General features: G+C 48.6%; 2 protein-coding genes across 5 annotated transcripts in view; one reads left to right on the forward strand and one right to left on the reverse strand.

The window, feature by feature from the left end:
- Positions 1-17,540, forward strand: part of Abcd4 (ATP binding cassette subfamily D member 4) — a 26,095-nt gene extending 8,555 nt beyond the window's left edge. The window contains exons 2-20 of one of the 3 annotated variants that reach the window (XM_076921667.1): positions 1,613-1,827; positions 3,477-3,595; positions 3,718-3,845; positions 4,965-5,104; positions 6,148-6,264; positions 6,609-6,734; positions 7,303-7,353; positions 10,117-10,211; positions 10,481-10,602; positions 10,681-10,772; positions 10,902-10,991; positions 13,491-13,699; positions 13,836-13,927; positions 14,373-14,409; positions 14,731-14,780; positions 15,518-15,570; positions 16,045-16,121; positions 16,642-16,757; positions 16,918-17,540. In XM_076921667.1, the coding sequence (XP_076777782.1) occupies positions 1,613-1,827; positions 3,477-3,595; positions 3,718-3,845; positions 4,965-5,104; positions 6,148-6,264; positions 6,609-6,734; positions 7,303-7,353; positions 10,117-10,211; positions 10,481-10,602; positions 10,681-10,772; positions 10,902-10,991; positions 13,491-13,699; positions 13,836-13,927; positions 14,373-14,409; positions 14,731-14,780; positions 15,518-15,570; positions 16,045-16,121; positions 16,642-16,757; positions 16,918-16,986 (1,998 nt within the window). In that variant the 3' untranslated portion in view covers positions 16,987-17,540. The other 2 variants (XM_076921669.1, XM_076921668.1) reach the window with 2 other exon arrangements.
- Positions 17,541-24,796: 7,256 nt separating this feature from the next.
- Vsx2 (visual system homeobox 2) lies at positions 24,797-49,707 on the reverse strand. 2 transcript variants are annotated; one of them, XM_076921670.1, is made up of 5 exons: positions 48,924-49,707; positions 47,615-47,699; positions 43,196-43,319; positions 27,870-28,050; positions 24,797-27,160 (listed from the first exon to the last, which is right to left on the reverse strand). In XM_076921670.1, exons 1-5 carry the CDS (start codon positions 49,291-49,293, stop codon positions 26,778-26,780), a joined length of 1,143 nt encoding a protein of 380 aa, XP_076777785.1. In that variant the 5' UTR covers positions 49,294-49,707; the 3' UTR covers positions 24,797-26,777. The 2 variants fall into 2 exon arrangements, with proteins under 2 accessions (XP_076777785.1, XP_076777786.1); XM_076921671.1 differs by having other exon boundaries at positions 24,797-27,103; positions 48,924-49,701.
- Between the last annotated feature and the right edge of the window lie 17,836 nt (positions 49,708-67,543).

A 67,543-nucleotide genomic window follows, 5' to 3' on the forward strand; every position in this document is an offset into this window, starting at 1 on the left:
ACAGTTGTTAGTGTTGAAACTGGGGAAGCCTGTTTGCTTTGTTTGTTTGCTTGGTATCTTTGTCACAGACACAGAGCTTTGTAAAGACAACTGAGCTTGCCAATGAGCAAATAAACCTAAAAGCCTCTGAAGACAACTAATAATTGTTACTTTGTTGACTTGTTGAGTGTTTGTTACAGAGTTGACCATAAGGATTCAGGGAGGAAGATACACCTAGATGAAAATGTGAGTCTCTGTGAATATGCTATTATTGTTTCCTTGAATCTCTCTTTGGGCGCTTTAGACAGTTGATAAGCATTTCACCCACTCCTCATTTAGCATTACACATTATACATCAGCCGGCTGCAGTGTAGTGGCACACACCTGGTGTAGTGGCACATACCTTTGATCGCAGTTCTTGGAAGCAGACGCAGGCGGATCTCTGAGTTCCTGGCCAGCCTGGTGTAGAGAGAGTCTCAGGACAACCAGGGGCTACACAGTGGAACACTGTTTCGAGAAAAAACAAAACAAAGCAACAAAACAAAACCAGCGGCAAACTAAAAATCAAGCCAAACCAAACCAGAAACATCATTAGTGTTGAAAACTGCAAATATAAAAGTCACAACCCCCCACCCTTTTGTTGTGAGGCTGTAGTCCTGTAGTCCAGGCTGATCATGAGCTCTGTGCTTTCTATGTATATGAGGCATATCTTGAACACCTGGTCCTCCTGCTTCTACCTCCTCAGTTTCACAATTACAAGGTTAAGCTGCCATGTTAGGCTATAAAACTGATTTATGTGTTTATTTTTGTAGTGCTGGGGACTGAACCCAGGGCCTTACGTAAGTCAGGCAAGCCCCTTTCCATGGAGTCACATCTACCTGACTTAAAAGATCATGCTGGGAAAAGATAGAACGTCCTGGAGAGATGGCTCAGCGGTTACACGCACTGGCTGCTCTTTCAGAAGTCTATGTAACTTGAGTTCCAGGGACTCTGATGCCCTCTTCTGGCCTCTGCAGGCACCAGGCACGCACGTGGTACTGAGACATACATACAGGCAAAACATTCCTATACATAAAATATATTTTAAAGAAAATCTTGTAAATCGTGCTGGGACCAGGGAGCTAGCTCACCCGATGAAGGCTTTTCCCGCCAATCCTGATGACCTGAGTTGGCTCCTCGGGAAACCTCAAGATGGAAGGAGAAAATTGACTCCTCGAAGTTGTCTTCTGACACCTGTGCCCTGGTGTGAACACACACACATAGCACACTAAATAAACATGTACTTTTTAATTAATTAAATTTTAAGGGCTTGAGAGATGGCTCAGTGGTTAAGAGCGCTGACTGCTCTTCCAGAGGTCCTGAGTTCAATTCCCAGCAACCACATGGAGGCTTACAGCCATCCGTAATGGGATCGGATACTCTCTTCTGAAGTGTCTGAAGACAGTTACAGTGTACTCATATACATTAAATAAATAATATGTTTAAAAAAAAATTTTAAAAACAGATCACGCTGTCTTCTCTGGGAGAAAGTTACATTCTAAACTACCAGATACCAAAAGAAACCTCCCAGCCCCACAGGGGACGCTCTAGCCGCCTGGCCAGCTCTATAAACTCTGGTTACTCTCTCTTTCAGGAAAGCCTGCGCTTCCGGGAGCAGCTGCTACGCCGAACAGTCCTCTCTATCCACCGCGTCTCTGTGGTCGCTGGAGTCCCTCCCCTTTCCTCCCAGGGAGGGGCCCCGAGCTCTGCGGACTCTGCCCGGGGAGGACACCGGGCTTGCTCGGTTGCCTTGTCTTTCGCATCCCGAGTCATGGCGGTCCCGGGACCCACGGCCCGAGCTGGTGCCAGGTGAGGACGATCGGGTTGACAGGAACGCCCTGCCTGGGCAGTGGGGAAGGGGCTGCTCCCCTGCGGGTCCTTTCTTGCAACTGTCCTTTAGTTTTGGTTCTTTGGAATCCCGGCTACACAGAATGGGGTTGACGCCGCCTCATTCTAGGTACCCCTAGCCACCCCTCTTTTGGTGTCTTTCTCCTTTAGTTTTCATTCTCAGTTCCAATCCGCTCTTGGCACACCCTCCTCTGCATTAGTTTTTTTCCCAGACCCTCTTAACATAAATTGTCATGTTACCTTAAAATATATGTTGACTTTGAATTCATGAATCATGTGATTTTTAGAAGAGAAAAAAAAAAGTTTTTAAAGTGAACATTGGGTATTTTAGGTCATCCATGTCATATGAGTTTTCACTCCTGAATGTTGCCCAGTGTCACCCTGGATACTTAGACTCTATTTCCCTAGTAATGGATACCTAGATTACTTCCAATATTTAAAGCACCACAAAGTATACTGTAATGAATATTCTGGCAATTGTCTCTTGGTAGATATTGATGGTTTTCTTTAGGTTATCCACCTCAAGATAGGATGCTGAGCTGTACTTAATTCTACAATGTTTTGGAGTGGTTGCAACGAATTTATAGTTCCTAATAGCAATATATAAAGGTTCTGGTGTCCCTTATATCTATCCCCAATATTTGGTATTGTTTAGGTTATTTTTCCTAATATGTATCAATCTGATGTATGTAAGATGGTATTCTATTGTACTAACTTTATTTTTATTTTATTGGTGTGTGTGTGTGTATGCACATGCACGTGTGATGTATGTACCATGACACAGGAATGGAGATCAGGGAACAGATTTTGGAGTTGGTTCTTTCTTTCTACAGTGGGATATGGGGGTGGAATCAGATCTTAGAGACAAACACTTTGACTTTTTACTGGCTGAGACATCTTGTCAACTACACTGTGCTAATTTAGTACACATATTAGGCCCTTGGATTGTCTTTTTCATAGTCTGCCTGTTTATATCCTCTCCCCACTGTCTTATGAAATATCCTGATGTGCTGGGTGGTGTTGGCACACACCTTTAGGTCCAACACGTGGGAGGCAGAGACAATCAGATCTCTGTGAGTCTGAGGCCAGCCTGGTCTACAGAGCAAGTTCCAGGACAGCCACGGCTACGCAGAGAAACTTCGTCTCAAAAGATCAAGAAAGAAATATCCTGGCATGCAGAGATTCCTTGCATGTTCTAGATTGTAACTCCTTATCAATTTCATTCTACAAATACCTTCTCTCGTTTCACCAAAATCGGTGGTACTGTGTTAAAGAAAATATTTTATTCTAAATTAAGCCCACCAGTTTAATTAAGCTGTCCATCATTATTAAGGTAGCTTCACTAATTTTTTTTTTAACATTTGCTTCTGTTAGGTTACTAATATCACTTTTTTTTTCCCCACATCTACCATCTTCAGCATGGTAGACTTCTCAAGTCTCTCTCTCTCTCTCTCTCTCTCTCTCTCTCTCTCTCTCTCTCTCTCTCTCTGTGTGTATGTGTGTGTGTGTGTGTGTGTGCAAGCCTCTGCATAATAATAAGGCTAAGCTTACTACCTCCTGTAAGGCTCAACTTCCCTCTGAGCCCTCTCTCTATGTCCTGACTTCTGCAGGCCCAGATTAGATCTGCAACTTGTCCAGAGGTTCATGAGGATACAGAAGGTTTTCTTTCCTTCTTGGTCATCACAGAATGTCTTAATGTTCATGACCCTCTTGTGTGTAACTCTCCTGGGTGAGTGAATGGGCTTTGGGCGATGGGGAAAAAACCTGGGTTTGGGATTCCTTCCCTTGTCTCCAACAGGAGGAAGTGTTTTCTCTTCCCCTTTGACTTCTGCCTCCTTTCCCTCCCCACAGAGCAACTGGTGATCTACCAAGTTGGCTTGATCCCCAGTCAGTATTATGGGGTCTTGGGAAACAAGGACCTGGATGGATTTAAGGCACTGACGTTCCTGGCTGTGGCACTCATTGTCCTCAACTCCACCGTAAGGACTCCCCTTTCCCCTAGGGTCCCCCTTCTCCAGTCTAGTGCTGTGCCTGGCGGGACTGAGTGTTCAGGAAGCAGGAACCAAGCTCTGGATCTGTTTCTGCCCCTTTCTGGGAATTTAAATAGGCTACAGTTTCCCTGAAGGTCAGAACCAGAGGTGGGGCCTTGATTTTGCTGTTGGCTTTCTTGGGATGAACTTTCTGGTTGAACATTCTGTAGAAATAGCCAAGGTCCCTTCCCCTCCCAGAACTCTCACTTCAGGGGGCGCAGAACACGTTCACACCAGCATCTGCAGCCAGGGAGCTGTTACTTCTCTGGCAGCTGAGACACTGACTCACACCTCCAGCCTTCTGGCCTGCTCCTTCTTCTCCAGTAGCTGCCTTCCACTACTTGAGTTGGCAACAGCCTCCTTGTTTTCCAAGATACATTTATTGGCACCTCTCTTGAGTCCTCCTTAACTTGCTTTGTGTCTCCTCCGTCAAATTCAAGCCTTTCTCAGTGTATACTTGCTCCTGGAGTTGACGGCTGCAGCTGCACGCCTTACGCCTTTGCCACCAGTTGCTCATTGGCCAGATTGTAAATGCTTTATCTCCTCCCCCCCCACCCCCCTCTCTCATGCTTAGCTTGAGGCTCTTCAAAAAATGGCAAGTGATGAGGCAAGGCTCTAGCAAGACCCAACCTGATACCCTCTGTCAGGCTGCACTGACAGTTTCTTGGGGATGCCCTTTCTTGTCCTAATGTGACCACTTGGGTGTGCTTTCCGTCAGTAAAATCCCTTCTAGGCTTGGGGACAGAGGAAGAAATTCATAGATGGAGCAGACCATAGGGTTCTCTGTCTCCAGTGGCTCCTATGCTCCCAGTGTGAGACGTTCATTGCAGGGAAGGACTTGAGTTTGCCTTCCGTAAGCTCTTTGAGATTGTTGAAGGAATAAGCACGTGAGTGAATGGGAAACGGGAAGTCTCGTGATTTGAAGCCTTGAAAGGAAACTGCACCGAAGAGATCACAGTGGATTCTGCCTCGTCGGCAGAAGCTCCTGCCAGCTCTGAGCTTTGAACCCAGACTCGCAGGAAGCCATCTCTTCCTCCTTTCCCTCTCCCCTGCCTCCCCCACGCACAGCTGAAGAGCTTTGACCAGTTCACCTGCAACCTGCTGTATGTGAGCTGGAGGAAGGACCTCACCGAGCACCTGCACCATCTGTACTTCCGCGCCCGCGTGTACTACACCCTCAATGTGCTGCGGGATGACATCGATAATCCGTAGGCATCCCTCTCCGTCCCTGCTGCCTCCTGAGCTCCCCATACAAGTAGCCCAGCCCTGCGCACCCCTGACCACACGCTTCTGCAGGAGGCCAGTGTTGCTGTTCGGAGCTGTGGGGGATGGGAGGGGGGTGTTATCACAGACCATGGGGCTGACTGGGGAGCTAAAAGGAAAGAGCTGGGAGTAGTTCTCTTAGTCCATTTCTTATCTTGAGTTAAAATGAGGCAAATGAACACACATCCTTGCCAGGAAACAAGTTCTGCAGCAAGGAGGTGGGGCAGAAGAAAAAACGAAAATTACTATCGCTGTCTGGGATTCAGATCCCCACGTCTAGCTTGCGCAGTAAGCCCCACACACACCTTCTGTACAATGAAGACCGTAAGAGTTCCCTCAGAGGATGTAGTGAGGATGAAATACTGTTCCCGTCAGGCTGTAGTGCCTGACGGCAGATGCTTCAATGTAAGCTGACATTTGAGAGGTGAGGGATTGCAAGCAGCCTGTCCATTGTCTCTCACTGGAAATAGGACTCAGTGTGGCCCTGGTAGCAAGGCGGGACTAGTGGGATCTCTCCTTCACATTTAGGCCTTCCTATTCATCACAACAAGGCAGCTACTTTGTTGCCTGTCTGGGGGGTAACTTTTCAGCTCAAACGGAGCTTCCCAGTGGAGGTCCTTAGAAGATGGCCTTTTCACTATGACTCGGCCTGGTGAAGCTTTCACCGCCAGACCCTACCCTGAAGAGTCTTGGGCCCATAGGGAGAGGGAAGGATTAAGATTAAGGAGACCACGTCCCTGACCATTCAGAAAGACAGCCCTGCTCTCAGTTTCTCTTTTGGCTCTGTGCAGAGCTGACTCAGGCCCTTGGGTCTTCTGGTGGCTTCTTCCCGGCCCCTAACCCCCACCCCCTTCCCCTGTAGGGTAAATTGAGACTCTGGATTCCTGGTTAGAGCCTAAGGCCTATTTGTCTGCATCCATCTAAGTCAAGGTTAGAAGTGGAAGTTCCCAGCTCACTGGGCTAAGCTCCTCCATGTTGTTGATTGTAGAGACCAGCGAATCAGCCAGGACGTGGAGCGATTCTGCCGGCAGCTCAGCAGCATGACCAGCAAGCTGCTCATTTCCCCCTTCACTCTTGCCTACTACACGTACCAGTGCTTCCAAAGGTGCAGCCTCTCCCTCCAGGGCCTCCACCCCAGCCTGGTGTTTCCCCAGAGTCTCCCACATAGAGGGCAGGGCAGGGTCCAAGGGAGGCTCATCTTTGCCAGCTGCACCCCAGAGAGTCTTCTGGCTCACATGCTCATGACCCTGCCCCCTCTTTGGTCTTGTGATACTTCACTGTCAGGGATCCTGACTTTAGCCAGGTGACAGATGTCACTGTCATTCATCCCGAATTGAAGAATCGAACAGGGGCTACCTGAGGGGTGAGGCAGGACTCAGGGTCCCAAAGCTCTGTATGTGGCACCCCACATCATCTCTCATCTTACCTTTCCCTCTCTCTGCCTTGCAGCACAGGCTGGCTTGGGCCTGTGAGCATCTTTGGATATTTCATCCTGGGTACCATGGTGAACAAAACTTTGATGGGGCCCATCGTGGCGAAACTGGTGCAACAGGAGAAGCTGGAGGGGGATTTTAGGTGTGTTTTCTTGGTTAAGGTTGAGGGACGGGGTAAAAGTCCTAGCTGTGACAGCTGCTAGCTAAGTGGGAAACGGGCATTGTTTGCCTCCTGAGGTTTCTGTTCTCTCATCTCTCAAGTGAATGACATGTTTGTCTATTGAGAGCACTGTGAGAACTAAGGAGATTGTGTTTGTGAAGCGGTAAGAAAAGTGTGGGTTGGCCATCACTGGCATCTTCTGAGAGATGCTTGTGATCTAACCACCCTGTCTGCTGGGCCTGCACCTGCCCTGTGCTTCCTGCCTTGGTTAAGCTAGGCTGGGTGGATGGGGCAGGTCCCCGTAGACAAGAATACACCTGTCCCATCTCAGAAAGCTGAGGTCAGCACAGAGCTGAGATCTGCACTGTTTGTACAGCTTCTGCTGCCCCACCCGGGCCCTGGGGGGGGGTTCTTCCTTGTGACCTTGTGACAGCGGAGGGAAAGGCAGCTACAGTGTTAATGGGGAGCTGGGCTCTGTGTTGTATGGGGTTGGCTTCCTCTGCATCCAGGGTGCCCCATCGTTACCACACATTTCCCTCTGTCTGTTCAGGTTCAAGCATATGCAGATACGAGTGAACGCTGAGCCTGCTGCTTTCTACAGGTGAGTCTAGTAGAGAAAGCTCCCTTTCTCCCCACAGTTAGGGGTAGAAAAGATAAAGCCTACTACCATCTTGGCACTGTAGAGCTTGTCACACTTGGCTGTGACCCTCTCCCCACCCTTCTCCCTGTCTTTAGGTACAGGGACTGCTTCTGAAGCTGGTGGCTTCCTTAGTCTTAGTGGTTAGACATGGGGCCTAAAATGACCAAGGAATAGAATGAGTGAGTAGCTTCATCTTGATCAAGGCATGGCTTTAGTCTCTCTTCCTGTCTGAAATAGCTTCTTTTTGTTTCTGTAGCATGGGAGTGGGGTGGAGGGGTAGGCTTTTCACAGAAGGGTACATCTGCTCCCCACACTGGCTGGAGCCAAGGACCTGGCATCTTGCAGGCAGTGTGACGTCTCTTCTCTCCTGGACCAGGGCAGGTCCTGGTGTGTGTGTTTGGGCTGGAAGCATAGCTGTATTTAAGAAGTTAAATTGTCCCTTGGATTGCCTGTTTATGGGATGATTTTAATAGCCTTAGACCCTTTGCCCTCTGTCAGTCTCAACTGTAGTTAGCAGTCACTTCCTTACTGGAACACCAGGATCACTGCGAGTTTGAGATGAGCAGGTGGACATGGTGTCTCACACCTTTAGTAGGCAGGTAAGGAGACAGAAGCAGGCAGATCTCTGTGAGTTCAAGGCCGGCCTGATCTACATAGTGAGTTCATGCCAGCCAGCCCTAGATTCAGTCCCAGCAGCACAGAAATCGGGTGGTAGCACATACCTCTAGTCCTGCTGTTCAGGGGGTAAGAGCAAGGAGGACCAGGAGTTCAGGGTCATTCTTGGCTGCATGACAAGCTAAGGGCTGGCCTGGTTGCATGATACGTTGTCTTAAAAGAAACAAACAAAAAACAAAACAAAAACCAGAACCTTCTCCCAACACTCTTTTTAAAATTTTTCTTTTTCTTTTTTTTTTTTTTTGAGACAGGGTTTCTCTGTGTAGTCCTGGCTGTCCTGGAACTCACTCTGTAGACCAGGCTGGCCTCAAACTCAGAAATCCGCCTGCCTCTGCCTCCCAAGTGTTGGGATTAAAGAAAATTTTTATTATTCATTTGTATTTACTTTATTCCTGTGTGTGTGTGTGTGTGTATGTGTGTGTGTGTGTGTCTGTCTGTCTGTCTGTCTGTCTCTCTGTGTGTGTGTGACTGTCTGTCTGTCTCTCTCTGTGTGTGTGTGTGTATATGTGTGTGTGTGTATATGTGTGTGTGTGTGTGTGTGTGACTGCTGGTGTCATCAGGGGCTGGAAGAGGGCGGTGGATCCCCTGAAGCTGGAGTTACAGGCAATTGTGAGCTGTCTGAGTGGGTATTGGGATTGGAAGAGCCTCGAGTACTCTTAACCTTGGAGCCAGCCTCTGGCCCCTGGCTCAGAGGTTAAGATGTTTGTTGTTTTTACTTTTTGTTTTGTTTTTTAAATCAAAGCAAAACAACAACAAGCCCAGTGTCTCCCTATGTGTCCCTGGCTGTCCTGGAACTTACTCTGTGAACAGACAGGTTTCAAAATCACAGAGATCTGCTTGCCACTGCTTTCCCAGGTGCTGGAATTAGAGTCATGTACCACTACACTGGGCTAAAGTTTTAAATGTCTACTTATTTTGTGGTTATGAGTGTTTTTGCTTGTACCATGTTAGTACCATGTGAGTGCCTGGTGCCCACTGAGGCCAGAAGATCTCTGGAACGGGAGTTACAAACGGTTGTGAGCTGCCATGTACAGGCTGGGAATTGAACCCAGGTCTTCTATAAGAGCGACACGTGCTGAGCCACTTCTTCAGCACCCTTCAACAGAAGTATTTTAAAATATTATTTATTCATTTTTATTTATATATGAGTACACTGTAGCTGTCTTCAGACACACCAGAAGAGTACATCGGATCCCATTACAGATGGTTGTGAGCCACTGTGTGGTTGCTGGGAATTGAACTCAGGACTTCTGGAAGAGCAGTCAGTGCTTTTTTTTTTTTTTTGGCTTTTCGAGACAGGGTTTCTCTGTGTAGCCCTGGCTGTCCTGGAACTCACTCTGTAGACCAGGCTGGCCTCGAAGTCAGAAATCCTCCTGCCTCTGCCTCTGCCTCCCAAGTGCTGGGATTAAAGGTGTGCACCACCACTGCCCGGTGCAGTCAGTGCTCTTAACTGCTGCTGAACCATCTCTCCAGCCTGGAACTTAAAAAAAAAAAAAAAAAAAAAAAAAAAAAGACTTATTTATTTACTTATTTATTTATTTATTTATTTATTCTTTATCAGCATGTACAACTGCATGCCAGAAAAGGGCATCAGATCCCAGTTACATGGATGTGTGTGAGCCACTATATGGTTGCTGGGAATTGAACTCAAGACCTCTGGAAGAGCAGACAGTATTCTTAACCTCTGAGCCATCTCTCCAGCCCCTTCAATGGAACTCTTAAATTATGTTCTGTAGGTTTTACTAGCTCAAAGTTTTTTAGTTTAAAGTTAAAAAAAAAAAAAAAGAAGAAGAAGAAGAGGGTGTTAGAAGCCCAAGTTACTATTAATTTAGTAGAAACCATCCAGAGCTTTGGGTTTGAACCAGGCCTGGACAACTTGAGTTCCTCATGTTGGATCATGAGGCTCAGGCTGTGGATGGGTGCTCATGGTAGAACGAGTTCGAGGCTAAGATTATTTGCATGGGCCTGGTCTCTAAAGAAGGCTTTGGTGGGAATGAAGGTATCTCAGCCCTGCTGAGTCCCTGTAGACACCCCATCCGTTTCCATCAGAGCTGGGCTCGTTGAGCACATGAGGACGGACCGCAGGCTGCAGAGACTCCTTCAGACCCAGAGAGAGCTGATGTCCAGGGAGCTCTGGCTGTACAGTAGGCAGAGGGGCCCTGGGAGATGGGATTGGGATGGTCCAGTTAGCTCTTCACTCGCATACCTCCCTGCTCTCTGCCTGCTCTGGTCAGGCATCCACTTACTAAAAGGATTAACCATGGGGAGCCTTTGTCTTTCCTGTGGGTACCCTAGGGGAATGCAAATCTGGAGGAAGCATGACCTTACATGACTTCCTGCTCTCCACCCTGAGAGTTGTGTCCCTGCAGAACACGTGAATGTCAGCCAGTCTCCTGAACTCTGTCTCCTACAGTTGGTATCAACACCTTTGACTATCTGGGCAGCATCCTGAGTTACGTCGTCATCGCAATCCCCATTTTCAGTGGGATCTATGGAGACTTGGGCCCCACAGAGCTTAGCACCCTGGTCAGCAAGGTGAGAGGTTCTCCTGATCCACCCTTACACCGGGGTCCAGTGCCTGGGCCTGTACTGACCGCTCTTCATCCTGACCAGAATGCTTTTGTGTGCATCTACCTCATCAATTGCTTCACCCAGCTCATTGACCTGTCCACCACACTCTCAGATGTTGCCGGTTACACGCACAGGTGAGCAGAGTATGTGCAAGAGTGGGACAAGGGCAGAATCGCACTGCTTGTTGATGAGTATGAGAGAGGAAGGAGTTTCCCCTTCACCTGGCATCCAGAGCCTGCCTTAGATTCTTTCTTCTTACCCAGGATTGGAGAGCTTCAGGAGGCCCTGCTGGACATGTCCCGAAAATCACAAGACTGTGAAACCTTAGTCGAGAGTGAGTGGGATTTGGACAAGTGAGTACGGAGCTGTAGTTCATGGATAAGGATCCAGTGGTGACCAGCTGGCTTTAACTCGGAGCCCCTCCCAGCTGGGTAGCAGGGTTATAAGGAGTGGATGGAGCAGTCTCCATGTTGTGTCAGTTGTCTTATGAGTGTGCACTGTTAGCTGACAGGTCATTCTGGCACCCACTGTGTAGCTTTGTGTCATTCCCCACAGGGCAAACAAATGCACACAGCTGTCTGGCACCATAGCGGAAACAAAAAGCCAGGCATAGTAGCTCATATTTTTAATTCCCAGTACTTAGGAGGCTGAGGCAGGAGGATTGTCATGAGTTTAAGGCCATTCTGAAAAACTACATGATGAGACTCTGCCTCAAAATAAAATAAAAACAAAGGAAGGGCTGGGCAGTGGTGGCGCATGCCTTTAATCCCAGCACTTGGGAGGCAGAGGCAGGCGGATTTCTGAGTTCGAGGCCAGCCTGGTCTACAGAGTGAGTTCCAGGACAGCCAGAGATACACAGAGAAACACTGTCTCAAAAAAAAAAAACAAAAAAACAAAAACAAACAAACAAACAAACAAAACAAGAAAGGAAGGAAGGAAGGGAGGGAGGGAGGGAGGAAGGAAGGAAGGAAGGAAGGAAGGAAGGAAGGAAGGAAGGAAAGAGAGAAAGGAAAAGAAGAGAAGGCTGGAGAGGTGGCTCAGTGGGTAACCTAAGTTGAGGACCTCAGTTCGAGCCTCTAGCAACCACACAGAAGCCAAGTGTGGCCCTGTGCCTATAATCCTAGTGCAGGGTGGTTGGGAACAGGCAGATCCCAAAAGACCAATATCTAGTCAGCCTTGGCAAACAGTGAGCCCCAGGTTCAATAAGAGACCCTTTCTCAAAGAAGGCCCTTTCTCAAAGAAGGAACACACTGACATGACCTGTGGTATTACGTGTGTACACACACATGTGCACACACCTGTATGCACGACACAGGACAAAAGTAGTATTCAAAAAAAGAAGAACAAAAGTCTGAATGTCACACTCCTCGTCAATTCCACTTTCCTAGTGTCTCTTGTTTCCCACGCCTCCCTCAGACCCAGAGCAATGCATGTTTTAATTCCTGTTATCTTCGGGGTCCCTAAATGCTTCTGACTTTCCTCTCCTTCCCCCACCCCCTTTGCTTTTTTTTTTTTTTTTTTTTTTTTTTTTTTTTTTTTTTTTTTTTTAAGAGGGCATCGGATCCCATTACAAATGGTTGTGAGCCACCATGTGGTTGCTGGGAATTGAACTCAGGACCTCTGGAAGAGCAGTCAATGCTCTTAACCGCTGAGCCATCTCTCCAGCCTTTTTTTTTTTTTTTTTTTTTTTTTAAACCGGGTTTCTCTGTAGCTCAGTGAGAACCGCCTAACCGCCTGCCTCTGCCTCCCAAATGGTGAGATTAAAGGCCTGTGCCACCATCACCACTACCACCAGGCATCCTGTGCGCAAATGACTTAACTGCTCTGAGTATCATTTTCTTTGTTTCTAATAAGGGTAGTAGTGAGATCTTCCTCCTCAGAAGTAAAGATTAGATACATTCTTGGAAAGTGTCTGGATGGTGGCCACCTAGAAGGCTTTCAAAAGATGAAAATACGGCTGGGTATGACCCGTGCCTCTAATTTGAGGCCACCCTGGTCCACATAGCAAGTTTCAGGACAGCTAAAACTACACAGTGAGACCTGTCTCAAAAACAACAAAAAAGAAAACAAGACAAACAAGAACCCCACTATGGGCTCAGCAGTTAAGAGCACCGGCTGCTCTTCCAGAGGACCAAGTTCAGTTCCCAGCAACCACATGGCAGCTCATAACTGTTTGTAATGGATCAGACACCCTCACATAGACACACATGCAGGCAAACCACCAAAACACCAATGCACATGACATAAAATAAAAAACAACAAGAACCAAAAAAACCCACAATTACTAGAATAAAGTTGTATAGCACTGGGCAACTCACTTAGCAACCAGAGTTGGTTTCCTTTATCTGCCAAGCCAGACAGCATTTACCATCCATGGGTGCCAAGAGTGATTAAGATCAGTTGGGCAGGGACTTCACCCAGTGGGTCATAGGTTAGTGCTCCAGCTCCGTCCCCATGTTAATGCTTAGGCCGCCGTGACAGTATGCCACAGACTGGCTTAAATGGCAGAGGAGTTCTCACGGTTGTTCACACTGGGAATTCAAGGTGTAGGTTAGCGCTGGTGAGGTTGGTTTCTCCCACGGCATCTTTCCTTGGCTCACAGATGGGCACTTTCCTGTTTCCCCTCACTTGATCTCTATGCATGCCCTATCCCTGGGATCCGCTCTGACAACCTCGTTTTAACATCAGCTTGTCTCCACGTTTCACACCGAGGCATGTGGACTGAGACATCAGTGTATGAGTTTGAAGGGCATAGTTACACCGCTGAGGACAAAGGGGATGGCTCTAGACCATGTACTCCCCTTGGACCTTACCCCTATGGCCTGTCTCTCCACCTCTCTTCCCTGCCTCAGAGCCCCAGGGTGTCCGACAACAGAGCCATCAGACACAGCTTTTCTGCTCGATCGGGTTTCCATCTTGGCCCCCTCCTCTGACAAGCCCCTGGTCAAGGACTTGAGCTTGAAGATCTGTGAGGGACAGAGTCTGCTCATCACAGGCAACACAGGCACTGGCAAGACCTCCCTGCTGCGGGTGCTGGGAGGCCTGTGGGAGAGCATGAAAGGTGAGCCAGCCCTCCCTGTCTCTGGTACAGCCTTGGCCACAGGGGGGCAGTGTGGTGGGAAGAGGCAGAGATGGAGCCAAGGGGCAGTTTCCTTGTCTGCGGGGTCTCCCAATGGAGGCTTCTGTGGGCTCTGCAGGCTCAGTGCAGATGTTGGCTGACTTTGGGCCCCACGGGGTGCTGTTCCTGCCTCAGAAGCCGTTCTTCACTGATGGGACACTTCGGGAGCAGGTCAGCACGGTCCGGGGTCCACTCCTCCAACCTCATGCCACCCACTTACATCTAGGACTTATAAACAGTGCGACAGGCCTCGGGCCCTAGGAGGATAGGGAGGGCCACTAGCGCCCTTGCCTGGGAATTCCCGGGCTCTGAGAACATGCTGTGCGCTATTTATGGACTGAACCCAGAGCTGCTTTTGGTGTCTAACCAGTTGCTCCATGTGTTTGTTAGGCACTAGAGTGAACCCTCAGGAGGCTCCAAGACTCTTGCCTCCGGAATACGGTTGTTGTCCCATAGCTTACATTGTATCTCTCCTGTGAGCCCCGCAGGCTGGTGTCCCAGCTCCCCTCCGTGGGGCGGAGCCTTGCTTCTGTGGGTGGGTCCTAGGGATGCTAATGATGGGACTGAGTCCTGCAGCCTCCCATTACCCACCTTAGCCAGACATTCTTGCTTTCAGGTGATATATCCCCTGAAGGAGGTCTACCCTGACTCAGGTGAGCTGTCCTTCCTCAGCTTGTCTTCTCATCCCAGTTGACGGTGTTCTGCCTGACTGGCCTCTCCTGGAGAGTGTCCAGCCAGGCTGCTAGTTTCCGGCTGGGTCTTATCTTTTAACTGCTCAGTATTTGGGGACCCTCTTGTTCCGTCTTCCTTTCCTTAAGAGAGACACCCATGGGGAAGGGAAGCAGGTGTCCTTTTTCAGGCCCGTATGCTGTTAGGTTTGTTCTGGGATTCTGCCCCTGCCGGGGTGTGTACACGCCATCCCTCCTGGCCAGCCCGAGCGAAGCCCTGGTGTGCTGAAGCAGTTTCTGTTTTAGGTTCTGTGGACAATGAGAGGATCATGAGGTTCTTGGAGTTGGCAGGCCTGGTGAGTGGGACAGGGGCCCTGAGGACTCAGGTCCACCTGGGAGCATTGGCCACAGGTAGTTGCTGGCCAGCAGAGCCACTGCCATCTCTGGGCCCAAGACTGAGGCCAACAGTGGGCATGTAAGTCGGCAGTGGGCCGGGCGGTGGTGGCGGCAGACGGATTTCTGAGTTCGAGGACAGCCTGGTCTACAGAGTGAGTTCCAGGACAGCCAGGGCTATACTGAGAAACCCTGTCTCGAAAAACCAAAAAAAAAAAAAAAAAAAAAAAAAAAAAAGTAAGTCGGCAGTGGTAGCTGCAGACAGGACCCCGGCAGTAAGGATCTGTGTGTGTTCTTGCGCTGTAGAGATATTATTTTAATACTGTGTGTGGGTGTGTGTTACGTGTGTGTAGGTGTGTGTGCCACAGTGCAGAGACCAGAGGACAATGTTGAAGTCAGTTCGCTCCTTTCACCTTTGTGTGGGTTCCAGAGAGCAGGCTCAGGTACCCAGGGTGATGTGGCAAGCAGTCCACCCACTGAGCCATGTCACCTCTGTGGAAGAATCTTAATAATAAAGCTGATGGTGTGCCTGCTGCTTCTCGGCAACTCCAGCTAGCCTCAGTGGTGTAGGTGATAGCACCCACCTCGGTACACCACTGCCGTGTCTGTCACAGAAACACTGGGGGTGGGGTGGGAGCTAGGATTGCAAAAAAACACAGATGGACACTTATGTGGACTCTCTGACCCCTGTCTGTTACAGGCCAGCTTGGTGGCAAGGACTGGAGGTCTGGACCAGCAGGTGGATTGGAACTGGTAAGGATGAGCTAGTCCAGGCAGCGCCCCCATGGGTCCATTACAGCATCCCAGCAGCCCTGTAAAAGGATGGCATGGCTCCTGCCCCCAGTAGCCCCGTGTTCTGCTGCTCCACCAGTTCAGGATCTGTATCTTGGGTAGAGTTTGGGCCTCACCTGTCATGTGACTAAGAGGGAGGGCCTCTGTCCTGGGGCCAACCTCTGTAGTGAACTTGCTTCTTTCAAGATGTATTCTTGGCAGCCGGGCGGTGGTGGCGCATGCCTTTAATCTCAGCACTTGGGAGGCAGAGGCAGGTGGATTTCTGAGTTCGAGGCCAGCCTGGTCTACAGAGTGAGTTCCAGGACAGCCGGGGCTACACAGAGAAACCCTGTCTCGAAACAACAAAAACAAACAACAACAAAAAAAAAGATGTATTCTTGGCAAAAGTCAAGCTGTCACCTCCTTTCAGGGCTCAATTCTCATTGCTTTTTCTAGGTACGATGTCCTGTCCCCAGGGGAGATGCAAAGACTGTCCTTCGCCCGCCTCTTCTACCTGCAGCCCAAGTATGCAGGTGAGGTGCACACCATGGGCACACATACCAGGTGCTGTGTGTACTCACAGGTACTTGTAGCATGTGTTCACAGCCTGGACACATATGTACATCTGTACCTGGCTGGGTATCCCTGTGTCCCCTACCCGTGGTGAGCAGAGCTTGGCACGTTGGCATAGTCCTGAGGATATATATTATTAAGCAGCCTCAGTTAGAGGACGTGTGATTGTAGCTCCCTGGGTTCTGCCATAGGTGAGTGGGCAGCCCCCGAGCTGTGCCTGACAGGAGTATGTATATGTGGCAGGTATGGACTCTTCTGAGGACAGAGCCTTGGATGAATTGAGAGTCCCAGGTTGTACAGTCTTGGGGCACAGTGTTATTTATCTGCAGGCAGCTGTGAGATCTGAGTCGTGCTCACAGGTGTGGTCTTTATCCTGGCGTGACTCCTGTCAGTCCTCCACACTCAGAGGGAATGGGTTGGAGGAGTGACAGAGAGGGCAAGGGCAGTCTATGATCCCTCGCCACCATATTCTGCCATCAGTGCTCGATGAAGCCACCAGTGCCCTGACAGAGGAAGCGGAAAGTGAGCTCTACCGGATTGGCCAGCAACTGGGGATGACATTTATCAGTGTGGGACATCGGCCCAGCCTTGAGAAGGTACCCATGCCACAGGGATGGCCTGATGAGAAGGAAGATCCCAAAGACTGGGCCTGGCCAGGACCAGAGACCCCTCAAACTGGGAGTGTTGGGTGGCAGAGGGATTGGGGTGACTGCTCTGGCAGCTGTCTGACCTCAGTGGGGTCCTGGGCTCTTGCAGTTTCATTCCTGGGTTCTGAGACTCTACGGAGGAGGAAGCTGGGAACTGACTAGAATCAAAATGGAGTGAAGCCAAGCATGTAGGTTCGTTCGTCAGAGCAGCGGAGCTCTGGGGGCCTGCAGTGTCCACAGACAAGGAAGCCCAGTGAGCCAGGAAGGAGCCTGATTCACCTCAGGTCCTACACAGGGACCCTGGCAGCCTCCGGCCCTGCGCATGGGTGGCCCTGCGGGAAACACTGAGGTCTCCCCAGCTGCTCCCCTGAGTTCTTACAAGTTACTTCAGATGACTTTGCTGCTGAAAAACTGGATGAACTGTAAGCGCAAAGGGCCAGGGTGAGAAGACTATTGGATTCAAGTGTAACAATGCTGGTCACATCTTACAGTGATAGACTTTGTAAAAGCTTATTAACCACTTAAATTTTATAAGTTTTTTTTAAAATAAATATTAGTCCCCAGGCAGTGGTGGCGCACGCCTTTAATCCCAGCACTTGGGAGACAGAGGCAGGCGGATTTCTGAGTTCGAGGCCAGCCTGGTCTACAGAGTGAGTTCCAGGACAGCCAGGGCTACTCAGAGAAACCCTGTCTCGAAAAACCAAAAATAAATAAATAAATATTTAAAATGTAGGTTTTTTTTACTCAGTCATTTCTTCTTTTTTAAAGGATTTATTTATTTATTTATTTATTTATTTATTTACTTTGTGTAAGTGAGTGCTCTATCTGTATGTACATCTGCAGGCCAGAAGAGGGCATCAGACCCCAGGACAGATGGTTGTGAGCCACCATGTGGTTGCTGGGAATTGACTCAAGAACAGGCAGTGACAGTAGTGGCACATGCCTTTAATCCCAGCACTTGGGAGGCAGAAGCAGGCGGATTTCTGAGTTTGAGGCCAGCCTGGTCTACAGAGTGAGTTCTAGGACAGCCAAGGCTACACAGAGAAGCCCTGTCTTGAAAAATAAAAAACAAAACAACAACAACAAAAAGAACAGGCAGTGCTGAGCCCTCTCTCCAGCCCTAGAGCCATCTTTTTGATTGAGTTTCCACACATCCTTAAGGTTTTTAGAGGTACACTCCTGCCCTATACCTGCCTGCCTCTCACCCCATCTGTGTCCCTCCTGTCCACCCGATGGCCTGGAGACAGCAGGTTGTGACCAGTGCCTAGACCACTGACCCTTGGGATCCTCTGTCTTTATTTAATCTTTTGTCTGTTTCATACTGGGGACTGAACCTTACGAATCCTAGGCAAGTTCAATACCACTGATGTACTTATTATCTGATTCAAGAAAATAATCCTGTCCCCCATCCCTTCCCCCTTACTAGCTAAAATATGGTTGGCAGCTTATTGTTGCGTGTAATTTAAAAATCACTCTACCTTTGCCCATGACCACAGTCCACAGTCTAAAAACACGCTCCCGCTTTTGCCCGGGACCACGGCCCTGCTTCTCCTGCTTAGCTCTGAGATCGGCTGCTGTTGGCCCCACTCCCAACTCGCCCATTCCTCCCGGCTTAGCTCTGCCAAGCCACCAGCTACCGATACCCTAGAGCTGCTGCCCACGCTCTGGTCCCTCCCGGTTCCCTTTTGTTCTTCCCGGCTTAGCTTTGACAAGCCGCCACCACCAACCAGGCTTCTATCTCTACCCACCTTTGCTCAGTGGAATGAAAAAAACACTCAGACACTTTTATTACTTTAGAATTTGCCTACTAGCACAATTGCTGGGCACAGAATCTCCTGCAGTAATCTTATCAGCTAGTTTATATCAGCCAGCCTCTGCTGACCGTGGTCAGCCTCTAGTGGTGGAGGTCACTGGTTCTAGTTTCCCCAAGATCTTACATGACTCCTGCTTTCTTCTTGTTCTAATGCATGGCTGCAAAAAAAAAAAAAAAAAAAAAAAAAAAAAAAAAAAAAAAAACCTCTCTCTCTCTCTCTCTCTCTCTCTCTCTCTCTCTCTCTCTCTCTCTCTCTCTTGGGACCTAGAAGTCCCAACTGTCCCCTCTAGCAATTAGCTCCAGGCCTTCTTTTTTGACACAATCAAGAACCAATTAGGAAATCAGCACCCCCCCCCTACAAATTATGTCTTCTTTTTGTCCCCCCTGCAAAATCTATATTATGGAACAAGGAAAAAATTAAGCCAAGTGCATAATTGTCACCCCAAAGGGGTGGTGGTAAAGACAGATGGGTCATGAGTTTGACACTCATCTAGGCTACATAATGAATAAGTAGGCAGATTCCCAAAAGATAAAGTTATTGAGCCCAAAGTTTTTTTTCTTTTGCTATATTTCTGGGGTGTGTGTGTGTGTGTGTGTGTGTGTGTGTGTGTTGTCACAGTGCTGGGGGATGGGACTTTTTTGTTTTTATTATTTATTTATCTTTTTTTATTTTTTATTTTTTGTTTTGTTTCTCAAGACGGGGTTTCTCTATCTAGCCCTGGCTGTCCTGGAACTTGATCTGTAGACCTGGCTGGCTTGGAATTCAGAGATCTACCTGCCTCTGTTTCCTGAGCTGAAATTAAAGGCGTGCACCACCACCATCACCATCACCTAGCCATTCTCTCTCTCTCTCTCTCTCTCTCTCTCTCTCTCTCTCTCTCTCTCTCTCTCTTTTTTAAAGACAGTCTCACTGTGTACCCTTAGCTAGTCTGGAATTTACTATTTAGGCCAGAATAGTCTAATATTTAGTCCAGGTCTAGACTTGAACTTGAGCTCTGCCCGTCTCTCCTCTGTGTGCTGGTATTAAAGGTTTGTGCCACCATGCCCAACCTGGATGGAACCTTTAAAAAGAAAGATTTGCTTGTGTGTGTACATGCATGTGTGCACTCATATGAACACACTGTAGTAGTAAGCTGACAGCTTCCAGGAATCCATTCTCTCCTTTCCCAACCTGAGTCCCTAGGATTGAACTTAGATGGTTGCTATGGCAACAGGCACTTCTACCCACTGATCCATCTCCTTGGCCCAGAGGTGCATGGAACCCTTAGAGGTGATTAGGTCCAGAGCGCATTGCCCACAGTCCTAGTGTGGAGGAGCTAACTGTTAAGGGTGAGTCTGCCTCCTTTCTCTCTGCCTCTATCTCCTTTATCTCTACCTGGCCACCTTTTGCCTTCCACACTGTGACCCAGTGAAGAACCTCTCACCAGACGAAGCTTTTCAATCTTATCATGCCCAGCTTGCCAGTCCTGGGACAAATAAACTGGGACAAAAAGCAGACAGGGCATGGTGGCCTGTGCCCGTAAGCCCAGCACTCAGGAGACGGGGACTGACCCATCTAAAGTCTCAGATACTTAACTAGTTTGGAGCCAGCTTGGGTTATATGAGATCCTTTCTCCTGAACACGAAACTGAAACCGTAACTAAAGAAATGAGCAAAACTCAGAACATACTCAAGGGGAGGGACTCACGCATCTCTGAGCATCTGACCCTCCCAAGGGGCCTATGAGGTGGCCTCATGGACGATGAGTCTGCCACCCTTGGGGACATCGAAGGTAAGAGTCAGCACGTATTAAACCCACGTCTTTTGGATCCACTCTGACTTTCTTCCCAGCTTCAGGAAGACTGTTACCCCCTGGGCATAGGCATAGGAATCCCCAGATGAGGGAGGACTCTGCCTGGCTCAGAAGTCTGTTTCCTGTCTGCTCTTTCTTGATACCCTGCGCCCCACCCATCTCTTCCCAGAGTCTTGCCCCTTTGGCACACAGGGAAACCATGGGCAGAATTTTTGCTGAACCATAGAAATTTATGGGAAGACGTGGGGTGTGGGTGGAAGAGAGAGACCCTTGAAGAAGACTGTGGTCCTTCGAACAGACTATTACCGTTCAGCTCCTGTCTTGATCTAAACTCCTGGGTCAGAGCAATTTCAATTAGGTGAGGCACCTTTTTAAAGGGGTGTGTGTGTGTGTGTGTGTGTGTGTGTGTGTGTGTGTGTTGCCCTTGGAGGCCAAAAGAGGACACAAGATCCCTTGGAGCTGTAGTTACAGGAGATTGTGAACTGCCTGATACGTGATAGGAACTGAACTAGGTCCTCTGGAAGAACAGCAAGCACTGTTGATCTCTGAGCCATCCCTCTAGGTCACTAAGCTGATTTTCATGAACCATTTCTGTTTCTGAGCAGGTCCCAGCCCTGAATCTGATTCCCAGCACCATACACAAACCTGCTCTACTTCATCTGTAGGATTGAGAATAAGCTTCCTCTTTCCTTTGAGTCTGCCATGAACCCCTTCCCAGGCTTCTAGAGGCCCCCAAGCAAGAATAGAAGGATGCCAGGCAGTGATGGTGCATGCCTTTAATCCCAGCATGAGGGAGACAGAGGCAGGTGGATCTCTGAGTTCAGAGCTCATAGAGAAACTCTATCTCAAAATACAAGAGGGGGAGAAAGAGAGAGGGGGGGGAGGGAAAGGGAGGGAGAGAGGGAAGAGAGAGATTTATCTTTATTTGTTTTGTTTTTTTGAGACAGGGTTTCTCTGTGTAACCCTGACTGTCTTGGAACTCACTCTGAAGACCAGGCTGGCCTCGAACTCAGAAATCCGCCTGCCTCTGCCTCCCAAGTGCTGGGATTAAAAGCGTGCGCCACCACTGCCCGGCGAGATTTATCTTTCTATTGCTGTGAAGAGACACCATAACCAAAGCAACTTATTAAAGAAAGCATTTAATTGGAGACTTGCTTACAGTTTCAGAAGGCGAGTTTCATTGCAAGGAGCATGGTAGCAGGCAGGCACGGAGCTGGAGCAATAGCTGAGAGTTTACATCTGATTCACAAGAAACAGACAGACAGACAGACAGACAGACAGACAGACAGACAGGACCTAGCATGGGCTTTTGAAACCTTATAGCACACCTCCTCCAAGAAGCCCACACCTCCTAATCCAATATAGTTCAGTTAGCTAGGGACTAAGCATCCAAACATATGAGCTTATGGGGGCCATTCTCATTCATAATACTACAGAAGGAAATGCCCACCTGATTGTACAGCGGCACAGCCTATATCCTTTACAGCTTAACTCAAGGCCACCTACCTCATCATTCCTGACCTCCTCCCTGTGGCAGAGACTCCCTGAGGACCATACACAGCCTAGTTCAGCCCACACAGGGAGCAAAACCATGGGGATTAATGGGAGGGGTCCCTGGCAGAGCAGAGAGGAATAGGGAGGAGTGGGAGGCTGCCAATCAATGGGAACCATTGTTGAAGGGACTGAGAAGCAGTGGGACATTAATGCAGTGGGCATCATTGGTTTTGCTCAGCTGTGACCAGCAGGCTGCATGGATGTCCGGGATGAGGGACAGTATGAGGAGAGACAGGGTGGGAAAGAGGACACCAGGGAGACCTATACACAAAAGAGGCTGCTGGTTTTTGACCAGAGAATGCCAGGTGACTAACTTGGTAATCAGACCAAAGGGGTTAGGGGTTGGAGACAGGGTAAGGGACAGGTCTGGCACTTGTTCTAACCCAAAGATGTCACCTGCTGAAAGCTGGGTTACAGGTATTCTCCACCACATCTGGCTTTACTTGAGAACTGAGATCCAGCGTTCCCAACACCTCCCCCCTCCCACACGTCTCATTATTAACATCTGGCATTTGTATGCCTCCTTAGTAATAACTGGTGAGCCAGGTGCAGCATCCCGGGGGTGTCTGGGACAGAGGCATCCCAGACCAAGTCTCTCCTGTTGCTGCTGCTTTCTCCACATCACAGGCCCTGGCCTCAGGAGCTCCCACTTCATCCTCATCCCCCATCCCCAGGTGCCACTGTCCCACCCCCAGCCAACCTCCTCCTCATCTATCCCTGCCAGGCCTGTGCAACAGCTGGACAGCCCTCATCAATCAGCCCCTCCTGCCCCTCCCCCCCACTTTTATATCTCTTTCTTGTACTTCCTGAAGCATGCAGTTTTCTATGGGAAGCCAGTAGGGCTGTGGCCCCAGCGCCTTACCCCTCCCAGGGGAATTACAGGTCTGCACCTGAGCAGTAGTAGTTCTGCCCTGAATGGACATGGCCATCTGCCTTTCCTACACAGCGTTTCTCTCACTGATTATCTGGAGGCCAGTAGTGAGCCCTCTGCCTCCTATTGACTGTCAGTAGCCATGGCCCCTGCCTTTTCCCAGGCCCAGGTGATTGTCCAATAGGAAAGCTAGCATCCCCCAAGCACTGTGAGTGTCCCATTGTCTGTCACCCAGATCCACCTAGGAGTGGAGCAGCTGCCAAGGGTACCCTCAGAGTTCAGACCTTAGCATGATGGGCTTTGTGGGATTCTCCCAAGGGTCCTTTCTTCTTCCTTCCGGGACACTCAATTCATGAGACAGGTTTATTCTTGTTGGATGTCAGAACATAGCTATAGAACCCAGTGTGGTCAGTATACCCTGAGCCTGGATATGGCCTTCTGCTTTGCTTTAGTGCTTTCCCAGATATAAACTATAGTGCATGCCAGGCAATTATGTTTCAATTACTCTGTCCTGAGGGCTGCTCTGTTAATATTTAATATGTGCTTATTGGCATTTTGTGTTTTTTTTTTCTGATCATGTTTTTCTGAACTCAGACAACCTTCCTTGGATCGTTGCTTTCTTTATTACATTCATGTATAGAAAGTACACTGAAACTGAAGCGAGACTGTCTACAGCATCAGACTGTAGACTGCTCCCTCAGATCTCAGGTCTAAGCAGACAAGATCTGCATAGGTTGCATGCCTCAGGCTCCGGGTTGGGGAGGATCACATCCGAATCTGCTCAGGGTGTGTCGCCTTTCATCTCCTGTCATTCATCTTGATGGGCTGTCAGCAGTCTCTTCTGCTAGGGAGTTCCACGGCTTGAGCCAATTTGAGACAATCTTATGAGATTTCTTGAGCCCAGATAGTACCTATCTAGTCTGCTGGCTGCACTCTCCTGTCTTGTAATTCCGTCCAAGACATCATCAAAGTGTGGGTCACAGCTGTCCGCAGGCAATTTTATATACCTTCTGGGGGGTTCTTTTTCATCCCTCTTCTTTTAAAGACTGTGTGTGTGTGTGCATGTGTGTGTGTGTTTGTGCGTGCGTGCGTGTATGTGCATGTGTGTGTGTGTGCATGTGTGTGTGTGCATGTGTGTGTGTTTGCGAGTGTGCATGCGTGTGTATGTGTGTGCATGTGTGTATGTGTGTGTGAGTGATGCTCATACCCTTTGAGCACAGAGGCCAGAAGAGACTCAGATCTCTCGGAACTGGAGTTACCTGGCAGGACACCTGGCTTGTTACGTGAGTACTGATATCTGAACTCTGGACTGTGCAGTCGAGCAGCAAGCACCTTCAATGGCTGAGTCACCTTTAGCGTCACCTGACACATTTGTCTTGTCTATTTGCTGTTGCGGAGGTTGAAGGTGAGACTTGCAAGCACGCAGGTGTGTACTAAATGAAGAGAGGCTACGGACTGTGGGCGTCTCCAGAGCAACAGGCTTGATTAGAAAGGAGTACTCAAGGGAAAAGGTGTCTCCTTTCTGTGTGGGAACTAGCAGGGGGTTATAGGAACAACTCAAGAGAATGCAGATTGGTCTTGCAATACAGTGTGAGCTCAGCACTGAGAGACAAGCCAGTTAGTCCATAAAGTCTCAGTAATTTCTCTCTCTCTCTCTCTCTCTCTCTCTCTCTCTCTCTCTTTCTTTCTTTCTTTCTTTCTTTCTGGAAACAGGGTCTCCTAATGTAGTCCTGACTATCTAGGAACTTGCTATGTAAGCCAAGCTGGCCTAGAACTGCCCCTGCCTCTGCCTCACAAGTGCTGGGGTTAAAGGTGTGTGCCACCATGCCTGGCCAAAGTCTGGAGTAATTTTGGAAGACGAAACCTAGTTTGAGCCTAAAAAATCTTTGTGGGTTTACTTTCTATGCCACCTGTCCACACACGCAAGCAGCTGACCCCACCTAGAGAGGGCTCCTGGACCCATTTCCAGCAGTCTTTGCAGGAATTTTATTCTTGCTTGTGTCTTTACAGAAAACAGCACAGAAATTATGCTTTGAATACCTAAAAGTTATGACAGTTCAGTGTTTCAAACACCTCAATATCCAGTTTCTTCCTTCTCATGTTATGTACATTATTTACACACCAGGACTATAGTCTAACATCTCAACCCGGAAGAAGACAAGAATGCAGAAGCAGGAGAATTCTAGGATCAGAACGAAGAAGAAATCAACTGTCAAAACAGATTTAAAATCACAACCCACTCACTGCCTCAGGCCTTTCTTGTGAAGTGGTCCCTAAGAAGGTGGGTAGGGTACCTAACTTCACAGGATGAAGGGGGTCTTGTGGTTGGCCTGGGAATCCAGGAGCAGAGGACTCCATAAGGCTGTGTACCCCTAGAACAAGTATCAAGCCAGGGGGAAGGGACATCTGCAGACAGGCCATCAGTATGGACAGCTTTACTCCTTTGCAGGCAGAAGTCTTTCAGTCCAACATGGCTCCTTATCTGTGGACATGGTTTCTGGGCATACAGCTGGCATGGAGCTGAGTGTCTGGAGCTTAGTCTGGGCTTTTCACAAGCCACCTGCCTTGTTGTCCTTTGAGCTTTCCCTGTACCTCCCTTGCTATACAGTGTGTGTGTGTGTGTGTGTGTGTGTGTGTGTGTGTGTGTGTGTGTGTGTGTGTATGTGTGTGTGTGTTTAGACAGCGCAGGTCTGATTTAGGCTGGGCCGTTTAGGAATGCCTAGGTCAAAGTGAGGCCATGTCTGTGGCTTTTAGGCTGCACTAGTTTTCTCCAAAGCAGGCACGTGTGAACCGATAGGCTACAACAGCAGTTCTCAACCTGTGGGGTCATGACCCCTACGACCCCTTTGGGGGAAATCACATATTCAAGATATTTTGCATATGAGATATTTACATTATCATTCATAGCAGTAGTTGAAATTACAGTTATGAAGTAGCCATGAAATACATTTAAGGTTGGGGGGTGTGGTCACCACAACGTGAGGAGCCGTATTATAAAGGGTCACAGCATTAGGAAGCTTACGAACCACTGGGCTACAAGAAGCACTAGAGAAAGAAGCCTTAACCAGCAAGTCAAAGTCATAGGCAGAAGGGTCAAAATGCTTCAGAAACGCAGGCCCTGGGGTGAAAAAGCTCTGGGCAAGGACTCGACAGCAGTACAGGAAGCCACAACATTGCTGAGAAGTGCCCCCCCCCCCCCACCTCAGGGTGCAGGGCCTAGACACTGACAAGGTGGTATGGCCCACCTCTGCAAAGGAGGAACCTGTAGGGCAGGCCCGGTACAGAGAAGGCCTGAGGATGATCTAGAGCATGGTGTGAGACAGGTCTGGGGAAGGACTCAGTCTGAGACTTGCCCTGCTTAGTCTTGAACCTGTCCATCAGTAAGCAGGGCGGAGAATGCAGAGGCTGCACGTGGACCAGCTGAGCAACGCATTCATAGAGCAGGATCCGGGGGCCAGGTCTGAGAAGGAAGAGGTGGAGAGGGAAAGGCCTGCCTGCCAAGTCCTCAGGACAGCTGAGCAGGTCCTCAATCCAATCACAGCTCTGCTGGGCTGTGGGCTTACAGCAGCGGTGGCTGGAGTCCACGAGGGGGCTGAGCTGGGAAGGAAGGCTGAGAGAGCAGAGAGTAAGGAAGGGGTAGGCTTGGACAAGAGTCGCTCAGAGATGACCTGGCAGGACGTCGATGTTGGGGTAGCAAGAAGGCTTTGGAGGCAGGGAAGCTGGGCTGAGGATGAGGATGCTAGATCAGGAGCAGGTCCAGGATGTCTCAGCATGGTCCAAAGCTACGGCCAGAATTAGCCTATGCCTAGAGTTGTGGGGTAATTGAGGGCCTGAGGTGTGGGGAGGTGTGGCAGAAGCCAGACAATGGCCTCGCCTCAGAGAGAACTCCCGGCACCACAGGGCCCTAGAAGAGCAGTCCCAAGGCCAGTGGCCCTTGATCTAAGCCATGTCCTCCAGCTGCGGTGGGCTGGGCTTCTCCGCTGGCCTATCTTCGTCCATGGCTTCCTCCTCTTCCGGCTTCTCAGCATTCCTGGCCAGGCTGTCAGGCCCAGGTACAGTCCCCAGAACCTTGGTGCTGTGCTCCTGAGCTTTGGCTCGGAGGGCCGCAATGCTGTTCTCCCTCAGTTCTTCCTGGGAGATGGCTGCCTGGGCATCCGGGGCCCGTTCCTCCTGCTCCATCTTGTCGAGCTTGGGCAGGGCCTGGCGTTCTGCCTCGGGCTTCCTTCCCGACTCGGCTGCTGCCTCCAGCGACTTTTTGTGCATCCCTAAAAAGAATTGTTGGTATTCGGGTTTAGAAAAGCGCCTGGGAAAGCCATCTTGAACTGAAAACAGCAAAGATAGAGAGAGGCCAGAATTAAGAGGGAGCAGAAAGCCTTTCTTCATATACCACAGTCAAGTCCCACAACTGGACCAGGGGTAGCAGGTGAGGGGGTGCCTAGCAGGGTGGAATTTCAGGCCAACAGCTGGGAACCAGGCCTTCTACATCAAACGCTTAGACTTGCGCACCCCACCACACACACACACACACACACACACACACCCGCAACCTATTCTGTACTTTCAGGGCATCTCCCTATCCCTCTGTCATAGGATTTCAGGCCTTAGGACCCCAAGATAAGAGGATGCTGTTATCACTGGCTGGATGGCTACTGATGGGATTTGGCAGATGGGGAGGTTTGGTGCAAAGAAGTTCTTGGGCAAAGCTAGAGAGGTGGCCAAAGGGACATAGGAGTCCCCTCAACTCACAAAGGGGAATATTTAATTTACTATATACCCATCTCTAGTCAGGAAGAAAGGATTATAGACTCTAGGCAATGTGAGGAGCCAGTGACTCCAGAATGAAAGTCTTGACATCCAGCAGGTAGGTGCAAAGGATAGCCCCAGAAAGACAGGATGGCCCACTTGGAAGACCTCTCTGCCATTGGATCACTGTGGCCCAAGTCTCCCTACCCAGTCTTCGGTTCCCTCCCCCAGTGGAGCCCGCTCTCCTCACCGCAGGGGCAGGGCCCCAAGGAGGGTGCGGGCTCTTACCCAGTAGCCACGGAGCACAGGAATCCATGATGCCATCCTTGGCCGACTTGAGGATGGACTCTGGCAGGGGGATGGAGTGCCTCACCATGGCTCCATAGAGGCCGTACTCAGCCATGACGCTGCTCCGACCCCAGCACTTCTCCCTCTTCCTCCACTTGGCTCTGCGGTTCTGGAACCACACCTGACAGTGCAGAGAAGTGGTTAGAGCTGCACTACGAGCGACTCCAGGCCCAAGGCCCATAGCTCTGTCTGTCTCAGGGGAGTTGTTGACCTAGCTCCCCTCCTCCAGAGTCCCCAAGGTGTCTCAGACTCAGGGGGTATTCAGAATGATGGCATCAAGACTCGAGACTACCATGGGCAAATAGGTCCATTTGTTGATTTAAGTCAAAGCCATTCTAGGGAGACAGGCTAGGGACACTTTCAGACAGAGGCTCAGCAGGTGGGCAGCATCCAGTTTGGTCCTCAGTTTGCAGCTCACACGGGTGCAGAGGGTACAGGTGTGTCCTGCCTCCTGACACTGCCACAGGGTCTTGTCTATGAAGTTCTGGCTTGAATACCACATAACACCACATAGGCCTTTTTAAAAAAGGCCTAAACCTTATATTCTAATTGAGTTTACAACTTTGTGTTGGACCACATTTATAGATGTCCAATCTACAGGCCATGGGTGTAAGAGACCCTCTGGTTTAGCAAAGGGCAAATTCCAGGGGCTGGAGAGACATCTCAGTGGTTAGGAGCACTGGCTGTTCTTTCAGAGGACTCGGGTTTGATTCCCAGCACCTACAAGTGTTCACAACCTTCTGCGACACCAGTTCTAGGGGGTCTGATGCCCTCTTCTGGCCTCTGCGGGCACCAGGCACATAAGAAGTGCACAGAGATACACACAAGTAAGACACCCAAACACATAAAATGACATTTTTTTTTTTTTTGGTTTTTCAAGACAGGGTTTCTCTGTGTAGCCCTGGCTGTCCTGGAGCTCACTCTGTAGACCAGGCTGGCCTCGAACTCAGAAATCCACCTGCCTCTGCCTCCCAAGTGCTGGGATTAAAGGCGTGCGCCACCACCACCCGGCCATAATAATTTTTAAAAGAATAAATTCCCTGGCCCTGCTCTTCACTACAGTCCAGGGCGAGCACTGGAGTGTGAGTCTCTGGAGCCCAGAACATAGCGTGCACTTCCGGGTGTCTGGGAGTCTGGCAGCAGGTAGCAGACTCTCCTTGAATACTCATCTCCCACATTTTCCCCACCCTCTCCCAGCTGAGTAACCATGGTCCCCCACCATCCCAGGCCTAACACTGAATGGAATTTTGACAAAGTGGGTGGCATTCCTGGGTCAGGTAAAGAATATGACATTCTACAGTATTGGGACAGAGAAGAGCTTGGTAGGTGACACCCTAGAAACTGTGTATTGGTCCCTGAGTTGATTGGTACGGATTAAATCTGAAAGATACTGGGGTTCCCTGGGGGTGTCTGGAGCTTGGTAGGTGACACCCTAGAAACTGTGTATTGGTCCCTGAGTTGACTGGTACGGATTAAATCTGAAAGATACTGGGGTCCCCTAGGGGTGTCTGCAGTTGTTGTATCATCATCATCACCACCACTACACTGTCACTGAGCTACAATGCCTCTGCAGTTTCCAGGAGGAAGGAAATCCATGCATCTGGTCCATTCAGGGGATCAGGATATCTCCGTATCCCCCAAACAGCCTTCCTGAGACCAGCTGCTGATAGAACCCAGAATTTTCCCAGCCTTTTCCTCAAGGAAGGTTGATGCCCTTGAGGAAACTGGTGGGCCAGGAAGGCTCCGGGCGCTTCTGGTCCCATCTGGATTGCAGGATAGGAACAGAAAACCAGTTTCCCTGGCGCGTTCCACCCACTGGCCTCCAGCACCCCCGCCCTTCCCTGCGGGCCCCTCCCCCGCCCTGGGCGGCCAAGGTATCAGCTTTTGATGAAAAATTGCTCCAGCTCTATTCAGGAGGCGGCAAAAGAAGAGTCACCCCCAGGGGCAGCCCTGGGCTGATTGAAAAATAAGTTAATTTCAGTTTGAATCGATGGGCCTCAGGCACTGAAATATCACGGGAAATTAAAGCGGCTTCTCTCCTGGGAGCCACGGCATTGACCCGCACTAATTAATGCTGGGGAGGCAGCGATCGCCTTACCACGAGCTGCTCCCCCTCCCCGGGGGACCCCAAACACTTCTCATTTAACTAATTAGACGGGGAAAATTGGGTGTTAATTTGTTTAGGATTTTTTTTCCCTTCTTCCCCCCAACCCCCATTCCCCGGCTGCTCCCTCCCCGGCCCCCGCCCGGTGCGGGGGCGCGGAAATGAATGCGGGGCTCGCCGGCAGATGGCTGCCCCGGTCACTCTGCAATCTTCTCCGACTTGATTGCTTGATTAGGTCGTTAGCACATTAAAAAAAAAAATTGCTTGCCGTCTGGCGCTGGCGTGATGAGTGGGACGCGCGGCAGCGCCTGGGTAATTTATCTTTTTATACGGCAAAGAATTTGATTTCAATCTGCAGATATATGGGGCGCCTTTGACACCTGTTTAACTTCGCGCCGCTGACAGCTTAACCCTTAGTTGCCTGGGCACCCGGGAGCCAAGGCTCGGACACGGGGCTCCCGAGGCCTTCTCACTGGCGCTTCCCACCATCGCCGCCAGATGACGCAGTCGGCGCGGATCGTCACTTAGCAGACATAGTCTGGACTAGGGCCGGTCACACCCAGCAGAGGGCGCTCCTGGCGCTACCCATCCCGTGTTGGTGAGCTACAGAGATGCTCTTTTCCTGCTGGGAAAGACCGCACCTTTCAAAACATCTTCAAATTAACCCATATAGCCATGTTTGCGGATCTCTTCTTTGCAAATAACCAGGAGTCTCTAAAAGCAGGAAAAGGCCGGATGCAGTAGTACAAAGTGAGTTCCAGGACAGCCAGGGTTACACAGAGAAACCCTGTCTCGAAAACCAAAACAAATAACACCTCTCCCCCTGCCCCAAAACTAAAAACTATTAACAGTCTCTTCAGTCCAGGTTACATATACTTTCTAAAACCTCAGCCTCTGGCTGCAGGTGGTCTAGCTCAGGAACTGTGACCTCTGATGGCTCATGAAGCACTGTACTCCTGCTGACAGGCTATCTCCCGGAGGGGCATCTGGCTAGTTTCCAGTCCTATTTTTGGTGGTTGGAATCTGTCACCATCTATTCTACGTTGTCTTGTCTGAGGGGTTGAGGAAACCAGAAGCCATTTATATTTGTATACAGGTGAGTCCTTTTAGATGTAGTCTCTGTTGGGAGAAGGTAGTTTGAAACAAGTGAGTACTTTGTAGAGGGGGCACTAAGTGTTAATAGGAGGGAGATGGGCCAAGATTGGCCCCAGAGGGCAGACAGTGAAGCAGACACCCTGAGAACAAGCAGGCAGCCTTGGGGAGTGAGGCCAGGGCCAGACAAGTAGGCCATGTTCATGGCTTACAACACCATTGTCCAGAGGGTAGCGATCTAGTGGACATCACTTGATAAACACTCTTTTCCCCTGGTAGTTTCTCAAAGTGTTGGCGGTCTTGGATCTTTGTTTTCTGGCTCCCCAGATCTAAACAGAAACTGCAGATTCCAGTCAGTGATGTGTGGCAAATGTGTGGCTCTCTGGCAGGTGCTACACCCAGGGAAGGTCCAGTGACAGCTTTCTAAGCTTTTGGTCACTGAAAGCTTGGGTATAATCATGGCTTCTGAGGCAGTGACGTTCCCATTTTTTTATTATATTTTATTGAGACAGTCTTATTTTGTATCCATGGCTGGCCTGGAACTCACCATGTAGACCAGGATGGCCTCAAACTCATAGAGACCCATCTGCCTTTCTCCCCAGTGTTGGAATCGAAGGCTGAGGTTTTAGCAAGTATATGTAACCTGGACTGAAGAGACTGTTAGTAGTTTTTTTAGTTTTGGGGGCAGGGGGAGAGGTGTTATTTGTTTTGGTTTCCGAGACAGGGTTTCTCTGTGTAACCCTGGTTGTCCTGGAACTCACTTTGTAGGCCAGGTTGGCCTCAAACTCATAGAAATCCATCTGCCTCTTGTCTACTGAGTGCTGGGATTAAAGTTGTGCGCCACCACTGCCACCATCTGAGACAGCTAGCAGTTAAGAGTACTGGCTGCTCCTTCAAAGGACCAGAGTTTGGTTCTCAGCACCCAGATGCTGGCTCACAGCCTCCTGTAACCCCAGCACTTGGGAGGTAGAGAAGAAAGATGAGTTCAAGGCCGGCCTTGGCTACATAGGAAATTTAAGACCAGCCTGAGTCAAATAAGAGCTTGTCTCAAAACTCAAGAAGGAAGGAAGGATACATGTACCACATGTTAATCCTGCTCTGCTCCAGGAGCACCCCCATCATCAGCTCCATCAGAAACACACCCTTACCCACACTAAGAGACACCCAGAAATTCCACAAGGCCTGGTCTGCTTTTGCCACCCTGTGAGTTTTGATGCTAAAATGATTAAGGACCTTTCCGTTTTCAGCACAGTCTGGATTAGGGATTCTGGGGACAGTGTCATGGAATGTGCAAATACCAAGGACACCCATGCCTGCCTTCCACAGAAGCTGTGTTCCCCTGGGTGGTCCAGGGGTTCCAGAGGTGCTGGAGCTGCAGCGAGGCTGTGAGGTGGAAAGGGCAATTTAGAAACTAAAGACAGGGTGCAGGCTTCTGGACCTGTTCTGGGCTCATGAACAGATACCCCCTCTTGGAGTTCTCCTCCTGCAAATGAATCACTGGTGTGAAGACCAGCTTTTCCCCATGACACTTCTCCCAGGGGAGCATGCGCCAGCTGGTGGCACGAACCTTGGTCCTCAATTATGAGTTCCTGGGTTGTCTGGCTCTCTCCATGAAGACCAGATGCAGTTCCAGTTTATGAAGGGAGCCTGGACAGCCAAAACGATCTTGTTTTAGGGCAGCTGGCACCAAAAATGATGACTGCTTTAGAGGGAACCAGACGAGGGATTCGTGAGAATTTTCATAGTCTCCTCTTGTCTCGATGGAAGCAACCAGCCTGTGCACTGAGTTTAAAAGCCACCACACTTGGGCTGGAGAGGTGGCTCGGTGGTGAAGAACACTGACTGTTCTTCCAGAGGTCCTGAGTTCAGTTCCCAGCACCCACATGGTGGCTCTCAACCATCTGTGTTGGGATCTGATGCCCTCTTCTGTCAATGCAGGCGTACATGCAAATATAAAGTGTTCAATAAACATAAATAGATATAAATAAATAAATAAATAGCTCCTTTTTAAAAGTCACTATGCTTGATCTGAGCCAAAAGCAAGCAGGACTGAAAGGTGCTACGTGATCTTAGGTTTTTCAAATAAAAATCTGCAATTGGCCTTCCGTATCCATGTCAGTGGGTTCAGCAATCCGTGTGTATTCTGCAAATGTGTGTGCGTGTGTGATCACCCACATATGCACATGTGGGGTGTCAAGTGCCTTCCTCTGTCACTATTTTTTTTTTTAAGACAACGTTTCTCTGTGTAGGCCTGACCTGAAACTCCCTCCTTAGACCAGGCTGGCATCAAACTCATAGAGATCCCCCTGCCTCTGCCTCCCAAGTGCTGGGATTAAAGGCGAGCGCCACCCCCGCCTGGCCTACCTTCTTTTTTGAGACAGGGTCTGTCACTAAACATGGAGCTCGCGGATTGCCTAGATTGGCTGACCAGTGACTTCTATGCTATCTTCACCTCTCAAAAGTAGGCTCACAGATGCACGCCACCACCCCTGGCTTTTTACACGGGTCCTGGAGCTCAGATGTGTGTGCCCAGCAAACATCTCACCCACTGCGCCGTCTCCCGAGCCCTGCATGTGTGCCATTATCCCCAAAGTAACCTCATGTAACAACTACTTGCATGGAATTTACGTTGATTAGATATTATAACTGCTGGTTTAAAGCATACATGAGGATGATGTATAAACATTATGCACAAATCCCGTGCTTTTTTTTTTTTTTTTAAATCGAATAGTAGAAGCTAGAGACTAACACATACTAGGCAGGTGCTCTGCCAACATCTCTGTCATTTTATAAAGGGGCGTGAGCATTCCTGAGGAGAAAGGCTAGAACTAACCCCTCCCTCCGATAATGAGGGACAATTGTGCTACACTTCAGGGCTAATTGAAGATTAAATGAAATAAGTAGAAAGTGCCTAAAATCAGTGCTGGTCCTACAGATGGTGTTCAATAACTGCTAACTCTCAGGACTTCAAAGGAGACCCAGAAAATCAATGGGAGTCTGCCCAAAGGGCAGGTTAGTCAGTGGCATTACCTGTCCCTCTGGCCTCCGTCACCTGTCCTTTAGCAAAGCTGGACTTACAGACCATAGCAAGTGTAACCGAAGGCAGAAAGGCAGGAGCTAACTAACTTCCAGCTTCCAGGCTGTAAGCTCCCTGCCCCCGACACATGGATGGAACCTGGGCCTTACAAATGCTCCATCATTGTACATGCAAGCTGCATCCAACCTAGGACTTCCTTTTTCTTCTCAGTGTGTGTGTGTGTGTGTGTGTATGTGTGTGTGTGTGTGTCTACTTGTCTTCATATGTGGTGCGCCCATGAAGGTGCCCACAGGGACCACAAGAAGACATCACATTCCCTGGAACCAGAGTTACAGGTGGTTGAGGGGCACCTGACATTGGTGTTGGAATGGAACCCAGGCCTGCTTGCAGAAGCAAATGCTCTTCACCGCTGAGCCAGCTCCTCGCTGGGCTTTCATGTTTCAATTTAGATGGTCTCTGTTTTCCCTGTTGTCATCTGAAGATCCACACAAACAGATCCTGCTGAAACTCTACATTTCCAAGTATAGTCTAGGCTCAAGTCCCAGTGTAAGGGATCGGTCTGGTGTTGCTATGCATTCAAATGCTAATACCGGCCCCCCAAGATCTAGCTGCCCTCCACCACCATGAGGAAACTCCCAAGTACATGCATGAGCTTTCGTTTTGTAAACCCTGCCAGACTTGGCTAAGGCCTGTGATTGGGCAGTAGATACAGATAGGCAAGTTTTCAGTTACCTGGCTGGGTGTCACAGGTAGAGACAGAAGAGAGAAGAAAGAGCATCAGCAAGTATCAAGGGACATATGTCTGGGATGTAGGTTAGAATAGCTCCAAACCCTGCCCAATCTAGGCTTCCAGCTTATAAATAAAATTCCTGGATTGTGTGTCTTTTATACAGGCTAGGTAGAATTTATAATTCCATTTATATGCCAGCAAGCCCTCAATGGCTGTCCTGACTAGAGCTGGTGTCCACACTGGAGATTGCTGCTCCGTCTGTAGGTGTCACAGAGGCTGATACACCCCCCCTCACCTCCTAGATGCTAAGAGCTTCCTGCTTCTTTTTGGTTCTTTTTTGTTTTTTTGTTTTGTTTTTGTTTTGTTTTTCGAGACAGGGTTTCTCTGTGTAGCCCTGGCTGTCCTGGAACTCACTCTGTAGAGCAGGCTGGCCTCGAACTCAGAAATCCACCTGCCTCTGCCTCTCAAGTGCTGGGATTAAAGGCGAGTGCCACCACTGCCAGGCAGCTTCCTGCTTCTTAATTGCTCTGTGTTACCACCTACTGGTAAGGTTTGTCAGGGGTGGGGGTGAGGAGGATTAAATAAAGTAGTGTGTGGGGAATGCCTGGCATGCAGTGAGAACCAGGAGGAACCAGCCTGAGGCTGGTGGATTCTGTGTGTCACAGTATTATGTGACAGTCTCATTCCAGCATCAGCATCAGGGTCACAGGAAATGTCCTCCTGCCTCCCTTCCTGGAGAGTTCATAGTGGCATTTATTTAGACCTCTCCCTTTTCTACTTGGGCTCTTGGTTCTAAGAAGCCTGTGAAAATCCCTAGAGGTCCCACTCAGTTTCCTGATGTTTTACTTTTTGGCCCCTCTATCATGGAAATCGGGTCCAGTGAGGACCTCGTGAGAGCCTGACAAGGGTCCCAAAGTGCCACAAATGGTCACCAAGTTTGGAGATTCCAGCAAAGCCTAGCCTTTTGTTTGTTTTTAGATAAGACGCTGGTAGCCCAAGCTGGCCTTGAACTCGTTAAGTAGCTAAGGGTAACTGTGAACTCCTGATCCTTCTGTCTCTACGCCCCAAGTACTACAATTAAAGCCGTGAACTACCTACCACAGCGTGCAAGGTTTGCTTTCCTCTGAGACAAGTTTGTGCCATGTAGCCCGGGCCAGCTTCAAGCAGTCTTGCTTTGTTTTTTAAGACTTACTATTTTTTTTTTAACTTTATGTGTACCCATGAGTGCGTGCATGTAAATATGTATATATTAGGTCAGAAGATATCAGAAGAACAGGGCAGATCCTTTGAAACTGGAGGAACATACAGTTCTGAACCACCACGTGGGTGCTCTGAACCAATCTCAGGTCCTCTGAAAGAGCAGGAAGTGATCTTTTTTGTTGTTGTTTGTTTGTTTGTTTTGTTTTTTGAAACAGGGTTTCTCTGTGTAGTCCTGGCTGTCCCTGAACTCTTTCTGTAGACCAGGCTGGCCTCGAACTCGGAAATCCACCTGCTTCTGCCTCCTAAGTGCTGGAAATAAAGGCGTGTGCCACAAATGCCCAGGGAGCAGCAAGAGCTCTTAATTGCTGAGCCAACTCTCCAGCCCCCTGGTTTAATTTTAGTGTTGTTGTTTAAGACCAGGTTTCATGTCATCCCTCCATGGTCCCAAACCCAAATGTAGCTGAGGATGACCTTGAACTTCTGACTATCTTGCCTTCATCTACCCAGTGCTAGGATTACAGTCACAAAACCTGGTCTTTGTGGTACAGGGGATTGAACCCAGGTCTGTGCAAATTAGGCAAGCACTCTGCCAACTGAGTACCAGTACCAACCCAAGGCTTTAAACTCTTATCTTCTGGCCTTGGCCTCCAAGTGCCTGGCTTGCCAAAGCCCGTTGTCTGCTTTCCAGGGTTATTACGTGTGGCAGCATCCGTCACAGCCTTTCCTCATCTCTGACTGGAAGTGATGAATTTGGAATTGTTTCAGCCATTAGCCAACATTCCCTCAGCATTTGTGTGTGCATGTGCATGTGTGTGCGTGCGTGAGTGAGTGTGTGCCTGTGTAAGGGCTTAATTAATTTTGAGATAGGGTTTATTTTATTTTATTTATCTTTTGGTTTTTTTTTTTTTTTTCCCCACAAGACGCGGGAAACTGGACACGGCGGGACTCGAACCCGCGCACCAAGAGACGGTGCGCCCTCTGCGGGCGGGAGCCTTAAGGGCCGAGCCACCGGCGGTTCGCTTTGTTTGTTTTTTTGAGACAAGATTTCTCTGTGTAGCCCTGGCTATCCTGGAACTTGCTCTGTAGACGAGGCTGGCCTCAAACTCAGAGATCTGCATGTTGATCCCAAGTGCTGAGATTAAAGGTGTGAACCATCAAACACCACTGCCTGACATTTTTTTTTTTTTAATTATTATTGTAAAGAAAGTCTCACTATATAGCCATGACTGACCTGAAACTTTCTATGTAGACCAGGCTGGCCTAGAACTCGCAGAGATCCTCTTGCCAATCCTCTAAGCCATGGAATTAAGGTATGTAACACCACACTATGGGGGGTGGGAGGTGAGATGTAGTATGTATCCATGGATGGCCTCTAACTCGTGGTTATCGTCCTACCCTGGAGCAGTTTTTCTACCTCAGCCTCTTCAGTGCACAGAACACTACAGACACACATTTCAAGCTGCTTCCTTCCACCTTACCTCATTTAAGGCTCAAAGATAAGGCTTGTCATGGTCCCTGATGTCCAGTAGGGGGCAACTTTGCACATATTTCTGAGCATCCGCAAGCATCCTTTTTCTGTCTACCATGAATAAGTTTTCCCCTGCACTTTCTTCCACTTCATTTTTTTTTTTTTTTTTAAAGATTTTCTTCGAGTTCAAGGCCAGCCTGGTCTACAGAGTGAGATCCAGGGCAGCCAGGGCTACACAGAGAAACCCTGTCTTGAAAAAACAAACAAACAAACAAGCAAGAAGATTTTCTTTAGACATATCAGAAGAGGGCATCAGATCCCATTACAGATGGTTGTGAGCAACCATGGGGTTGCTGAGAATTGAATTCAGTATGAAGAGCAGTCAGTGCTCTTATCCTCTGAGCCATCTCTCCAGCCCCTCTTCTACTTCTGTTAACCCACTTTCAACCATATCCTAAGACTGAGAGTTGGTACTTTTATGCTGATTGCACACAGAAGCATTCGCCTGGAGAGATTTAAAATTTAGACATCAAGGCCCTTCTACAGACCAATTAAATTTGCATTGGTAGGTATAGGGTTGCTACAGACACACATTTCAAGCTGCTACAGGGGTATTCTAAAAGGTTGTCTGTGAAAATACAAAGGCCCTGGGTTCAATCCCCAGAATTATAAAAGTCATAAATAAGGAACAAGGATCATGGTTCAGCAGTTAAGAGCATATGCTGTTCTTACAGAGGACCTGGGTTCAGTTCCCAGCACCCACATGCTGGCTCATAACCATCTGTAACTCCAGTCTCAGGGGACCAGACTCCCTCTTCTGGCCTCTGCAGACAGACAAAACACCCATACACACAAAATAAAAATAAAAGAGGCAGGTGGATCTCTATTTGAGGGAGCTTGGTCTACAGAGGGAGTTCCAGGACAGCTAGGATTATGTTATACAGAGAAACACTGTCAAAAAAAAAAAAGGATAAAAGAAACAAGCAGAGAGAAGAAACAATGAATGAAGTCTGTCCTGGTACACACTTGCCTGACACCTGACATCCTCCTCTGGTCTCTGGGGGAACATGTCTGAGTGCATGTACCACACCCCCACCCGCTTCTATATACAAGCACACACACACACACACACACACGAAAATAAAAATTAAATTTTCAGAAAGAAAAAAAAAGATAAATTTTAAAAGAAGGCCAAGGAGGGTGGGGTGGAGGGACAGCTCAGCTTTTAAGAGCACCTGCTGCTCTTGCAGAGGACCCACGTTCAGTTCCAGCACTCACATGGCTCACAACCACCTGTAACACCAGTTTCAGGGGATTCAATACCCTCTCCTGGCCTCAGCAGGCACCCACCATGCACCCAGTTAAACGTATAATATAAAATAAAATGCAATAAAACAAGAGAAATCTAAAAAAGAAACAAACAAGCCACCAGGCCAGGAGTCTGTGTGGCTCAGTGACTGAATGCTCACCACACACAGATGTGGCTTTGGGTTCAATCCCTAGCATCAAAAACAAAACAAAAACAAGCCATGTCTCTCTCTCTCTCTCTCTCTCTCTCTCTCTCTCTCTCTCTCTCTCTTCTCTCGGGTTTTTTGAGACAGGGTTTCTCTGTGTAGCCTGGCTGTCCTGGAACTCACTCTGTAGACCAGGCTGGCCTCGAACTCAGAAATCCGCCTGTCTCTGCTTCCCAAGTGCTGGGATTAAAGGTGTGCACCACCACTGCCTGGCTAAGCCTTCTCTTATCATCAACCTCAGAGAAAATTAAATTGATCTGGAAATCCACTTCCTATTCCCCAGGACTGACATCTAGAAGAAACTTCCAGAATATATATCCTAAATTTAATACATCAAAAGAATTGTCTGGCCAAATATATTGTGGTGACTTAGTCTCTTCTCACCCTGTTGTGCACCACACCACTCCATTCCCAGCACAGACCTGTCCAGAGATGTCTGGCTCACTGTCACTGCCATTTACCCTAATTATTAGGGTTTGTATAGATAGTGTCATTTCATCTTGTGTGATAGCAGTTAAACTGGGCTCAAAACCATGGTTTCTTACTGACTTTACCTCTTGGGCCCTCAGTTTCTTCATCCAGGAAATGGGTATGAAATCAACACCATCCTCATCTGGTGCTGAGGGATGAAATGCCAGGAGGCATGACAGGCACTTGATAAAGAGGTGAGTGGTGACTATTTAGTAAATGTCCCCAAGTCACAGGTACCGTTAGCAAGTTAGGAGTTTGGGAAAATGTTATTATTTTTACAGATGAGTCTTTTGAGGCTCAGCCTGTGACTTGCAGTTAAACAAAAGATGAAGTAGATGTGCCTAGCGTTCATGTGTGTACGGTGGGCCGTCGTGCACCGTGGGTCGTCGTGCACCCTGGGCGGTTGTTAGGGTTACGAAGGAAGCTCAGCTGAGCTAGGAGTTTACTTGGGGTGGATGAGCCTAGGCTATGTTCCCTAACTGTCTACTTAGGATTGTTACAGTCCAGTCGGCCCACCCTTGCGTCCCAGCCATAGCAGCTTAAAGCTTGGTGAGGGGCTGTGATCCTGATACGGAGGCCGCTCCTGCTCTGGTAGCTCAGGGGTCGGGTGTTGGCCAAGTTTACAAGAGGATGTCAGTTCCCCGTCACAGCACCACCTCAAAACAACAAACAAACCTTGTTCCATTCCACCAGTAAGCCTCTGAGTCTAACGACTTCTCCTCTCTTACACACACGCACACGCACACGCACACACGGCACACAGGTGATACAGTGGTATCAGTCAGTCTTCAGATACATTGGTCCCTCCTAATCGCCATGCCCAGACCCGACTCCTGACTTCAAAACACCTTGGTTCTTCCAGATCTAGGTTCAGCTTCTTGACACCCTAGAAGCCCAAGGCAGAAAGTAGGGTTTTAAGGACAGACCGGGTTTCCATTCTTCTGTCCTCTGCTTACTACTTAGCCCAGGAAGCTACTGACCTTCATTTCCACAGTTCTAAAGGAGGCAATTGGTCTCTACCCTGCCATTTGTCATCAAGATTTAAAGAGAGCAGAACTGACTCTGACTGAGCAGGAGACACACGTCCACCACTGCTCTGAGTTCGGTTCACATGCAGCCTGTTGCATCTGCACAAGGGGCGGGGTCCACTCAATGGGGCGGGGTCCACTCAAGGGGTGGGGTCCACTCAATGGGGCGGGGTCCACCCAATGGGGCGGGGTCCACTCAAGGGGCAGAGTCCACTCTAGTCCCGACAGTACAAGGAGGCTCTAGGAGAAGATGACTGGCTATGAACGCAGGAGTCCGGCTCTGGAATCAGTGTCACCAGCCTTTGGAACATGAACACATCTCTGAAATGCCTGGAATTGATACCAATACACATTGAGACCTTTCCTAAGCCACTTGTTTAAATGCCTTGGGGGCAGGGCCACTTAATACCTCACAAACACCTGCAGAGGGCAGCACTGAGCTATGTGGTGCCCGGAAGATGGGCAAGATTTCTGCCTCTTCTGTCCTATAGCCACCCATCCACAGTTGACCTTCACAGTCCCAGAGCAATTCACGCTCTCTAATTTCCACCTCTCCGGTGCTGGTTATGTGACTTCTAGCACCTCCCTAGAGACAACCTCCAAGAGACTCAATGAAGCCTAGCCTGGGCTGTTGGAGCTTTTGCAGTGCAGTTACTGGGGAGATTCCAGCCTCCAACAGCCGTGCCCACCGCACCGAACAGCTCCGCGCCACAGCCAAACGCAGCTAAACAGAGATTAGACAGCATCCTAAAAGAGACAGAGGCTCCTTTTTCTTTTTTTTTTTTTCTTTCTTTCTTTTTTTTTTTTTTTTTTTTTTTTGGTTTTTCGAGACAGGGTTTCTCTGTGTAGCCCTGGCTGTCCTGGAACTCACTCTGTAGACTAGGCTGGCCTCGAACTCAGAAATCCACCTGCCTCTGCCTCCCAAGTGCTGGGATTAAAAGGCGTGCGCCACACCACCCGGCGAGGCTCCTGTTTTCTTAATGAGCAGTACAAACATGGGCCTGTCAACAATGGCCTCAAAGCCGCTTGTAATGGCCAACTTGGTAGTAATGAAGGCCACAAGAGATGACCAGACAGCCCAGGGCTTAGATTACAGAACACCCCCTCCTCCCCGTGCATATGTGCGCACCCACGAACAGTTCGGAGTCAACACCCAGATCACTCCCACTAGAACTCAACTGAGAGAAAATAAATAGGTCCAGGTCTCTCTACAGAAGCATAGGCTGCTTATGAATAACTGAGCTTGTCTAGACATTGTGTCAATGACAATGTGTCAATGACACATTATCTAGACAATGTGTCAATTCAGTCTTGAGCTGAAATTCCAAACTGATTTCTAGGGAAAAGAAAAAACAGCTCCTGGCCCCATGTTCAGTCTCTGGTTCTCCAGTCAGACAGTCTGAACAAGTCTACAACCTTTGCGTTCAGTCTCCAGTACACCCGGGATGCTGCCCTCCACCAAGCACCTGCTGACAGAAAGGACAGTCTCCAATGGAGACAGAGGAGATGCTAGCCAGGCAACAGCATCAGGAAGTCAGAACCTGCCTGCTCCACCTCTACCCTGACTTCTGCCAGTTCTGTAGCAGTCGGAATCCACACTCTGGACCATCCAGGAGTAGCTTTCATTTAAGGCTAAGATCTAATTGGATCTTCTGAGAATAATCCACCATCTCTCTCAAATCTCAAATCTCATAATGTGTATCCTGGGTTTTCTGGGGTGGGGAAGATGTTTTGGCTGTGAGCTTCCCCCTCCCCTCCATTCTTACCATAAGAGAGAACCCAGTCCAGAAAAGTGGCTGGTTATGCTACACGACTGTCCAGAAGAGGAAGATAAGCTTAGTGGGTCCTACTAGTCCCAGCAGAGGGCACAGAATGTGTACCCAGCCACATTCGGGACCAGACCAGGGAGAAGCACTGAGCAGGAACTTCAGGCAGGAACAACAGCTGCCTGGGCATGAGGGGATCACAGAGCTACGGCTGGATGTGGTGTGGAGGAATAGGCATGTATAGAAGAGACAATATTTCTTCAAGGAAGGAGAGAGGAGGAGGAGAAGCTGACCAGGGTTAGAGGCAAAAGCCAGCTTCTCAGCCACCCACAGCTGGCTGGTCCTGTCTTTGGTGTTAGTACAGCCTTGTGCTATGATAGGCTTGCTCAGGATGCCCCACCCCCATCAGCTCTGCCTCTCATCACCAAGCCTCCTCAGGGTCTCTCCACCGTGCTTTCAGGAAGTTACCATATGTATTTTGTTCATTTGTGTTTGTGTTTGTGTTTGTTTTGGTTTCGCAGTGGCTGGGAGTAGAACCAAAGACCTTACTTATGCTAGGCAAAGCATTCCATTAAATGGTTGGGGACCATTAAACTTTATCCCCAACCCAGGAAGCCAATGGTTTAGAAGAGCCAGCAGGACTTATCCACCAAGCATCTCGTCCTCCTATGGCCTGCTTACATGGTAGGTATTCAGCAAATATCTGTCAGCTTAATAGGCTTAAATAATGGTGTTTTACTGAGGACGGGGTCACTGGTAAATTATTCTACTCTGGGGAAGGGCCTAGATTGTGAGAGAGAGTAGGGCCCCAGCCCTGGGATGGTTCCAGGTGGCTGGAGGGGCTAGCAGCCATTACCTGTATCCTGTCTTCTGGCAGCTCTGTTTTCATGGCCAGCATCTCGCGGGCGTAGACATCTGGGTAGTGGGCTTCATTGAATGCCTTCTCTAGCTCCTCTAGCTGGTAGGAAGTGAAGATTGTCCTGAGGGGAGCAAGATCAGAACTTAGAACCCTGGAAACGAGAGAGCCTGCCTTGAAGAACATAGAATATTATAGAATATTTCTCTCCTGTGCTTTGATCATAATCCTCTCTCTCTCTCTCTCTCTCTCTCTCTCACACACACACACACACACACACACACACACTGCATGAACAAATATTGATGCCCCCCCCCATGCACATTCACACATATTGACCTTCTAGACCCTTCTTTATCGGGGACAGGTCCCACATTATCTTGGTGGTGAGCATTCCTTCAGTGACATTTGACTCAGAATTTTCCCAGAAGCACTCTGGCAGGAAAGTGTGATAAGAAGAAAATTCTAGAAGACTGAAAATCAGTCTTTCTCCCCTCAAAGTCAGAGGAGACCTCATTAAAGCCTTGGCTCACTGGACCTGCCTGCCTCCTGTGCTCCCCAGACAAACAAAGATTCTCCTCCCCTTAAAGGCTGAATGCAGCCTTGGTTTCTGCTTTTGTCTGGTGAGAACAGAGTCACACACACACCTATGACACCCCGTCCCTCCCTCCCTCCTCCACATCTGCCCTTTCTCTCTACCACCCAGAACCAGCACACAGCTTCAGCTGCTCCCAGGTTAGGTGTGAGGGTGGACCATTCTCTCTCCTGCCCCCAGAATGGTTCACACTGGCTCATGTAAAGAACTGATGAACCTTTAGTGAAAACCTCCAGTCACTCAGAAGACAGAAACAGACGGATCTCTGTGAGTTCGAGGCCAGTCTGAGCTACATAGTGAGTTTCAGCACAGCCTATGAAGAGAGACCTTGTCTCAAAAAAACAAGACAAACAAACAAACAAAGCCTCTTTCTTTCACCTGAGGAATATGTGCAAATAGCAAGCCTCCAGTATTAAGGGCTTCATAATCCCCCTTTTGAAATAAACTAGAAACCACAGATGCAAACTCTTCTTCTCAGATTTTATGCTCACTGCATTTTCCTGACCTTTGCCTTACATCCTCATCACAGGTCGGGTTTCTAAAAACAGAACTTGTAAAAACTGGCCTGCTCCTTCTTGATCCCCTGAGGTTTGGACCCTGGGACCAGCACTGAGTTTATCACTAGAATGTCTCTCTGCTGTGTCCTCACCTTCTCTCAATGCACAGAAAAAGTGCACATGTAACCCCCATTTCCTGTGCTAATATAGACTTTAATTTTATCTCCAGGGATATTATAAAGAGTGCGTGAGATCTGTGAGAAAGACTTCTTCTTTATAGAAGAAAACTCGTTTGATTTTTAAATTATTTTCTCTATTCTCTTGGTACTATGTAGAATTCTTACATATATAGAAAGTTAATTCATGAGTTGGGTGTAGGAGTGACGTCTTTAATCCTAGTACAGAGGTAGAAGCAGGCAGATTTCTATGAGATAGAAGCCAGCCTGGTGTATACCAGGCCAGCCAGGACTAGACAGTGAGACCCTGTCTCGAAACAAAACAAACAACGAAAAACGAAAGAAAGAAAGAAGTTAGTTTTTGGATTTTGAACATCTGTTGCCCTCTATTTCTCTCCTGCCACTTGATGAAAATCCTTTGAGCAGATCATCATCAAAACATGCTAGTCCCTTTTAAAACCAGGGAAACTGAGGCAAACAGGTAGTGAGGGGAAAAAAACAAGAAAGGAGCTGGCTGTTGGTCATTTAGAGTCAAGAAACAAACAACAGTCAGGTGTGGTGGGGACTGGTCGGTGCCACTGCACTGGAGAGTGGGGGAAGGGTGATCAAGTTCAGGGCCAGCTTGATCACCACAGTTCAGGCCAGCCAGAAGTACACTGCAAGAAGAAAGTAAAAAACAAGCTAAAAATAAATCAACAAAGGAAGGAAGGAAGGGAGGGAGGGAGGGAGGTATGGAGGGAGGGAGGAAGGAAAGAAGGAAGGAAGGAAGGAAGGAAGGAAGGAAGGAAGGAAGGAACCTTAAATTCTCCAAGAAACCTTAAATCCTCCATTCCTACCTCAGAACTGATCGTCCTACTGGTGACCAGTACTCTTCAGGGGGATCTCCTTCCCCCACCCGGTGACCCAAACTCTGCTCTTGACTGAGGCAGAGCCCAAGATCTCTTAAAAGAAGATCTGTAGCTTCCCAGAGCCAGGCCACCACTGCTGCTGTATCCCTGGTCTTTCTACACACAAGTCCTGCTAAAACTGGTTTGTTTCCAGTTTGGAGGCAAAAAAAGTCTCTTATCACAGGATTCCAGGGTCTCTTCCTCAAAATCTTCAGAGGACAGAGGCTTAGGGAAGCGTGCTGCGGTGTTTTTCCACACCCCCACACCCACACGGGCAATCTGCTCCCATACTCTCTTTCAGTTATCTGCTGCCTTCATGCTCCCCGGAATAGAAAACCAGGGTCTCTAGTTCTCTGATGTTGGTGAGCTGTCCTTACCCCACCTCGATCCACCAAAACCCAAAACAGTTCTGTCAGAAAGGGTGGCAGATGAAGAGGAACTTTAGGCATGGACTTGTGCCTAGGGCCGCCTGGGTTTTAATGGTCTCACAGTACTCCCGAGTTAGAGGGTGAGGATGGTCTTTCCAGGGCTCTCAATGCCACCCCCTCCCACCACAGCTGCCCTTGTGCCAGCTAGGGGAGATTCCTTTAGGACCTGCCAAACACAGATGCATAGGTATTGTTTTCATTCATCTTTGTTGGGTCACCATCCAACAAAAGACCAGTGACTAGATTAATATTTTTTTTTCGTTTAAAATAAATTGGTCTGGCAAGATGGTTAAGCATTAAGGGTAAAGGCGCTTGTGGCGCAACCTTGGAGACTGGAGTAGATTCCCTGGAACCCACAAAAAGGCGAAAGGAAGAGAATCAACCTCACAAAGTTGTCCTCTGACCACCAGGTACATTTCCACGGCGCGATGGAACCCCATCCTCACCCCTACATTACCCGTGTGCACAAAATAGTAACAATTAGAAATTAAAAAAAATTAAAACAAACGGAACTAAAGCAAGCAGCTGCCTTCATGGAATGAACTTGGGGTCCCCCTGAGAAACCCAAGTTGGAAGTTCACTTCCCCTTAAGCCAGAGCCTGTTCTGAGGTCGGGAAAGCAAGTCGGCAGAGATCTTGGAGGCGGATGGGGGCTAGGGAAATGCAAGGTGGAGAGAAGCACCCAGAAAGAGTATGCACAGCTGGAGACCAACCCCTGGAGAGAAATGAGGACGCGAGGATGCGGTGGGACCATAAGCCAGAGTGCACAGCCGTGGGGGAAATGTCCCTGTGGTCGCCCCACTTGGGTTGGGACAGAGAAAAGTGGGAAACGGGCCTGCTGAGGAGTAAAGGGATAGCACCTAGGAACAGCACCCCCAGAAACTCAGACTCCGTTGTTTGTTTGTGGTTTTGTTTGTTTGGGCCCTCTTGCCTGTTTTTTTTTTTTTTTTCTCTTAAAAATCGCCTCAAAGATTTCCGCTAGGAACGGATTAGTATTGATGCTGAAATGAATGAAGGTCTGAATTACCCCGTGGGGGCAAGGGATGAAGAGAGCATAGTTCTTAGGATAAACCCATTGAATCTTAACTTTGGATAAGCAATGTCTATTTAAAGACTTTTTCACATTAAAAATATGTGTGCGTGTATATATCTGCTTATTAGTATATGCACGTGGTGTCCCAGGAGGCCAGAAGAATGCACGTATCTCCTGGAGCTGGCCAACCCTTCTCAGCCTGTACACCAAAGCAGTCCACCCCACTGAGGTTTCGGCTGGTGAAACCAGACAACGCACTTTCTTCTCCATTTTTCAGACTAGAAAACTGAGGCTCACAAAAGGATAGCGACCCGCTCAGTAGCACAAACGAGCAGAGGCCTAAAGCAAAGATCCAGCCATGTTAGCTGTCATTGAAGTTTGAGGGGCAGGGGGACGATTGCAACAGAAACCTGGAGCGTTGACAAGCCTTGGGCAGTGTAAGAGGAACGGGCTTCCAGGGTTGAGGGGCATGGATCTGGCTCCAGCCGGAGGTGGGAACCTATCTGCTCTCTACAGGGTCTGCTTGGCTCTCGGACCCGGTCTGTGCAGAGATCTGGGGTCGCCAACGCCTCTCCAGCTCAGGTCTAGCCCAGCAGTGCCTCTCCTGTCTCCCGCACAAGGAGAAAGCCGAAATGGTGCGGCTGCTCTGGCTGACACTCAGTCACCCTCACCGGATGCCAGGGCCCGGGGACATACAACGCAAGTGTCTTTGCCCGGGTGCAGCCGGGCCCTCACATCTGGGTCACCCGGCCCCGAGACGAGATGGCTAGGGATGGGAGCAGGAAAGGACTATGCGGCCCTTACCTGTGTCGCCGCTTCTTACGTTTCTTGGTCTGGTTTAAAGCCGATTTGGACATTTTTCGGTCACTGGAGGAAACATCTTCAGAATCTGAAAAGCGAGCGAAGAGGCAGGGAGTGGAATGGGGAGTGCGCTCAGCACGCCGAAAAACCGGTGAGGACCCCACCTTCTGCAACCTCTGTGAGCTGCGCGGGCCTGTGATCTCCACCGAAGCCCTCTCGGATCCCGGCCACCATCCCTATCCCTATGCCCAGGCTGACCCTCTCCAGGTCGGCTCTTGAGACCACAGATTTTGAAAAATTTCGTTGCAAGAGAGGCCAAGGCCGGGGCGCGCTGGAAGGCAGGGGCATGGGAGAATGAGGCAGGCGATGCTCCCAGCTTCGAGATCTTCCCCTCCGCCAGCAGCCCCCAAGTCCCAGATCCAAAAGTTGACCCAAGGATTACAGGCTTGTTGCAGGGGAGCTGGGGTCCTGGAAAGGGCTAGAGATTGCGGGTTCGCTGTCTCTTTTGTGGCACCCACAAAATGTTTTTCTGTTCAAGTTCAGAGAGCCTGCGATGAACCACTTTTCGTTGTCCTGCTACGTTTAACACATAATAATGGCACGAAATTCTGAGAGCCGGCGAGCTAGAACACACCGCCAGGCAAGTGGCCCTGACAGGGCGAAGGGAAGCTCATCCAGGGTCCCTGCGCCAGAGAAAAATCGGGATCCAATACATGGTGCGGCTTAGGTTAGATCTGATGGCTGCCCTTTGGGTGCCGTGGTGACGTTATTTTCCCAGTTTCTAGAGGGAGGAAATCGAACCTTAGCTAAGCAAAACAGGGGTTTGGAACCGAGAAACTGGGAAGAAAAGGAGACAACTTTGGACACAGGGGCAAGAGCCAGGGCCGGGCCCCTCTTTCCTGTCCTGCGGGCTCTAGGAACAGCATCGGGCTTCAGGAGCACAGTCCTCCCCAAGGCCCGAGCCTCGGTGGAGCGGTGGAGCTAGGGCCCTCCAGCTAGCTCCAAGGAAAATGATGCTACATGGACTCAGCCACCCGGAGCCAACATCCACTGGGGCCCCAACCCAGATATTCTATCGTGCGCGGACAGACACTAGGTCCCAAGAACTGAGCAGGGCTTGGATAAGCTGAATCTGAAAACCCTCGGAGTTCGGGTCGCTAGCTGGGGCCGCTGACTTTAGGCCTAGGCTGAGATCCCTTGACCTGACCTGCATGAACTTTTCCTCCCGGGGGAGGTCGGGGCCCGCAGGACAGCTCCCGACAGCGACTTTCCCAAGCAGTGTAGCAGGCGAGCAGCCTCGCCCCTCACCTACCGGAGCTGGCCGTCTGGCTGGTGTCCAGCGGCCCCGACGCTCTGCCTAGTGGCTGCAAGTGGACGCTCTGCGGATCGGACAGCACTTCCAAGAAGGTGGGCTGTGCGTAGAAGCCGGGAAGCCCCCCGGGTCCCAGCAGCCCCATGCTGCCCACTCCAGCCGGGCTGAGAACCGAGCGCGCAGCTAACAAATGCCCGGGGGCCAGGCCGTCGAGGGCAGCCCGCGGGTGGGAGCTGGGAGGCTCCTTGTTCAAGCCTAGGATCTCCTGGATGCCGAACCCTGTGCACCTGGCCGGGGCACCCCCCGAGGTACTCTTGGCCACTGTCTCGGATTTGGGCTTGCTCAGCGCTTCCCCCGCTTTCCCCGTCATTTCCCGGTTCTTTGGAGGGGCTGAGGCCGCGGGTCTTTTGCTCCCCCAAGCCCCCCCCCACCGGGCTCCCCGCTTCGTGAAGTTGGTCCCAGGTGCCCCCTCCGGTGTCTAATGCTCTGGAGCCCCAAGGAGATTCCCTTTTTATCCAACCAGGCGGCAGCCCAAGTGGGGTCAGAGCTGAACAGCCAATCACCGGGGCCAAGAGCGATTAGGAATTCCAAAAAGCTGGCAGCTCCCGCCGCTACCGGTACTGAGGGGCCAGGGCGCTGCAGGCCCAGTGTGGTTGGCTCTGTAGGGTGCCCTTGCAGGGACAGGTGAAACAGCCAGGTTTGAGGTTATTCCAGGAGACCCAGTGGATAGGGGCTTTGAGTTGTATAGCCTGCCTGGGACCAGTGCCAAGGTTAGCTGGGACAGATCCCTGGGGGTAGGGTTGGGGGTGTGGGGATGGTCTATAGGCAAAGGCTAGGAGATTTCCCCTTTCCCTTAACTCAGCAGCCTCAAATAGACTCAGACATGGGACAAGGAAGGTTGGAGGGCCCTGAACTAAGTGCTGGGAGTGAGAATACAGAAAAGTGCTTATCCTTGCAGAGGGAGATGTGTGGGTAGGGCTTGTCTCCCCAGCATGGGGAGACATGTTTAGAGCCGTTCAATAAATACTGGCCCACGTTAAAGGGATCAGGGTTAGGATCAAACTCTCGTGGGAAAGAGAAACAGTGAGGGTTTTCTTTGATAACAAATATGGGGCCTTCCTCCCCTCCCCTCCTCTCTTTATCCAGTCCCCCTTACTTCCACCCCCTCTTTCTTCCTGATGTTTTAAGACAGGATCTCAATATAGTCGGAGTTGTTCTCAAACTCAGTGTTCTCCTACATCCTCCTCCTGAGGGCTGGGACTTCACTTGGGGGCAGAATTGACCACCCAGCTCAAGGTTATAGTCATTCTAGCAGTCATTCAGTTGGTTAGTATCAAGTACCTGGTAGCTTTGAGCTGAGAGCTTGGGGCTCTGCAGTAAAGCAGATAGGCAAGGCAGGGGGCCCTTCTGACCTCCTGAGTTGGGTGTGAAGCTGCGATTGGCCCATGTAGAAGCCGAAGGGAGGAGGAGTAACTAAAAAGAAGCTGCTTTTTCCAGTTGCCGGGGCCCCTTTGACCACCTCCTTCTCTAGAAGCTTCAGAAGGGCAGTCAGCGCTGAAGTGTAAGAGAAGCTTCCTGCTCAGGCAGGCTGGGAGATTTAGCTATAGAGAGGCCCGGTTCCTGCTTAGGCAGGCTGGGAGATTCACCTGTAGAGAGGCCCGGATTCTGCAGTTGGAGGCGAGGCTACTGGTTTTTCAAATATTTTTGCTTCAGGTCTCAGCATGGTCCAAGTGTCACTAGCTAAGGAGAACATGTGTCCCATACATGTTATAGACCTTTAGCTCCTCATCACCCTCTCAGAACTGGAGATCATCGAGATCATCTTATTAATTTGGGGGCTTCTCTGTCCACTATATAAAACATATGACGGGGGTTGGGTTTTTTTTTGTTGTTGTTGTTTGTTTTGGTTTAGTTTAGTTCTGTTGTTTTTGTTGTTTTTGAGGCAGGGTTTCTCAGTGTAGTGTTGGCTGTCTGAAACTCAATCTATAGACCAGGCTGACCTTGAACTCACAGAGATCCACCTGCCTCTGCCTCCTTAGTGCTGGGATTGAAGGCCTGTACCACCATCACCAGAAAAGACGAGTTTTAATGGATGGTTCTTTGACCTAATGACACCTTCAGGAGGGAGGTAAGAACAGAGTCCTCTGTTGGCTGCCATGGTGTCTGGTATGTGGAGTTGGTAGGGACAGATTTTGCTGTAAGAGACACCAGAAATGATGTGGAAATTAGGCTTTGTTGAGCTGGGTTTGGCAGCACACAACGTAATCTGGGCACCTGGGAGGCAGAGACAGGAGAAACAGTTCAAGATCATCTTTAGGTACATAGTGAGTTCAAGGCCAGCCTGGAAAACCTAAGACCCTGTTCTCAAAAAACAAAATGAAATCAAACAGGAGCTGAGGCTATGGCTTAGTTGATAAAACACTCACCGTGCAAGCAGGAGGAACTGAGTTCAATCCCTGGCGCTCAGGGAAAAAGCTGGGCATGGCGGCCCATAGCTGTAAACTCAGTGCTGGGAGGGCCAGAGGCAGGCAGGCCTCTGGGCCTTGCTGGTGCCAGCCTGCTGTGATAGTTATGACAACTGCCACTTAACAGAATCTCGAGTCACCTGGGAGATAGACCACTAACATGTCTATGGAGGATCATCCTTTAAAAATATTTCTTACTTGCGTGCATGTGTTTGATTTCATTCATGTGTGTCTGTGTAGGCGTGTGTCATACGCCAGTGCAACTGCCCCTGGAGGCCAGAAGACTGCATCAGATCCCTTCGAGCTGGAGTCGTGGGCAGTTATGAGCTGCCTGGTGAGGGTTGGGAACTCAACTCAGGTTATCTCTAATAGTAATGACTGATCTTAACTGCCCAGTCATCTCTTCAAGTCCTGGAAAACGATCTTGATTGCAGTAGTTGAGGTGGAGAGACACTCTCACTTTGAGTGATATCATGTCCTGGCTGAGATCCTAGACTCTATAAGTAAGAAAGCTGGGCTGAGCAGTAAAGAATATTTATTGCTCTTTCCAGAGAACCTGACTGTGATTGCCAGTCCTCTTCTGGGTCCCTTGGGTACTGACATACATATAGGAGATATATATATATATATATATATATATATATATATATATATATATATGAATATATGTGTATATGTATATGTGTATGTACATGATGTATATGTATGTGTATATGTATATGTGCATGTATATGATGTATATGTATATGATGTATATGTATATGTGTATGTATATGATGTATATGTATGTGTATGTATATATAATGTGTATGCACATATATATGTATGTGTGTATACACACATATATGTACACACACATATATACATATATATATATACACACACACAAACACATAAAACATAAATAAAATAAAAGGGGAAGGCACTAAGCAGCAACATGCATCTATCAGTCTCTGCTCCCTGATTTTGGATTCAGTGAGACCAGATGTTTAAAGCTCCTGCCATCCAGAATTCTCTGCAGAGATGGACTGTACTTTGGAACCTTGACACAAAATGAATTAAGTGGCTTTTGTCAGAGTATTTATCACAACAATAGGAAAAGAAACCAAACTTTCAGTCCAGCCTACTCAGTGACTCCCTGGGAGAGATCTCGGTTTTCTATGTGCATGCATATAAACGCACACACATGTCCATCTGCACATACATGAAGAATGCACATGTGAATTCGCACACACACACACAAAAGAAACAAAACACACCACGACTAGGCCTTGCTGACAGTGTTGCTTTGAGGTGTGTGGTCTCCTTCATCTCCTCACTCTGCTGTGGTACAAGAAGGCTAGAATTAGCCAGATGGTATCTAGGAGATGTATGGCAGTCAAGGGCACTGTGTTCCGGCCTGTTACGTGGTCATATCTGCTGTGCATAAACACCTTCCCAGCCCCTTAGTACAGTATCTGGTCCCGACTACATCCCTGCTAGGGAATGTGTTTTGGTTTGGATTTTGGTTTTGTGGAAGGCTTTATTGTTGTTGTTTTGAGGCTTTTTGAGATGGGGCTCATGTATCCTCATGGTCTCCAGTTCCTTGATGTATCCAGGGTTGGACTTGAACTCCTAGTCCTCCATCTCCCAAGTTCTGGGGTCACAGGTACCTCCCAAAGCACCTGGCTACCATGTGTGGAAGTCAGTTTAGCAAGGATCTGCAATTTTAAGACATCTTTCCTCTTGGGTTCTGTGGAGTTGGGTTCTGACTAGCACCCCTTACATAAGTAGACATATTGTAAACACAGCTCCTAGGTCTGTGTTGTGGCGTGCTGGCCTGCCAGAGGAATTTCTGCCTCCTTTCTTGGGATCCCCAAGACTTTAGCTAGAGAGTGTGCTGCAAAGGCCAGATTTAGCCTCCAAATTTCAAAGTTAGAACTTATTCTCTCAGCTGGGCAGTGGTGGTGCACGCCTTTAATCCCAGCACTTGGGAGGCAGAGGCAGGTGGATTTCTGAGTTCAAGGTCAGCCTGGTCTGCAGAGTGAGTTCCAGGACAGCCAGGGCTACACAGAGAAACCCTATCTAGAAAATGAGAGAGAGAGAGAGAGAGAGAGAGAGAGAGAGAGAGAGAGAGAGAGAGAGAATTGTCTCTTGACTCCATACCTCTCTCAGTCTCCCCTCCTCCCCTCCACACCAGCCTTCTGCGGAGGATGAATGGGAATGTTATGTTAATGGCATCTGTCACATCTCTGACTTGTCGTGAGACAGCCACGCTGAGCCAGATGCCAGCCAACGGGCAAGGATGTGAGTGATGAAGAACGGAGAGTGAGCGACGAAGTTGGTGCTTGCCAGGAGATGAGAATGAAAAATCTCTTGTCCAATCCCCATTTCCAAAGCTGCCAGTTTCTAGCCCTGAGGTGACAGTGACCACTCTGTCTCAGGAGGTTACAAGCAGATGTAGCCTCCGATTATCTGAGAAACACCTTTGCCAGAGGCTACAGGTGAAGGGAGGGATGGACCAGCATTAGCTAAGAGCCAGATACCCTGAGAATTGGAAACCTTGGCTGATTTCAGAGTACAGGGTGGGAGTGGGAGGGTCATCCTACTTTGATGGTTACTGGACCACAGCTTCCAGGCTTGGGCAAGACTCTGACTCAAAACATCTGTGGAACTGGGTGTGGTGGTGCAGGTCTGGAATCCAAGAATTCAGGAGGCAGAGGTAGAAAGATTATAAATTCAAGGTCATTTTTTGGCTACATAGCAAGTATGAGGCCAGACTGTGCCACAAGAGACCCTGGTCCAACCCTTGCATCTATAAAATCTTTATTGAGGATATCTATAGAGTAAGATTGTCCCCAAAGCTTTGGCTATGTCTTGGGAGAAGTGAAGCCCTTTCAGAGACATGTAATCTGATCATAGTGGGTTCAAATCCTGGCTCTGCTTAGATCCAGTCATTTAACTTCTCTCGAAGCTTCAGCTGATTAGACTGTAAAACAGAGTCAGAGTTATATCAAGGCGTGGTGGCAGGCTGTAGTCTCTGAGCTTGAGAGGTTGAGGCAGGAGGATTGCCACAACTTCAAGGTCCGGGTGGGAATCTGCCTCAACAAAACCAAACAATCCAACAGCAAAACAGGCCAGCCAAGCAGACAACCCCAGAGCTAAATGCACCCCCTGACCCAGAATCCACACAGAAGTCACCGGCATGCATTAGAGTCAGGCTGCCTGCGTGTGTTTCAACCTCTGCTCTAGAATTTGCTGACCAACTTTGGGAAGCCATCCATATTCTATGCCTTTAGTCTCCTCGGCCACAAAACAGGGATCACCATAAAACCAGTCCCCTCAGGATCATCAAGATTAGATATCTGCCTGCCGGGAACCTATCATAAAAACCCTGCAAAATAAGGCCACAAGGAGAATTCACTGCGACTAAACCGTGTAGGAAGACCCTGCTTGAGACTGGGGATGTGGCAGAGGTGGAGACCCAGCTTCTGTCATCGTAGAACCCGAGCCCGTGATTGGAGGGAATGGTAGTCTTTAAAATTAAAAATACATACACGAGTGTTTGCCTGCATGTATGTGTGTGTGCGTCACATATAGGCTTGGTGCCTGAAGAAGTTAGAAGAAGGGTATTGGATCTCCTGGAACTGGAGTTACAGTTGTGAGCTGTTATGAGAGTGCTGGGGACAAAATGTGGGCCCCTCCGGAACAGCAGCAAGTGCTGTTAACTGCAGAGCTCTCTCTCTCCTGCCCAGAGTGGGAAGTCTTAAAGCAGTTAGCACGGTACCTGGCTTTGGGGACTCAATTCATTACAGCCCTTCTTGATGTCATTCACAGCTGCCAAGCCCCTACACAGCTATCAATCCACTGAAGTCGGCTGAGAGTCAGGAGGTCTGTCCTGCTTGCTGCAAATAAAACACCAACACTTGGAGGATGGGAGCTAGGGGTTGGGGTGGGGGGTGGGGGAAGAAGTTTTCTGTGTCGGTGTGGCCTCCATACCTGTCTGCTTCCTAAGCCTGGCTGAAGCCAGAGCCTGTCGTCAGCTTCTGTGTCCCTGAGTCATTACCCAGCACTCTGTCAGCAACACATTTTTGGGAGGGTCTGGAAACTGCCAGGAAGGGAAGGAGCTGGGTTTGAACCATCCACACCGCTGTAAGTCAGCTTTGACGTATTTGAGGTTCCTGGCGTGTGACTTCATCTTTCCTTGTGCTGGACAGTTCTCCCCAGAGAGTCACACCCAAAGGATGGGCCACACCCACAACGTGGCAATCTTTCCTTCTCTCCTCTGATGCTGGGCTAGGTTTTCTGCTCTCTTTGTTCAGTAAAGAGCCTGATGCCAGAAGAGGGAGTTTTCTTTTCTCCATGTCAATGGTCAAATACAAGATTTTGTACATGTCAGCCAAATGTTCGTCGTGTGAACCAACCCTCAGTCCCTTCAAGAGGGCTTTTGACTCACACTTAATTTACGTTAATGAACCCTTGTTAAGTTTTGGGCTTCTTTTAAAAATAGTTTTAATATTTATTTATTTTGATTTAATGTGTTTGTATGTTTTGCCTATCTTTATGTCTGTGCACCATGCGCATGCAGTGCCCACAGAGGCCAGAAGAGGGCGTTGGAGCTTCTGGAACTGGAGTTACAGATGGCTGTGAGCTGCCATGTGGGAAGTGCAGGCACCCAGGTCCCCTGGAAGTGCAGCTCAGTGTTTTTAACCATGGAGCCATCTTTCCGGCCCTCCTGGATTTCTTCACATCATCTCAATGAATCTTTCCAACTACTTTGAATGATGTTTAACAATTTTTTTTTTTCAAGACAGGACTTCTCTATGTAGCCCTGGCTGTCCTGGAACTCACTCTGTAGACCAGGCTCGCCTCGAACTCAGAGATCTGCCTGCCTCTGTCTCCCAAGTGCTGGGATTAAAGATGTGTGCCACTACTCTGGGCTCCTGCTTGTTTTCTCTCTCTCTCTCTCTCTCTCTCTCTCTCTCTCTCTCTCTCTCTCTCTCTCTCTCTCTCTCTTTGGTTTTTCGAGACAAGGTTGCTCTGTGTAGCCCTTGCTGTCCTGAAACTCACTCCGTAGACTAGGCTGGCCTCGAACTCAGAAATCGGCCTGCCTCTGTCTCCCAAGTGCTGGGATTAAAGGCTTGCACCACCACTGCCCGGCCCTGCTTGTTTTCTTAAAGATGGAGTCTAGACGTAGGAATATTGGATTTAGGAAGGCATGCAGTACTGCTGTTCTCCAGGGCCTAGGGCTGCTAAGAGCATCTTAAACTAGATCCAGCTTTCCTTCCTTTCTCTCCAAGGGCACAGGCAGCAATATTCACTCTTTAAAGTTTTCCTTGAGGGTCCAAGGGTGCACAAGGGAAAAAGCAGGTAATGTCCCAAGGAAGTTGTCAGTCCCCAGCTGAGTTTTTTTTTTTCTTGTTGCTGTAATAAAATACCCTGATGGTCCAAAGTGGTGGCATATGTCTTTAATATCAGCTCTTGAGAGGCAGAGACAGGCAGATCTCTGTAAGTTGGAGGTCAGTCTGGTCTACAGAGTGAGTTCCAGGATAGCCAGGGCTACACAGAGAAATCCTGTCTCATAAAAAAACAAAATAAAAATAAACAAACAAACAACAAATCACCCTAACAGAAGCAGCGAAGGCAAAAAGGGTTTATTTTGACTCAAAGTTTAAGGCTACAGCCCATCATGGAAGCGCTGGGGACAGAAGAATGAGGTACAGTCAAGTTGTACCCACACCTGGGAAGCAGAGGTGGACAGATGCTCGAGATGGGGCAGCTTTCCCCTTTTTATGCAGTCCAAGAGCCAAGCCAGAAAGTAGTACTTTCTCCAATCAAGAGAATCTCTCACAAGTAGGGCCCGAGACTAATTTAATCACCATAACCACACAGGTGTGCCTGGAGGCTGTCTTCTAGGTGATTCCAGGCCCTGCCAGATTGACTGTCATCACCAACCATCATCCACTGTCCAGACGCTATCAGTAACTGATGGGAGAGTCTCATCAGCTGCCCACAACCCCCTGTGCCCTTCCTTTACCCCTCAGAGAAAAGGAAAAACACCCTGTCCACACATGTTACCATTGGGTCTTGTGGACTAACACATGGAACTATGGGAGAAAGCAGGCCATATTGTGGTGGTGTCAGGATGGAATGGGAGTTGTTTTTTTTTTTTTTTTTTAAGTATTTATTTATTTCATATATGTGAGTACACTGTCGCTGTCTTCAGACACACCAGAAGAAGGCATTGGAAGCCCATTACACATGGTTGTGAGCCACCATGTGGTTGCTTGGAATTGAACTCAGAACTTCTGGAAGAGCAGTCAGTGCTTCTAACAGCTAAGCCACCTCTCTCTCCAGCCCAGGAATGGGAGTTTTTAAGGTGAGGTTTGGTTTATTTTTGTTTTACTTCTCTGGCCTGTTATAAGACAAACTAGTCACCGGTGGTGGCGCACACCTTTAATCCCAGCACTTGGGAGGCAGAGGCAGGCGGATTTCTGAGTTCGAGGCCAGCCTGGTCTACAGAGTGAGTTCCAGGACAGCCAGGACTACACAGAGAAACCCTGTCTCAAAAAACAAAAAAACAAAACAAAAAACAAAACTAGTCAAGTATTCTTTTTTTTTTTTTTTTTTTTTTTTTTTAGACAGGGTCACATTATGTAGCCCAGGCTTGTCTCAAATTCAAGATTTTCCTGCCTCAGCCTCCCAGTGCTGAGATCACTGGATCATAGGTGTGTGCTATCATAGCTGGCATGCACTTGTTCTTTCAACAATATTTATTGAGTATCTTCTATCTGTGACATAATTTTTTTTTTTAATTTAAAGGTTCTATCTAGGGGCTGGAGAGATGGATCAGTAGTTAAGAGCACTGACTGCTCTTCCAAAGGTCCTGAGTTCAATTCCCAGCAACCACATGGTGGCTCACAACCATCTGCAATGTGATCTGACACCCTCTTCTGGTGTGTCTGAAGACAACTACAGTGTACTCATATACATACAATAAATAAATAAATCTTTTTTAAAAAGGCTCTATCTATCTATCTATCTATCTATCTATCTATTTATTTTGAGATAAGGTTTCTCTGTGTAGCCTGGAACTTACTCTGAAGACCAGGCTAGCTTCAAACTCAGATATTCTCCTGCCAAGGCTTTATTTATTTATTTATTTATTTATTTTTATTTTATGTATATGTGCACCATGTTCATGCAGTGCCTGTGGAGGCCATCCAGAACATCCAGAGGACATCTGTTTCCCTGGGACAGGAGTTAGATAGTTGTAAACTGTCATGTGGTTGCTTGGAATTGAACTCAGGACCCCTAGAAGAGCAGCCAGTTCTCCTAACCGCTGAGCCATCTCTCCTCCCCAAAATAATATTATTGTTGGCAAGAAAACTGGGGTAAAGCCAGGTTTGAGGTCTGTAATGCCAGGATTCAAGAAGCTGAGGTATGAGTATCATAAGCCCAGGACAGCTTAGCCAAGATAGTGGGTTCTGTGCCAGCCTAGGTTACATGGCAAGACCCTGTCTCACAAAAAGACAGTAATACAGTATAAAAGAAAGCAAAGCCCCTGCTGTTAATTTGTTTTCCATTACTGTAACAAAACACTTGAAGCTGAGCATGGTGGCACATATACCTTTAATTCTAGCACTTGGGAGGTGGAGGAAGAAGAATCTCTGTGAGTTCGAAGCCAGTCTTGTCTATACAGTGAGTTCCAGGACAGTCAGGGCTACATGGAAACATACTGTTTAAACAAACAGATAAACAAACAAACCAAACAATGAAAGAAACCCAAGATAATGAACCCAGAAAAGGAAAAGGCTCAGGTTTTAGAGGTTTCATTGGTTGGCCTATTGATTTTGGAATTAGGACGAGGCAGTACACCATGAGGGGCCTACATAATAAAAAAAAAAAAGTTTGTTTATAGGCTGGAGAGATGGCTCAGTGTTTAAGAGCACTGACTGCTCTTCCAGAGGTCCTAAGTTCAATTCCCAGCAACCACATGGTAGCTCACAACCATCTGTAATGGGATCTGATGCCCTCTTCTGGTGTGTCTGAAGAGAACGACAGTGTACAGTGTACTCACAATCATAAGATAAATAAATTTTTAAAGTTTGTTTATTTCTCAGTGGTCAGGAAGTGAAGGAAAGAAGCAATCATGCTTCATAGCTTTCTTGGTGGCAGGCCTGTCATTGCTTCTTTCTGAGGGCAATACTCTCATGACCTGGTCACCATCTGTGACTGGGGCCATCTCTGAAAGGTCCCATTACATCTCAAAGGTGCAACACTAGGGACCAGACTTGCAATCAAAACACGAACACTATCCAGATGTATCCAGATGTTAGTGTAAGTGTACAGGCTTTGGGGAGAGGCTATTTAGTTTTTTTTTTTTGTTTGTTTGTTTGTTATTTTTTTTTTTTAGAGGGGGACAGAGGGGGAGTGCTAGCCTTTGAAAAGAGCACTGTAGTGCTGTTGGCACTAAGAGTCTAACAAGAGACATGATTAGCCTAAGAACAAGGGCACTCCAGTAGGCACGCACCATCACACCAGGTTCAATGGTAAGGACAAGACTGTCCTTACAGGGTTATTGTTCATACTGCATAGGACACTGTTGTAAAGTCCTATGTGGATCTTATTATTGTAGGGGCAGTGTCCTGGACCCCACCAACCTTGAACTCTTGGGGGTTTTGTTGTTGCTTTTGCCTTGTGGGTGGGTGTCTTACCCTTGATGCCCAGCACTGTCTACCCACCTGTGGTACTCATGAAATCTACTGACATGACTCTGATCCTGATTTACTTGTAGTGCTCTTCTGGATGGGTAGTCATGTAACTCTTCTGTGCCTCAGTTCTCTCATCTGTAAAATGGAGGCACTGATGCCAACCCTGGCTTTCTTACAGGGCTCTGGGACATTCAAGAAAGAGGCAGAAGATGAGAGAGGATCATTTAGAAATCCCTCATCTGCTTCTTGATTACAAAAATGGCCTGATGGTGTGAGCCCCCTCGTCCACAGTCACGGATCCTCTGCCTGCCTTTCTCAGCTCCAGTCTTGTGAAAATCTGCTTGAGATTTATTCCTGTTGACTTGGTATTTTACTAGGTAGCATTTACATAAAGTTTACCTGTTGAGATTTACAGACGTTTCTCATTTTTTTTTTAAATCTTTTTTTTTTTTTCCCCGTTTTTTCGAGACAGGGTTTTCCTGTGTAGCCCTGGCTGTCCTGGAACTCACTCTGTAGACCAGGCTGGCCTCGAACTCAGAAATCCGCCTGCCTCTGCCTCCCAAGTGCTGGGACAGGCGTTTCTCAATCCCAGTTAATATTTACTGAGAGTTTACTAGGGACCGGCCGTTTCGTGTGGCATTACTACACAGATTACTTTATTCAATACAGAGAAACTTAAAGGATGGATGCTTCTGCTTCTTATTTTCCCAGATGAGAAAGCCGAGCCACAGTGTAGCCACAGTAAGTAAGCTGTGTCACTGGTATTTGAAGATGATGACCTGGGTTGTACGGCAAAGAGACCGTATCCTTACAGCAACCCCACAACTCCTACATATACTACATATCAAAAGATTTATACACCTTAGAGGCTTTCTCTCTCCCTCAGGCTCCCTGGGTTGGTCAGGCATGCATACCTGGCCTTGCTTAAACTATGGATTGGTTCAAGGTTAACTTCATATAGCTCATTCTGGGATTGATGACTCCCAAGGTGTGCCCTTCTCAAGGCAGAAGTCAGAGACTGAGCCTAACCATCATGGTCCTGTTAGGTCCTTGGGTTGAGTTGCATTCTCCAGCATTCTCTATCAGTTGGGTTCTGTCACCTGCAGCTAAAGGAGGTCTTTGCTAAGACACTGAGTGTTGTGTGTCCTAACTCCCATTGGAGAGAACATCAGGTAGAGGTTTGTCCAAGGACACAGGGAAGTGAGTGGCAAAGATTGGTTTTGAATCGAGGCACAGGGGACTCTGAAAGTCATGGGTTTTGTGGCCTTCTTTGTTGGAGCACAGTTTCTTCAACTGACAGTTTCTGGTCACCCCAACAGTGCCATTCTGTTCCCAGGCTGTCATAAAGACACTGAACAAGATGGGAGAAATCACTTGAGCACATGCTCTAGGGAATGAGATGAAATTAAAAAGATGTAGATATGGGACCAAAAACAACTCAAAATGGCAGTAAGAAGAACCAGTGGCTGATGGGCTCTGTGCAATACTCCCTTCCTCTCTCTGCTGTTGGTGCTGGAGATGCAGCCCAGGAACTCTGGCACGCCAGGCAAGTGCCCGGGCACTAAGCCCCACCCCAGCCCTGTGAGTCTCCTCTCATCAATCCCATGTAGCCTCTATGATAGAATGAATCGTCTCAGTACCCCCTTCCCGCCCTCCCCCAAGTGCCCCTAACAAGAGCCCATTTGTTATCGGCCCTGAGCCCTGGGCTTCTGGCATTTCAGAGTCACTCCGTTCTTCACCAATTCTTCAAGCCAGTTTGCAACAGCCCCTGGCTACCTGCCTATGTACTCAGTCCTGCCTTCTCTCAGAGGGCACCTGTGATAGCTATTCTTGGTTGTCAACTTGAGTACAAACTGGGCATATCTGTGGGGGATTTTTTTTCTTAATCAAATCATTTGAAGTGGGAAGATCTACTTTTAATGATTGAGGTTCAAAAAATAAATCTTTAACTCAGATCTTTTGAGGTGGGAAGATCCACCTTTAATCTAGGCCACACCTTCTGCTTGTAGCCTATTATAAAGGACACAGATGAAGGAAGCTCTATCTTTGCTTGCTTGCTTTCACCCTCGCTGCCAAGTCCAGTTCTTCCCTGGCATCAGAGCCTACTTCTTTGGCGTTCCAGTATAGAATGAAGACTAGCTGAGACATTCAGTCTCACGGACTGAACAACTATTGGGGTCTTGGACCTTCCATTCATACGCCACCACATTGGATTAGCTGGACCATAGCCTGTAAGTCATTCTAATAAATCATATATATATATATATATATATATATATATATATATATATATATACACATATATACGTATATATACATATATATGTGTGTGTGTACGTGTGTATATATATACATATATATATTCTTGATTAGAATTTATTTATTAATTTATTATGAGATATATTCTATAAATTCTGTTCCTTCAGAGAACCCTGAACAATAGAGTATCTACATGCATGGTTGATCCCCAGGGCCTCCTTTTATCCTCTCCTACCATTGCTGTGCCACTGTGGGACCCCTTTCACCTCCCCAGCTGTATTAGTCAGGGTTCTCTAGAGGAACAGAACTGATAAAATGAATACACACACACACACACACACACACACACACACACACACACACACGGAGAATTATTAGAGACTGTTGTTCAGAAGTCCAATAATGGCTGTCTACACAAAAAGTCCAAGAATCCAGTAGTTGTATACAAGGCTGAATATTGCATCTGGCCTTCAGATCCTTAAGAACTAGGCTCTAATTTCCAGTGAAGGAGTGGAGTTGCCAGAGAGATAGATAGGTAGATAGATAGACAGACAGACAGACAGACAGACAGACAGACAGACCAAGAAGGCAAAGAGAGCAAGCTTCTGTCTTCCAAATTCTTTCTGTAGATTGCCAGCAGAAGGTTGTGGTCCAGGTTAAAGGTAGGTCTTCCCACTTCAAAGAATCCTGTCAAGGAAAATCTGCCACAGGCACACCTCCCCCTTGGGCTTTGGTAAACTGTTAATTCCACACCCCTCTTAGGATGAAGTCCAGAGCCTTGAAGGCCCACACACTTAGTATGGCAGTCACAGTTTACTTCTTTCTTGCCTTCAACTTGCTGAGGATCATGGGATTCCAACCCTGAAGATAGTGAGCTAGAAAATAAGAAATTACCAAAGTGTGGTGGCATGTGTCTTCAATCCCAGCACTGCGGGAGGCAGAGGCAGGTGGATCCCTGAATTCCAGAACAGTCTGGTCTGAGAGTTCATTCCAGGATAATCAGGGCTACACAGAGAAACACTGTTTCAAAAAACAAAGCAGCAAACTTCAAGAAAAGAAAAGTAAGAATTTACTGATACAATGAAAACTCTTGTCAGGCCTGTAATAAGCTACCTAGAGGACCGAGGAGGAAGGGGCATGTCTTCTCAAGGTCAATAAGCAGAGGGATGAGCGTTGAGGATTCAGGGAGAAGCCTACAAAGTAACACATGGAAAAGGTGTTCTAAAAAGGAGTTCTTCCACCTCTTTAAGTTTTTGTTTTGTTTTGTTTTTTTTAAAGTAGAACAGAATTGGTTGGTGGCTGCAGTGCTTGGCATTTATCCCAGCACTCGGGAGCCATTGGCACGAAGATCTCTGTGAGTTTGAGCCTGGTCTACCTCATGAGTTCTAGAACAGCCAGGGGTACACAGAGAAACCCTGCCTCAAAGACCAAACCAAAGCAAAAGGAAACAAATGTACAACAGAGACATGACTTAAGAACTTTTTTTTTTTTTTTTTTTTTGTTTGTTTGTTTTTTTTTCGAGACAGGGTTTCTCTGTGTAGCCCTGGCTGTCCTGGAACTCACTCTGTAGACCAGGCTGGCCTCGAACTCAGAAATCCGCCTGCCTCTGCCTCCCAAGTTCTGGTATTAAAGGCGCACGCTACCACTGCCCAGCTTGAGAACTTTTAAAAAGTGCCTTGACACCTAACCTGAAGCAGGATTGAGAGGGCTCAAGGGTGCGGTACATGCTCATGGAGAGAGCACGTGTCTTCCCTTCATTTCTCCACACTGAAGTCACCAGTGAAGCAGGGCTGAGGGCACTGGCTCTAAACCAGTCACTGTGGATTGAATATAGAGCCTTGAGCATGCTAAGGAAACGCTCTACCTCTGGGCTACCGTCTGTCTACCACTTAAGAGCTGGGTGACCTAGCAGCTTAGCCTTTCCGTGCCTCAGTTTCCTCCCCTTTTTCTTTTCTAATTTTTGCATTTATTTACCTATTTTCACGGTCACTTTCCATGGCTTGTATGTGGAGATAAGAGGACAACTTGTAGGAGTTGGGTCTCTCCCTCCACTTTTATGGGGGTCCTGGGGATTGAACTCATGTTGTCAGGCTTGGCGGCAAGTGTCTCTCTTTGTTTGTTTTTAAAGAGTTATTTATTTTGTATAAGTGTTTTACCTGCATGTATGCCTGCGGGCCAGCAAAACGTACCAAATCTCATTACAGATGGTTGTGAGCCACCATGTGGTTGCTGGGAATTGAACTCAGGACCTCTGGAAGAGCAGACACTCGTCTTAACCTGTGAGCCATCTCTCCAGCCCCAGGAGCAAGTGGCTTTACCTACTGAGTGGCCTCCCCTCCGGTATCCACCCTCCCATCCCCGTTTTTCCCTTGAGACAAGGCTTTAATAAGTTGTCCCACGTGGCTTCAAATTTTCAAATTTCCTGCCTCATCTTCCCGAGTAGCTGGGATTATAGACATGCTGGGAAGCCTTCCTGACGGAGGCAGCACCTGGACAGGACCTGAAGCTCTAAGATTTACAGGGACCCCCTCCTATTTGGCCTGAAGCAGTGACACCATCAGCTGCTTTACCTATAACCACCTCTTCTCAATGCTATCCCCTGAACAAAAGGAAAAATCTCTTCTACTCAGCAGACCTCCTCACAGTTCCCCTCAGCCATCCTGGGTGGCTGCTAGGCTCTCAAGAGCCGGGTATCTCTATCCCATCTCAAATTTTTCTCTTGGCCTGAAAGTAAGGGCAGGGGGTCATTTTCCTGCAATGCTGAAGATGGTGGACAAAGAAAAATATGTCCATGTCCCCGCTCCCCCCCAGACCCCCCCACACGCCTGCAACGCCCCCTGCAGTGAGAAGCAACCATGAGGCTGGGGGGGGGGCGGTGTTGAATGAAGAAACAGCCAGGGCAGGGTTTGGCCTCACAATCCAGTTCCTCTTAATATCCCATAATAAGGTGCTGTCAACATGAGTTTCCTGTTCAAGTAGATTTGCTAAGAAGACTGAGGGAGGTCAGAGGTGCTTTCTGGCCATCCTGGTATGGGGCACACGGGCCCCTTCCTCACCTTCTCCCCTCTGTAATCCAAATAGGTTCATTTGTCAGACTGTGTGTACCCAGGTTCCACGAATCCATGACAGGGTCTTAAAGGCCCTTGAGCCTTCTGTGTCTCCTCCGAAGTACACAAAAGCAGAATTTTGTTTTAATGGGAGGGGACTCAGAGCTTGACCAGGAAGGTAGGCATGAAGGTCCCAGGGAGACAGGGCTGCACATATAGAGGGATCCAGAATGCTAATGCTGAGACAGGGGGATTGCTCAAGAGAAACCTAAACATAGGGGGTCGGCCTTGGCCTCTCCAAGTGACAACCCAGGAGGTGACCCGACCCACCTGGTGTTCAGATTGGCTGCTTGCTGGCTGCCCACTCTGCTTTCCTTATGGAACCCCTGCTAAACACTCCATCTTCCACGGGAGGCAGAGACCTAGCTTCTCAGGTGCCTCACTGTAGAGCCAGCCTGAGCTCTCGAAGACAGCCATAAATGAGAGCCTGCAAGTGGTTGCCATGCACCAGGCCTGCTCTAGAGCATCCCATATGGGACTGTTTCCTGCAGTCCCGTGGAGCTGGGACAGGCAGTGACACTAAGGGGTCAAGGCTGAGGGTGGAAGCTGAGTAAGAACAGGGGCTGTGATACCTGTTTTCCCAAGCCATCAGGGACTATTAGGATTTAAGAAAGGAGTCCAGGCATGGTGGAACGTGCCTATACATCCCAGCACTCAGAGGGCTGAGGCAGGAGGATCATGAGTTAGAGGCCAGTGTAGCCTATACACACAGAGAGAGCCTATCAAATAAAACTAGACCAGTGTGTGGGACAGAGGAGGACAGGAATGGAGCTTTGTCTGACCCCAGAGCTCCAGTGGGGACAGCGGGGAAAGGCAAGAGGAGCTGGCTGTGGGGAGGTCAAAGGATCTAGAAATCTGGGCCTGGGCGTGGACCAGGCTTGTGCATCTCTGCCGGGCAGCATCCAGGGTGGCAGAGGTGGACAGGATGAGGTCATGCCGTGGCCTCTCCAGGGGACCCGTGGGTGGGTGACAGTGAGCTAGGTGGTGAGACCATGGGGGCCATAGGACAGTAAGGCAGTCTGGGGGGCTGAGGAGGGCAGAGCTGGGTTTCTATCCCTTTTGTGAGCCGTTTTAATTCGTGTAAATGAGGGTTTTTAATTTGTTATTCTGGGTTTTAGTTCTATTACCGTCTCATTTGCCTCTAAACCCTATTTTGCCTCAGCCTGGACCGAATTCCATTTGATGCATTAGAACTAATTCTCCTCCTAAGGGGTTAGACGTTTTCTCCCCACACAAAAGTCGCTTATTTTGGATAAAGAGACGATTAGATTTATCTTTAATATTTTAATGGCAGCTGGGATTAGCGGGCAAACAGCCCCAGCCAGCGTTGTTCTCCCCGGATTAGGTTCTGATAAACTCTCAGATGGGGAGCACCCGGCCCCCCCCCCCCCAATACTCCACTTTCTGTTTTCTACAAAGTGCTTTTTATTATTTTTTTTTTGTGGGAAAAAAATTCCCTTGTCTTTTGGAGCATCATAAATTCCATTTGCTGTTTTCTATTAAATCAAGTTGATTAAATTCGTTGTGACTCTCTGCACATAGATCTTTTTAATTTTAACGTCTCCAGCATAAAATCTTTAATGGTGCAATTTAAAATTGCTGCAATATACAGTGCAGGCCCTGATCAAGCAGATGGAGATGAGATTCTTCGGGGTGGGGGGGCATCTTGTTGGGAGGGAGGTGGAGTGAGGAGAAGGCAGGGGATTGACTCTTCCCTGAGCAACTGAGTGTGACCCAGAGGACCCCACTCTCAGGCTCCTTTTCAGGCTTTCCCTAGCACCCTGGCCAGGACGGACAGAGTATTTGCCATGTACTCCTCACCGTTCGTGTCCCTCCTTATAAGAAGGGTTATTGGCTGAAGGTCACACAACAAATTGGTGGCAGCCATTAAGTCCAGTTTGTTTGGTGGTCTGGCCAGCCCCATCTCAACTCTCAGAGCCTCTATTTCCTTAAGAGTGAAATGGGGTGATTGGTTCTGCGCCGACTCCCATGGCTTCGACAAAGACTTTACATGGACTGTTCGTGAACAGCACAGGGTTGGGCTTTCCTGAAAATCCAGGGGATTCTTCTGACCCATTTGGTACCAGACACCCTGC

This window comes from Arvicanthis niloticus, chromosome 23, assembly GCF_011762505.2.
Source record: "Arvicanthis niloticus isolate mArvNil1 chromosome 23, mArvNil1.pat.X, whole genome shotgun sequence".
In the NCBI taxonomy this organism is placed as follows: Eukaryota; Metazoa; Chordata; class Mammalia; order Rodentia; family Muridae; genus Arvicanthis; species Arvicanthis niloticus.

Bases quoted from the DNA above. Each gene is read 5' to 3' on its own strand.
- Vsx2 (XM_076921670.1), bottom strand. From the start codon at position 49,293: ATGACGGGGAAAGCGGGGGAAGCGCTGAGCAAGCCCAAATCCGAGACA. The intron at 43,320-47,614 runs GTAAGGGCCGCA...TGCTCCCCTCAG, and splicing joins CGTAAGAAGCGGCGACACAG to GACAATCTTCACTTCCTACC. The intron at 28,051-43,195 runs GTAATGGCTGCT...CTGCACTGTCAG, and splicing joins TGCCAGAAGACAGGATACAG to GTGTGGTTCCAGAACCGCAG.